General features: G+C 33.4%; 4 protein-coding genes, 1 long non-coding RNA gene and 1 other non-coding gene across 8 annotated transcripts; 4 read left to right on the forward strand and 2 right to left on the reverse strand.

The window, feature by feature from the left end:
* The first annotated feature begins 1,932 nt into the window (after positions 1-1,932).
* LOC105788565 (uncharacterized) lies at positions 1,933-5,323 on the forward strand. Of its 3 annotated transcripts, none has more exons than XR_008193592.1 (6): positions 1,933-2,650; positions 3,113-3,307; positions 3,543-3,642; positions 4,007-4,061; positions 4,560-4,652; positions 4,958-5,323. XR_008193592.1 is itself a non-coding variant. In XM_012615510.2 (6 exons), the coding sequence occupies exons 1-4, from the start codon at positions 2,201-2,203 to the stop codon at positions 4,016-4,018; spliced, it is 435 nt and encodes a 144-aa protein (XP_012470964.1). In that variant the 5' UTR covers positions 1,934-2,200; the 3' UTR covers positions 4,019-4,061; positions 4,560-4,652; positions 4,958-5,323. The 3 variants fall into 3 exon arrangements, 1 of the variants encoding a protein (XP_012470964.1); XR_001132082.2 differs by having other exon boundaries at positions 1,934-2,650; positions 3,237-3,307; XM_012615510.2 differs by lacking the exon at positions 3,113-3,307 and having other exon boundaries at positions 1,934-2,310; positions 2,438-2,650.
* A 5,097-nt stretch (positions 5,324-10,420) lies between these two features.
* On the reverse strand, positions 10,421-11,857 carry LOC105788562 (putative pectinesterase 63). Its single transcript, XM_012615506.2, has 4 exons — positions 11,360-11,857; positions 11,047-11,253; positions 10,721-10,965; positions 10,421-10,631 (listed from the first exon to the last, which is right to left on the reverse strand). Exons 1-4 carry the CDS (start codon positions 11,855-11,857, stop codon positions 10,421-10,423), a joined length of 1,161 nt encoding a protein of 386 aa, XP_012470960.1.
* Positions 11,858-20,594: 8,737 nt separating this feature from the next.
* LOC105788566 (polyadenylate-binding protein 1) lies at positions 20,595-22,977 on the forward strand. Its single transcript, XM_012615512.2, has 6 exons — positions 20,595-20,861; positions 20,964-21,066; positions 21,335-21,405; positions 21,961-22,152; positions 22,236-22,360; positions 22,506-22,977. Exons 1-6 carry the CDS (start codon positions 20,706-20,708, stop codon positions 22,549-22,551), a joined length of 693 nt encoding a protein of 230 aa, XP_012470966.1. The 5' UTR covers positions 20,595-20,705; the 3' UTR covers positions 22,552-22,977.
* A 6,453-nt stretch (positions 22,978-29,430) lies between these two features.
* On the reverse strand, positions 29,431-29,946 carry LOC105789654 (uncharacterized). Its single transcript, XR_008190871.1, has 3 exons — positions 29,825-29,946; positions 29,630-29,736; positions 29,431-29,489 (listed from the first exon to the last, which is right to left on the reverse strand). It is a non-coding gene; the product is annotated as an uncharacterized LOC105789654 (long non-coding RNA).
* Positions 29,947-63,856: 33,910 nt separating this feature from the next.
* On the forward strand, positions 63,857-66,069 carry LOC105788570 (uncharacterized). The gene is made up of 5 exons (XM_052622939.1): positions 63,857-63,899; positions 64,444-64,562; positions 64,707-65,222; positions 65,328-65,379; positions 65,495-66,069. The coding sequence occupies exons 1-5, from the start codon at positions 63,857-63,859 to the stop codon at positions 66,067-66,069; spliced, it is 1,305 nt and encodes a 434-aa protein (XP_052478899.1).
* Positions 66,070-71,026: 4,957 nt separating this feature from the next.
* LOC128039348 (small nucleolar RNA R71) lies at positions 71,027-71,133 on the forward strand. Its single transcript, XR_008193852.1, has one exon. It is a non-coding gene; the product is annotated as a small nucleolar RNA R71 (small nucleolar RNA).
* The last annotated feature ends 956 nt before the right edge of the window (positions 71,134-72,089 follow it).

Genomic DNA, 72,089 nt, shown 5'->3' on the forward strand with positions numbered 1-72,089 from the left:
TTATTTAAGAGATATATAATAGATAGACTTTATGTATATTGAATTAATTATCACTATAGTTTAGAGTTTTTGGTTTAGGGTATATGGTTTAGAGTTTATGGTTTATGGATTATGGGTTTAGGGGTTATGGTTTATGGTTTAAAGGCTGAGGTTTAAGGTTTAGAGGTTATGTGTTAAGGGTTTATGGTTTAGGGTTTAGATTAACTAGTGTTTTCTAATTTATATATTAATTAACTTCTTATATAATTGTAAAAGAGATAATTTTAATTTGGTTTTTCAAAATCGTGTGAAGATTTGGTTCTTCAAAATCGATATAAGCTATATCCAAGGATATCCCCATCTTATCCCATCCCGGTTCAATATTTTTAGTGCTCAGTTCATTTTTTTTATCCAGTTCAGTTTTTTGCATGTTTTGCCTTGCCCCCGCCATGATCAAATAATTATATATGGATTTAGGGATTCTGGGTTAGGGATTATGGTTTAAGGGTTGGGATTTAAGGTTTAAGGGTTAAGAGTTAAGGGTTAAGAGTTAGGGATTTAGGGTTTAGGATTTAGGGATTTAAGGGTCAGGTTAGGGTTTAGGGTTTAGATTAATTAGTTTTTTAAATTTATATATTAAATATGTTCTTATATAATTGTAAAAGAGATAATAATAAATTTAATATATTAAAATTATGAGTATAGTTTATATTATTTAAGAGATATATAATAGATAGACTTTATGTATATTGAATTAATTATCACTATAGTTTAGAGTTTTTGGTTTAGGGTATATGGTTTAGAGTTTATGGTTTATGGATTATGGGTTTAGGGGTTATGGTTTATGGTTTATGGTTTATGGTTTAAAGGCTGAGGTTTAAGGTTTAGAGGTTATGTGTTAAGGGTTTATGGTTTAGGGTTTAGATTAACTAGTGTTTTCTAATTTATATATTAATTAACTTCTTATATAATTGTAAAAGAGATAATTTTAATTTGGTTTTTCAAAATCGTGTGAAGATTTGGTTCTTCAAAATCGATATAAGCTATATCCAAGGATATCCCCATCTTATCCCATCCGGTTCAATATTTTTAGTGCTCAGTTCATTTTTTTATCCATTCAGCTTTTTTGCATGTTTTGCCTTGCCCCGCCATGATCAAATAATTATATATGGATTTAGGGATTACGGGTTAGGGATTATGGTTTAAGGGTTGGGATTTAAGGTTTAAGGGTTAAGAGTTAAGGGTTAAGAGTTAGGGATTTAGGGTTTAGGATTTAGGGATTTAAGGGTCGAGTTAGGGTTTAGGGTTTAGATTAATTAGTTTTTAAATTTATATATTAAATATGTTCTTATATAATTGTAAAAGAGATAATAATAAATTTAATATATTAAAATTATGAGTATAGTTTATATTATTTAAGAGATATATAATAGATAAACTTTATGTATATTGAATGGCTAATTTAGGGTTTAAAGTTTATTTGAGATTTGTTAAATGATACAATTTTATACAATCAATTAATGCTTTTATATTTAAAAATATTTAATCTAAACCATTTGATATATTTAATTATTTAATTTGGCTAGGACCAAATTATAAGAAAAAAAATACAAAATAAAAATGATATGGATATATAGGTAATTATTTAATTTGGATAATTCTAACTTAATAATTAATTACAACTATTTTATTATTATTTATTAAATATATGATATTTATTTTAAGATTACTTGGTTTTTTTAATAAAAATTCAATTTATAAAAATAATAAAAATATTTTATAAAATCACTTAACTAATAATTTTTTAACAGACAAAATAAAATATTTTTAGTAGAACAAAACAGCGTCGTTTTGTTTAAATTAAAATAATTTTTTGTGATATTTTTTTATAAAAATGCCGCAAAAATCATTTTATTTTGAAATTATAGCGCTATTTTACCCTAAATTTCCCCCTGAAATCCCTAATCTTCCCATGGCCCGACAATATTTTCTCATAGAAAATATTTGATTCTCCCTCCATCTTCCAATCTTTTTAGTTCCCTTCCCATTACAAATCAGTTTTCCATTCCAAACCCTAACAAACGTTTAACAAAAAAACACCCCTTCTTCACCGTTTTGAACTCCTCCATCGTTTTCTCTACTTCCCCTCCTTCTTCTGCTCTCCAATGGCTATCCCTGCCGCAAACGTTTAACAAAAAAAACACCCTTTTGTTTATACCCAATGCCAGTGTATCCACGCGCGTTCCATTTTCCCGTGTCAAGACACTCCCGCAGCGAGAATCCGTTACTCTGGTTTGCTCAATGTCCCTCGGAAGTTATCCGCCGTTTCAAGTGAATACTTTTCATTCTTCCTTTAATTTTTGCCTAACAATAAGCTCATCACTCCCTCAATCTTGTTTGTCGTTTTCAAATAGACCCCTTTCTCTTCTAATGTTTCTGCCGGTTATTTTTGTTGGAGATGTTGGGGCTGCTGCAGGGATAAGACGAGGACATCGAGGAAGAATCAAGCGTCGTCAAGCAGCGGAGGTGGAGGAGGTGAAGGGAATCAAGACGAGATTACGGATGAAGAAGCTCTTTCCAATATCACCAAACAAAAAGCCGCTGCTGCCAAGCAGTATATTGAGAATCATTACAAGGAGCAGATGAAGAATCTTCAAGACAGAAAAGAGAGGTATGGTTTCCTAATCTTATGCTTAAATTTGCTAATACAAGTTGCAAATATATTGAGAAACAACGATATTTGAGTAAATAATTGTTGTTTGTAGATATTAGAGATATAAATTGCTGTAATCGTTACGGTTAACTTATAGAAATCTTTCGTTCATCTTATGTTTTAATTGATTTAATAATTTAAAAGTGTTAAGTTTCAAATTACACATGAATTTGATTCGTGTTGCAGCGTGATAAAGATACTTTGATTTGGTGTTATTATATATATAACTTTAGTTTTGATTTAACTTTATACATAAAACTTTAATATGAGCTTTACATAACTAAGAAAAACAAATAAATGGATTAGGACATACAAACTGAGTATATAAATTAAACAAACATTTGCAGAATGAGATTATATGACATTTTTGTTACTGTTTTTGGTATTGTTCTCCTTATGCAACTGTAAGTTTTTGAGCAGCTGAAATGAATAAAGTTTTTTTGATATGCGAGCATGAGATGATGAGGCGGAAGTAAGGAAGTTTTTTTATATTTGAATTTGGTCTGAGTTTATGGGTAAAGTGGATTTTGGGTGAAATCGGCAGAAGCATGAGGCAGGGTTTGCTGTCGAGTGGTCTATTGACGAACATTATATATTGGAGGACAGCCTTGAAAAGTATGTAATAATTATTTATTTTCTTACTGTGTATGCAAGTCTTCTAATTTGTGCGACTAATATATGAAACCTAGTCCAGGTGAACGAAGTTAATATTAAGTAATACATTCTCTAATGTGTGTTTTTGCTGATACGTTTTATGGTATAACTATTTTTAAGGAGGTATTTATTAGGTATGTCTTCTTTTTGAGATGAGATTAAGTGCTGGCTTTTACTTTAATGTATTTGTATATAGGTATAAAGATGAACCAAGTATTATGAAGTACATAAAGATTGCAGCTACCTTGCCTGATAAAACTGTACGTGATGTTGCATTGAGGTGTTGGTGGATGCAAGTAAGCTCATTACTTCTTTAATGATGCATTTCTTCCATTATTTGTTCTATTTTTTATTTTCTTGTATCACGTGATTTACTGTGTATGAAAAATTGGTCTGCAAATTATTAGTTTTGATATACTGGTGTAAATGTTCAATTATTAGTTTTGGCATTGACTGCAGCAAGTGTGACTCAATTGATCTGTTAATGTGCTTTTGTTCTTTTTAATTCTTAGACATCATATTTGTGCATTTAAAATCATCTATGAGAATCTTCCTGCTTTACCATTCACATACTGATGCTTCTGTCATTTTTGGTGAAGCTTTATATATACTTTCTATCCATTTGGATGGTGAAATTTACATTCTTTGGTGCTGATGCAGGCCCATGCATGAAGTTACATTTTCAATAGAAGACAAACCAAAACTTCTTAGTCAGGTATATGATAGGTTTGTTTGTCAAATAGAAGTGTATTATCTTTTCTATCTTGAAAATTTTGCTTTAAGAAGTGTATTATCTTGAATATATCCAGAGATTGCATGGTTAGGGTTTACATAGTAAGAAAAAAGGAAGGGAAAATGTGTTTGGAAATCATAAAAGTTAAACTGCTAACTGTGTTGACTATGCACATTATACCAAATAGAACATTTTACAATCAGTTAGCTTCATAACTTCATTCATACTTTTAGCCCCATTTATTTATTTATTAATTGAAAATAATGTACATTATACCAAGCAAGCAAATGTACATTTTTTTCTGAAATCTGTCATGTTTACATAATGTTCTTATGTCATTTCTTCAGTACCTTCTTCTATAAAAAGGTAGTTGCTTGCTTCTACCTTCAGTTTTCCCATACTTTACTTTGCTTGTTCATGTAAGTCTTTGTAATTATCATTTTCTAAACTACTTTTTCGTTTCTAAATTATGATGCTCAGTTAGTGAATCCGGAGAGTGGCTATAATTATAGAGCTGTCAAAAGATGGACTTCGCAAAGGAAGTTGGGTTACTGCCTATTGGACTGTGATAAAGTAAGTATTTATCTTAACACTTTGAATCAATCATTTGTTTTGCATGATATATTTATTGCAGGTAAGTCCATGGAACAATTTTTTATCCTTGTAGTTCATGTTTTATTTTGATTTGTCTGTGATTAAACTCTAGTACTAAGGGCAGTAGTTGTTGGGATGTAAAATCTATTGTCTGTCTGCCTAAATATATGATAAAAGGCGGAAGTACATATTGGAGATACTCTCACATGCACATTAATTCGTTAGAAACACGATATCTAGTTATTTGTCTTTGAATTGAGTTGGATTTTTCCATGCTTATGTAGGAACACATTCCCTATGCCTTATTTTCGTTTAAGGACCGCCAAGGAAATTCTGAAACTAAAAGCTAATTGATCGGATGTGTATGCCGGCTTTCATCAACTACTTTCGAAGGCCTTACTAGAAATTGAAATGGTGTGCAAAGAGATTGCTTCTTCTGATCTGATTTTTCGATATAAATACTGGACAAAGTATGGATATTTCTTGTCAGTTGCATTTACTGCTGTTAGTAAAATAGGATTCTCTTCTTAGGATCTTAGTTTCTTCACTTGTATTAGACTCAACAATGGCTTGCATTGCATTGGTGTTGATTTTACCTAAATTTCGAGGTTTACAATTTTTAATTTTTATTAATTATTTACGTTTTCTCACTTTTATTAATTTTTATTATTTAAGCTTCCTTTATTTGCCTTCTTTTATCATTTTTATAAAAAATTTAATTTAAATAATATTTATTTATTTATTCTTAAAAGTATATTTAAAGTTCAAATTTAAAAAATAAAACATAATATAATATTTATCATAAAAATAAATATTATTTGATTAAAATAATTTTTTTGCATGTTACGTTTTTAGCGGCGTTTTTGCGAGAAGCGTCGCTAAAGGTTTGTTCTATAGTGGCGTTTGTGATAAAAAGCGCCGCTAAAGGTCATGATCTTTAGCTTTGTGACAAAAGCGCCGCTAAAGGTCGTGGTCTTTAGCGGCGTTTATTTCTAGAAACGTTGCAAAAGTTAGCGACGCGTTCAATAGCGGCGTTTGACAAGTGCTGCAAATACTTTTAGCGACGCTTAAAGGCCTAAAAAAGCGCCGCTAAAAGCCTGTTTTGGTGTAGTGGTATAAGATAGTTGGCATCTTTTCCTGTAAAGGCAAATTACATATCTTCTGGATATGTTGGGTTAATAACCTTAGCCAAACATACTCTCGGCTTGCCTCATGCATTGCAATTATTTCAGCATGATTTGAAGAGGCAGCAACTAATGTCTGTTTTGTCGAACGTCATGATATGGCAGTACCTCCACATGTAAATAAATATCCCGTTTAAGGTCGACTTTTATGTGGATCCGTTAAATATTCAGCATCAGCATAGCCAACTAATAGGGATTTTGAATCATTCGAATAAAATAACTTCATATCAATGGTCCTTCTGAGATATCTAAATACATGTTTAATTCCATTCTAATATTTACGTGTTGGAGAAGAACTAAATCTTGCTAACAAGTTTACAACAAAAGCTATATCAGGTCTTGTGTTGTTTGCAAGATACATCAATGCTCCTATGACACTTAGATATGGTACTTCAGGACCAAGAAACTTTTCATCCTTCTCTCAATGACGAAATTGATCTTTATTCACATCTAACGAACTTACAACCGTCGAGGTACTCAATGGATGTGTTTTATCCATATAAAATTTCTTTAAGATCTTTTTCGTATAAGTTGACTGATGGACATGAATTCCATCTTTTAAATGCTCGATCTGCAAGCCAAGACAAAACTTTATTTTCCCAACATCTTTCATCTCAAATTCTTTCTTTAAATAATTTATTGTATTTTGAAGCTCTTCAGGAGTTCCAACAATATTTAGATCATCAACATAAATAGCAATTATCACAAAGTTTGATCTAGACCTTTTTATAAAAACACATGGGCAGATTGGATCGTTTTTATAACCTTCTTTTAACAAATATTCACTAAGACGATTGTACCACATACGTCCAGATTATTTAATCCACATGAACTTTTCTTTAATCTAATTGAGCAATTTTCTTGGGAAACTCTATATCCTTCAGGGATTTCAAATCCTTCTAGGATTTTCATATAAATTTCATTATCAACTGTACTATACAAATAGGTTGTAACAACATCCATTAGATGCATGTCAAGTTTTTCTCGTACTGCTAGACTAATAAGGTATCTAAACGTGATTGCATCCACCACAAGAGAATATGTCTCGTCATAATCAACGTCGAGCCTTTACGAACATCCATTAGATGCATGTCAAATTTTTTATCTTTGAGTATTGTATGTGTTGTAGCACTATCTGCAAGACACATGTCTCCATTGATTTTGAGTCCATCGAAATTTTGTTAAAGATTCATATTTTTCATAAAAACAAACAAAATATAATATGAGAAACATTGCAAATATTTATTAATTATATAAATTATTATTTATGCAAGAAAATAAAACATACTTAAAACAACATAAAAATGTCAAAATAACATCAATTTTTCTAATAATTCTCAATGAAATTTGTCACATTTAGGTGAGTTATATTATTAAGGTCATTAAATTTATCACCCTTGTAGGCATGACCAGTTTTAATATTATAGTTCATCTTTTGTCTCCATTTCATCATTTTGGGATATAAAATTTGTCTCTATATGATTCCCCTTCTTTTTAATGGATGCTTGATAAAGTTTCACTAAATGCTCAGACGTATGACAGGTACGTGACCATTGTCTTAGACGTACGACAGGTACGTGACCATTGTCCCTTCATACCACATCGGTAACATATATTCTCAACAATATTTGAAGGATTATTTTAACCACTTCTTTCTTGTCTTTCATTATTATTCTTTTTTTTGGTGGTTAGAAGTATAATTGTTATGACCACTGTGAAAATGATTACTAGTACGTCCTTGACCACGTCCCCCACTACGTCCACAACCACGGTTGCGACCTCTATATTTTCTATTTTTATAATTATTATGTATTGCTACATTCACTTCAGGAAATGATGCAGAACCAGTGGGATGAACTCCATGATTTTTCATCAACAGCTCATTATTTTGTTTAGCCGCCAAAAGGCATGAAATCGATTTAGAATACCTTTTAAACCTTTTTCACGGTATTGCTGCTGTAGGAACACAGTAGTAGCATGAAAGGTTGAAAATGTTTTCTTTAACAAGTCCTCATCAGTTATGTTTTCTCCACATAATTTTAATTGAGAACTAATTTTGAAAAGTTCTAAATTGTATTCACTTACAGTCTTAAAGTCTTGCAATCGTAAGTGCATCTAATCATAACGAGCTTTAGGGAGTATCACCGTATTCTGATGGTCAAATTGTTCTTTCAATTTTTTCCACAACTCAAGAGGGTCTTTCACAATGAGATATTCCACTTTTAATCCTTCATGTAGATGATGATGGATGAAAATCATTATTTATGCCTTGTCTTGATTAGATGCTTCTTTATCTGCTAATATAGTATTTCCTAGACCTTTAGCATCTAAGTGAATTTCAGCATCTAACACCCATGACAAATAATTCTTGCTTGAAATGTCTAAGGCCGCAAATTCAAGTTTCGCAAAATTTGACATCATAATCACTTGAATCAAAATAATAATAAAATATTAATAAAATAATAAGCATTCTCGATCTTAAAATAATTTAATTATATATACCAAAATTTTCAAATAATAATATGTATGTCAAATATTGGCATAGAGAGGAATAGTCATAATAATAACTTAACACAAATTACATTAATTGAAATTTCTTTTAGTAAAAAAACATGTATATATAATTATCATTATAACATTTGAGTTGTAAAAATAAATGTGCAAATGTTACCCAAAGCAAATATTTCATCTAAAAATAAAAGAATTAAGAAAATACATATACCGTATATAGTTTAACGGGAGTTATACGGGCAAATTATATAAAGTCAAAATGACGTGAACTTCAGTATGAACTTGTAGAAGCTCGTGCTGATAACGCATTATAAAATAATCAAATAAAAGAACACTTAAAGTAAACAAAGAATTTTTTCGTATCTTCTTTTCATTTACAAAAGAGTTCCATTAATAAGTAAATTAACATTTAATGCAATACAATAAATGAAGCTTTTTTAAGTGCTTCATTAACACATTAAACAACTTGCATAATGAATGGGAGGTTTTACCTTATAAATGAGGGGGGTTAGAATATGGACATCTACATTTATTTGTAACAAATATCGTTTAACTACCTATTTGATATAAAAAATAAAAGCTCGAGGAATCAAGTTAAAATTTCAGTTACTAACGAACAAAATTTGGTTGACCTTTATTTGTGCCATTTAGGGTTAGTTTAGCATTGCTTGTTTTGGAAAAGCGATTTTGATAAATACTTTTAAAAATTTTGATTTAATATTTAAGTGTTTAATATTGTTGTCAAAAAGTACTTTTGAGAAATAAAATGTTCATTTTAGACATGAAGTTATAAAGTAACAAATAAACATTTAAATAATGTTCAAATTAGTTAATATTATGATATTTTAATAAGAATATAGAAAATAATTTATTATAACTTATTGTTAATATTTTAATATTTAAAATTTATATTTTAAATATTTTAAGCAATTAATATTAATTATTTATAAAATTTAATTAGAATATATAAACTATATTTTAAATACAACAATCAAATATTTGTAATTAGATATTAACACATTTGTATTATTTTAAGAAATTTTTTTAATTAATGATTTTATTTTAAAATGTAATTCTAATATATAACTCATATTAGATATTAACATAACCAGAGGCGATTCTAGGGGGGCTGGCATGGGCCTTGGTCCCCCCTAAAATGAAAAATTATCATTTAGGCCCTTTAAATTTTTTAAAAATTTTAAATTAATAAAGATAAAATTGTACTTTGACCCCACTAAAATTATAAAAATTAGATTTAATCTTTTAAAAAGTATAAAGATATAGAATATAAAAAATTAAAATTTCATTCGGCCCCCCCTAAAAAATTGTTCTGGCTTCGTCCCTAACATAACATAGAAAATATAAATCTAACAAATTAAAATGTTACATGTATTTGGATTAAAATTTAACAAATGAGTAATATTTATATATGGTATATAAATATTAAAAGAATTACATTAGCATTTGCAATTTAAAGTGATGAAAATGGAGGATGAAAAATAATAATGTTTCCAGAAATACTTTTGACTCAAGAAAAGCTAAAATTTTTAGCTTTCGAGAAAAATTCCTTTTAATCAAAACTTGCTTGTTTAGTACAATTTTTAAAAAATATTTTAAAGTCAAAAGTAATTTTTTAAGTAGTCCTAAACAAGCCCTAAAAAAAAAGACTTACAGGTAGCACAAATAAAGGTCAGTAGAATTTTGTTGGTTAATATCCGAAATTTTAACCTGGCACCACGAGCTTCTATTTTTTTTTATATCAAATAGATAGTTAATGATATTAATTTATTTGAATTTTAAAGTGCATTATTTATAAAAGCAGAGTAGAAAATAGGAAAAAACAATTTAAATAAATATAAATAGTATAAAAAATCTAAAACTAAATTAGATTAAAAGAACCAATAAAATGATTGTGTTATTTCTTAAAGAATAATTCTATAACGTTATCCTTTTCTACGCCACAGCCTGTTTTATTATAAGTAATAAAAGGAAAAAAGCAACAAAAATTACACAAAGGCTTTGCATGGAAATACATGCTGCTGGATCAACAGACTATTCATATAGCTGTGCATGTGTGCCTAATAAAACAATAGTTTTATCCATCTTTAGATTTGGCGGCGGAAGCAACCATCTGCTTCCGTCAATGAAGCCAAGAGTCAAGAATCGTAAAGCAACCGTCTCAGTTAGCTGCGAAGAGTATGGCACTCGCGCAGCCGAAGCTGCCCCAAGTCCCGAGCACTTGTACTCTCCATAGAAAAGAGTCCTGCGAATCAACCCATACCATTTTCAACTTCTTTAACTAGTGTGTATTAAGAGAAAGAACAAGGTAAAGGTTGAATAAAAGAAGCTTACTGGGCACGCTCTGCTGTTAAATTATGAGACCATCCCTCGGGATGGACTACGTTGCTCATATCAGTGAAGGCAAAAACAACTCTTGGACTACTCTTCCCAGCTCTACCTAGATATGCACCTTGGGCTGTCCCTGTAATTTTGCATTGCACAAATGAAAAACCAGTGTGATCCTGTTCATTATTTTCCCTATCTTGTGCGGTAATTACTGTTTGTCTCTTATCCTCCTCCACGTATAATTCAGTTCCCTGCATCCAAATTTCTCCCATTTTAGATTTCATCATGATGGCATTAAATGACTAGACTTATGTGAATAATTAGATACCAACCAGATATAAAGACTTCCCATTCCCAAAAATGAAATCGACAGTTCCACGAATGTAGCAATTCATAAAGAAATGGTTGCCCTTGTCATCGCACAAAGTATTTTGGAAACCAATGATCTTGCAATTATAGAAAGCTGCTTTATCACCAGAAACTCTCAAGGAAACCCCTTGTGCTCCCTCCATTTCCCCGTCTGGCTTAGGAGCAGTGTTCTATATATTTATATACAATGATAAATATTCAATAAAATGTCAAATGTCATCACAAGATTAAAAATTAACCATAAATTCCACGAGGGATATGATGTCCGATGCTTACTACTATAAACAGATTAGCAGCCACGAAGAAATCAGACTCAACAATAAGGGTGGCACTAGCTACTGTTCCATACTGCTTAGCCGTGCCGTCGAATGTCAAATTTGCCATACTTTTGGGATCTCCAATCAATGTAATGAAAGGCTTAGTTCGTTCAATTTTGATTTTCTCCCGATAAGCTCCAGGTCCAATCGATATGATCACACGTTTGGTGTTTCCTGTGGGAACACTTTCAATGGCTTTGGTTATGGTGTCGAAATCTCCGCCACCACCTTGTACCACTTTAATGACTTTAGGTTCAGCCTCAGCCTGACCAAGGGCGGGGTCTATGGTGCCAACTCTTGCTGAGGCAGGCTTGACATTGGCATTGAACCAAGCATTCACTCGGGATTTATCTGCGGGTATCTCTGCTGGATTTTGTGACACAGCAAGTCGAGCAAGGAGGAGAATCGTGCTGATTATGGCACCAACTTCAATCTTTCCGATATTTTTTCCTGTCATTTTTTTTAATGTTGTTTAAATTTCTGATTCAGTTTTGGGAAAAGACTTCAATATATAAGAAAATTAGCCATGAAACCAATCAATATGGAGGGTTCTTCGCTTAGCCATCCATTTGTGGCTTCTACTTCAAATTGACCACTTCTTTTTATATATAATTGAGCAGCCCAGCCCTGGGCTTGTCTGGAGGTGGGACTGTATTTTTCAGTTGTTAAGGGGTCAAAAGAATTTGAACTTTTAAAGGGTAAAAAGAAATTTATCAATTTTTAAGGAGTCTAAAAACAATTTTAATTTTTAAGGTCTCAAAATTTTCTTTTACCAACTTTAAGTGATCTAAATTTTTTTTCCAATTTATAAAAATTTTAACAACAGTTTGTATTTGAGAATCGTAAAGGTTAAAAGTTTGCTATATTACATTATTTTTAATTTCATGATCTATATTTAATCTAAATAATGTTTAGTTTTCCAATATTAAATACCTATGTCCCATGGGAAGAACTTACGTTTGAAGGTTTAGTTACAAGGTTTAGTTACAGTTAACATGAACCATAAAAAAAAGAAAAAAAAGATAAGTTCTAAAAAGGGGAAAATTATCAATACCAATTTTAATTATTTGACATGTGCTAAGAAAAAATTATATATAATTATTGTTTCTTTTAGGATTTTTGTTAAATTTTTTTTATCAATTCTCAAAATATTTATACTTTCTTTTATTTCTCATTATTTTATTTTGAATTTGGACCTTCACGTTTGTAAAGTAGGTAATTCATTCGTGAAAAGTTTTCAAAGTATTATATACTAGGTAATTGGTTGAACCCCCTACAACGATAAGGTACTTACTCCGTGTTAAGGTTTTGTCACCCTCCCCCACCAAGAGCCCTGTAGGGTTCACAATGGAGGAATGTCTTGGTTAGTGGAGATACAACCTGCAAAGCTCATAAGAGTGGTGTTAGTATAGTGCATAGATTAATTAAGTAAACCATCTGTGTGTGGGGAACTCAAAGCACCAACCTAAGGGATATAGGCCGATTTTATTGTCGAGGGAGACCAATTCTTTTGGGCGAAGTCTTTAAAGTGTCGTCTGCTGGGAAGTCAGTCAAACCCCCAACAATGGTAAGGTATTTTCTCCCGTGTTGGGATTTTGGATCTCCCTGATTTACCCAATAGCCTTTTAGGGTTCAAAGAGGAAGAGCGTCTCGGTTGGTGGAGATATGACTTGCAAGGCTCACAAGAGAGGTGGAGATATGACCTGCAAGGCTCATAAGAAAGGTGTCAATACAGTGCCTATATTAACTAAGTAAATCCTGCACACGTGGGGACTCGAACCATCAACTTAATAGTGACACCTCTCCCATAAACCTTGCAGGTCATATCTCCATCAACCGAGACGCTCCCCTTTGTAAACCCTATAGGGCTCTCGGCAAAGGAGGGTGATAAAACCCCAACACAAGGACAATACTTTACCATAGTTGGCGGTTCAACAGGCAACATGGCAAACGAAACTTCAAAGACTTCTCCTGAAAAAGTCAGGCCCTTTCAAGAATGTTCATACTCAACTAAGTCGATATAAAAATCAAATAAAATGGTTTATGAACGTCTCAAGATAAGGGGGGAGAATATCGACTGACACACCTAACAACTCGACCTTGAGTCAAGGTATGAAAAAATATTACCTTTAATTATAGATGAAAATACGAGTCTAAAAGAACAAAAATGTGAGATTTAAAAAAAAGGAATTAATTTTCCACCAATCCAAAAAAAAACTAAAGGTATGAAAAGAAAAATCCTCTGTTATTGGCGGAAAATCGAAAATTTCCAATAATCCCACATAGCATTTTAGGCACTTTTAAGTAGGGGTGAGCATTCAATCGAATCAAGTTGAATCGAGTGAAAAAATATCGAGTTCACGAGCCCTATTTTATCATCCTAACTCAATTTAATTTTTTTCAAATCAAGTTCAATGAAATAAAATTCGAGTCGAGTCGAGTCAAATCTAATAAAATTGTTTGAGTTAAATTAAATAAATTAAACATGTCAAATAAAAATATTGTTACTGTATAACTAATTCCATGTTAGAACAAATAAATTTGAAACCATATATATTTAAAAGTAAAATATTAAAAAAAGATGCTTGAGTATGATAAATTTGAATCATTAACTAGGTCCAAAATTATTATTTTAGAAAATTTTAAAATTTTAACTTTATTTATATATTTTAGAATTTTTAAAATTTTGTAATTTTTAAAATATAAATTTTGAATTTTCTATAAATATTGTGAATTTTGAAAAGTATTTTAATTTTTTTTTGTAATTTTTTTGTGTGAGAGGCCAATGCTTATTTTCAAAGTTGACAAGGACCAAAAGGATATTTACACCAATCTATTATTCGAATTATTCAAATTATGAAATTCAACTCAACTCGAACTCGAAACTCGAATCGAGTTATTCAAGTTGACTTGAATAATTCAAATAACTTGAATAACTTGATTCGATTAACCCAAAATTTAATTTTTTTTCTTTTTCGAATCAAATCGAATTTTGCTCACTCTACTTTTAAGGCTTATACTTTCTACTAAAAATAGAAAAACGCTCTCATTAATTTTAAGGTTTAACATTGAAACCTTGTTTTCTTTCTTTAGTTTTGGTGGGAAGAAGATGAGGGGAATGCGTTGGTATTTTTTTTCGGGCAAAATACCAATAAAAGCCTTTTTTTTAAATTACTAAAATGGGCCAGGTAAAAAATTAATTACCGGAATGGGCCTATTTCTCCTAAAACGCGTCCACGTCAGCGTGTTGTCAGGTGACAAAGCAGGAAAACGCTTTCTCAAGGAAGCGCTTTGTCCACGTGATGAAAACGCGTCCTTGAGGGCGCTTTGTGTCCACGTGGACAAAGCGCTTCCTTGAGGAAACGTTTTCCCCGTGTCTCTGTGTTAGGGTTAGGGTTTTGAGGTTTTAGGGTTTTAGGGCTTTGGGGTTTATGGTCTTAAAAAAATAAGAGATTAGGGTTTAGGGTTTCTTAATTAAATTAATTATAAATTTTTCAAAATTAGATTAGGGTTTCGTGTTTATGGTTTTAAGGAAAAATTAATTAAATTAGGGTTTAGGGTTACTTGAATAATTTAATTATAAATTTTTAAAAATCAGATTAGGGTTTAGTGTTAAAGGTTTTTAAAGAAAAAATCAAATAAATTAGGGTTTAAAGTTACATGAGTAAATTAATTATAAATTTTTAAAAAAAATAGATTAGGGTTTAGTGTTTAGGGTTTTTAAGGAAAAACTAAAATAAATTAGGGTTTGGGGTTACTTAATTAAATTATTTGTTAATTTAAAAAAGCTCCCACGTGGACTTTTTTTGCTACAGTAGTTACTGAAAAAATAATTTTGAGAAGACGTTTTTGAGCAAATAGTGGCAAAAACACTTTAAGCAGGATGCATTGTCAACAAAAGTACTAAAAGAAGCTCCCACGTGACCGCTATTTTGCTACAGTAGTTCCTGAAAGAATAATTTCGAGAAGACGTTTCTGAGCAAATAGTGTCAAAAACGCTTTAAGTAGGATGCTTTGTCAGCGAAAGTACTGAAAGAAGCTCCCACGTGGACGCTCTTTTGCTACAGTAGTTCCTATTTGGCCTTAGGCTATAAATGAGCCAAAAATTTTTTCTCAGATTGCATAAGTTACAACAAAAAAAATTAGAGAGGCTAAGAAGGATAGAAATTGAAGATGAGTGAACGTATTAGTGCTGTTATTTGCTATGATGGTGAGGTTCATCACATTGAGAACGGTGTTGTTTTTTTATCGTAGAATACAGTGCGACTGGTTTTTAACCAGAACATAGATTTAACAGAACTTCATAAAAGAATTAGGTGTAAAATATTCGAAACGACGCCAATGAAAGTTCTGTCTATTACGTATCAGTTTTGTTCTTCTGTTGATCCGGTGACAAATGACTCGTTCGACATAAAAGGTGCTCGTAGCTTGGAGGCAATGGTGCAAACTCATCTCGCTATTGGAGCACCCTATATTGAGTTATATGTACAATTTACATCGCCAAATGATGCACTTGCGACTGTTGTTTGAGAGGTATACACGACCCTTACTCGACACTCGGTTAGTGGGTATGGAATACACAACCCCTACACGACACTCTGTCAGTGGATGGGACATACACCTCGATAGGTCAATGTTTGATGCTGGAAATATATACTGGGGAACGACATCAACTTCTAGTGGTTGGCAATCTACATCCAATTGGGGACGTTATGAAATGCCCAGAAAAAGGGATGATGTATTCTTTACGACGTCTACCGGTGAGGGGACCTCGTACGTTGCAGATAATGGTGGTTTAGAAAATGACTCCGATGTGGATCCGCCTCGAGAGCCCAGGCCCGATGGTGCAGAAGTTGCATTATTTTCTAAACCGGAGCCTATTCCAACAGAACCTGAAGATATTAAAGGGGGTTCAGATAAAGAAGAAGATCCACGATTCAGGGCATACTCGCCTCCAGCCCACATACATAATGTGGATCTATCTACAGATAATGCGTTGGAGTTTCCAGATCTACCACACAAAATACTTGATTGTACAAGTTCGCTATTGGATTCGGGTGAATTTGAAGTTGGTAATGAGTTTTCCAATAATGATAGTTTTATTGGTGCATTGAAACAACATAGCATCAATAACGACATTAACTACCACGTAGTTAAATCCAAAGCTGATAAGGTTGAGGCGAAGTGTGCAGTGCAAGACGGTACATGTTCATGGAAAATCTACGCCTCGTTGAGGAAAAGGACAGTGTTGTGAGAGATAAAAAAGTACAAAGGTCCACATACATGTGCTACAGGTACAGTATTTAGGGTTTTTGAATAATACTGTTATTATGTAATGTTGCATTATTTAACGTACTTCATTGACAAGTATTTCACAAGATTATCCCAAGATGGATTCAGCTATGTTAGCTAGCTTAATACTACCCACGGTGAAGACAGATCCCAGGACTTCAGTGCCGGTCTTAATTGTCAATATTCGTAGCCAAATGGGGTATACGCCCTCTTATCACAAGGCTTGGATAGCCAAGCAGAAGGCATTGGAGAAGATGCATAGTGGATGAGACGCTTCCTATAATGAAATATGGCAGTGGTGTCAAGTGCTAGAGAGATACGTCCTAGGTTGAATAACAGACCTTGAAACAGAACATGCATACTACAACGGTCAATTGCCACGTAGATGGCAAGTGTTCAAAAGCCTGTTTTGGACCTTTAAGCAATGCCGAGACGCATTTCTATACTGCAAGCCATTGGTAAAAATTGACGGTACCTTTATGTTTGGTATATATACCCATCGGCTATAGCTAGTAGTGGTACAGGATGGCAGTAGAAGAATTCTTCCAATTGCATTTGCAATAACACCGGGGGAGTCAGTTGATGATTGAGATTTCTTTCTTTCTAGGTTAAAGAGGCATGTGTGCCCCCAACTTGATATCTGCGTTATTTCGGATCGAGGCACCAGAATACTAGCTGCAATTAAATGACAAAAAAGCTTGTGGCAGCGCACACACCATCGGTATTGCCTAAGGCGCGTTGTTTCCAACTACTACAAGCAATATCCATCTAAAAGTGAACGACGACAAGTGACCAACATCGGTATTTAGTCTCTATTAATATAATTTTGTTTGTCATTTTTAATTTATTCTAAATGAAAGAATGGTATGTAATATTCGCTATGAACTTATATTGGCAGGGTATGAAATAAGTAAAGATCATTTTCATGAGATGTTGGCAATTTTGAGTTCAATTAATGGCGAATGCGCGGACTACCTCTGTAACATACCTTTCGAACAGTGGGCACAAGCATACGACGGCGGCCTACTATATGATCATATGACCTCAAACCTGGCTAAATGTATAAATTCTGTTCTAAAAGGAACGCGCCATCTACCAATAACATCGGTTTTGCGAGAGACATATTTTCGTTTAGCGACGCTATTTCCAAAGCAAGCAGCGAGTTATGCAGGCCAAATGTAGGGAGGCCATGTATGGTGCATTAAGGTAGAGCAAGAAATTAACAAGGCGAAGGCGCGGGCGAACACCATGCACACAGTGTGTCACGATCGAGATAACTTATGGTTTCGCGTGACAGAGTTTGACAGATCGCACCAAGGTGTTATTGACGAGCAATATCATGTACACTTGCGAAATAGGACTTGCGACTGTAAGATGTTTGACGCACTTCGTTATCCATACGCTCATGTAATTGTAGCTTGTCAGAATCTCCGTATGGATCCGATGAGTTATGTCGACGAAGTGTACAGATTACAAAACATGTACAACGTCTAGAGACACGTATTCCCACTAGTCCCAGATAAACGTAAGTGGCCGTTTGTATCGCTTGCTCCCTTTAAGCTGTTACCGGATAGAGAATTGCGTCGCAAACCAAAGGGTTGACCTTACTCCACTAGAATACGTAACAATATAGATATCCGAGAAACAACCAATCAACATAAGTTGTGCGAATGGTGTAGGAACTCAGGCCATACAAGTAGATCATGTCCAAATCGCAATAGTTGAACGTTATTGTAAAAAACTATATTGTATTATTTATATTTTTTTAAATGAAAAATATAGAAATATTCAAAATATTACCATATTTAAAAGAATTTCTATTTTATTAAAATGATTAAAGTAAATTACAATTACTTTATTCAAAACAATATTTTATTAAATGAAATAATATAGAAATATTTAAAATATTACCTTATTTAAAAGAATTTCTATTTTATTAAAAATATAAAAGTAAATTTCTATATTATTACATGAAATAATATAAAATAATTTCTATTTTATTACATGAAATAATATAAAAATATTCAAAATATTTGTACAAATATATTAAAATAAAAATCAATCTCTGTGCCCGCCGGATTTAGTGCCACATGGCGGTCGTCGTCGGTTACGCGCTGGATTCCTCCTTTGTCCAGCTTCTGGCGGGGGTTGTGGTTCTCCGGGGAGGATTTTGGTTCCTCCGGTAGGGGATCTGGTTGTCAGTGTTGGGAGGATGACCCACCTTGATAGAATGGTGACTGTGGAGGTGTTTGCATCCCCGACAGTGAAGGTGTTTGAAACCCATAAAGTGATGGGGATTGGTAAAAAGAAGAGCTCCCCGACGGCCCCTCGTGCGATCCCTCGTACTACAGTGGCCTATAGATCGGCGGTCCACTCTGTGTAATCGAAAATGGAGATGAACCGGGCCATTGACTTCAACCTGCCATAGGACTAGAAAAAGGAAACATATAAGAGTTAGGATACATAAAAGGGCTAGGATACGCACCTGGCATCATCTGAAAAGGCTGTGCTGTGGGTGTTGTCGGTTAAAGTGTTGGGTCGGGTGACTGTGTTGGTGTTGTTGCTGGGCCTGGTGATTGTGTGGGCGCTATTGATTGGCTTGCGTCGTCGTCCCTTCTTCTTGGATTTAAAGGGTCACGTCATTCCCTTTGGACACACAATTGCCGCTGCCTATCCTCTTCCAATAGTAAATACGTGATTGCCATGGATCCTAAACCATGGCATGTATTCCGGAACGCACGCTAACTTTGGAACGATGATCGGTTCCCGAGTAGGTATATAATCATATCGATCTTCCCACATTTAGATATAGTGTGACTAGAATCTTGGCCAATCCGTATGTAATTGTCGTAAGTCGATTCTGTGATGATCATCCAACACCTCAGGTGCCACGGGAGTCGATTACCGGAATCCAAATTGTCATAATACTCTGTCTGACTGGTGCATCTCCACGATCGCAAAGTTGACCAATGAGACTTTTACATGCCAAGCGTTCAAATTTTGAAAGTATTCATCCAGAATTACTGTCCGAATTGTCGGATCCTCGTATAGTTTCCATTGAAACTATATGAACATTATGGAAATATTAGTTATATACATAATACTATATACTAAATACTAAATACGAATCGACTATATCATTATGTATATCTATTTTATTTAATACTTACTTGTGCTTCCGATCGTTGGTCTAATAGAAGTCGTATATCTTCAAAAGAGGTAGGTAATCGAGCATAAATTGCCGAATGGTTCGACCTAATTAAATAAAATTTTAGCATATGATTATATTTTAAATCTACGTAATAATTGTAAAATCTAATATAAAATTTACCTCCTTATGAGTGGGAATGTATATGGGTGGTCCACTCGATGACGTAAAAATGGAAAGCGAAACCGTGCCCATGACTGCAGTAGTGATAGGCAACCTCCGAGAACGAGATTCTAAAACCGTGCCCATGACTCGTAAATATTAATTAATAACATTTACGGACTCAATAATCGGAGAACGAGATTCTAAAACCACCATTTTGAACACCACTGATTTTCGGATTGCTATAGTGAAACTCAACGCAACTGTAAATCTATGATGCGAAGTATAAATATGAATGAAAACCAAAAACACAACTTACAATTATAAAAGATAAAGATGATGAAATAAAAAATTGAAAGAAAGCAAACTTAAGAAGAGAATTTGAAAACTAGGGAAATTAAGAAGGATGTTGTTTCATTATTCAGAGTTTTTGAATATTCGAATTGCAAAAATTAAACTTATCATGTTTGAATCTTTGTTGAAATAAGAACAAATAAAAATCAAAATTGTGGGCTTTGGGAGGTCAGGCAAAATAAAATCCGAGGCCGGACCTGGATCTTATATTAGGCCTACAAGCTGCGTTAATGATATATATTTTTTTTATTTCTTGTGTGATCCCCAATTCGAGAAGCAATAACCTAAATCCAAAATCCCCTAATTTGAGTATTTGACAAATTCCAAAGCAAAAAAACAGAGAGAGAGAATGGAGCAACACGAAGGGCAAGAGCACGAAGTGTACGGAGGGGAGATCCCAGACGAGGAAGGAGAAATGGACGCTGACATCGACATTTCTGGTGCTGCTGAGGATTACGAAGGCAATGACCAAGAACTTGAACACGATCCCAATTCCAATTCCAAGGTCTCCCTCTTTCTTTTCCTTTACTTTTCCTTACCTTTACCTTAGCTTTTCGCTAATTCAAATCAACCTCTTCTCTTTTTTTTCCCTTATAATTCATTTTAGGACTTGGAAGATATGAAAAAGAGACTTAAGGAGATCGAGGAAGAAGCCGGGGCTTTACGTGAAATGCAGGCCAAAGTCGAGAAGGAGATGGGCGCTGTCCAAGGTTTTTCTCCTCTCTTTTTTAACTCTTTTTTTTTGGGGGGGGTATTTGATCTGAATTTTTAGGTATATCTCTGAACAATTTCTGGATTCATTTCCGTCTTAAATTGAGAAAGAAAACATCTTCGTTAATTTTGAAAAATAAATTAAACGTCCTTATTATTAATTTTAATATTTATTTTTGAATTATGGATTGTTGTGTGTGTTTGAATTGTTATTTTCTAGAAAACTTACTTGTTTATTTGCTTTCTTTTCCTGGTATGTATATGCAGATTCCCCAGGTGCTTCTGCAACCCAAGCTGAAAAGGAGGAAGTCGATTCCAGATCTATTTACGTTGGTAATGTGAGGTTTATCAACCCTTTCCTATGCCCTCTTTTTCCCCCTTGAATGTTCTTTGTTTTGTTTATCAGGCTAAATCATTTACATTTACCTTGTTAGCTGTCCAATTAATATCTTGATTATGGAAATTCACTTATAAGTTAAGCTAATTTTATGATTATGTTTTTTGAGTTTGGGCAACGGATGCAAGAGTAGTTTTGCCAGTTTGATCCCTTCAACCTAATTTGGTTTTATGTTTGTGTATATCGTGTAGCTTGAAAGTGCTTTGTTTTGTGCATGTGCTTGAACAATTAAATTTTAGTTATTAGAGATGGCGAGTTCAATGTGATTCAAATTAGTTTGATCGATAAGAAGTTAAGAACTTATTGAGGGGGAACATTAATGTAGTTTGTCATATGCTGTTTTACGTTGTTTGGCTTGTTTAGGTAACTTTGAGACGGTTTAGGTGTACAATTAATAAATGATCTCAATGTTTTGTAGATCTCTCTGGTGCATGTGAACAAATGATCTTAGATGCCAGCTGACTCTGTATTTCTTTATATATCTTTGTAACAACAGGTAGACTATGCATGTACACCTGAGGAAGTTCAGCAGCATTTCCAATCTTGTGGAACCGTGAACAGAGTAACAATTTTGACCGACAAGTTTGGTCAACCTAAAGGATTTGCCTATGTTGAATTTGTTGAAGTTGATGCTGTTCAAAATGCTCTACTGTTAAATGAATCAGAATTGCATGGTCGTCAGTTGAAGGTTTGTGACTTGATCTACATGTGGAGTATTACTTCATGAATATAACCTACATGATAGTGAAAGCATGTTTGGTTAATTCTCAGGTCTCTGCAAAACGAACAAATATTCCTGGGATGAAACAGTATCGAGGAAGGCGACCCAACCCATTTTTCCGCTCCAGAAGGCCTTTCATTCCTGGTCCTGCTTACTACCCTGCGTATGGTTATGGGTAAGCATAGAAATAAGTTGGCCTTGTTGGTTGTTTGATAGGACAAAATGGAGCATAACCAGTTTATGTTTTGGTTTCTCTGCATGTTAGTGAGTCGCTGTTGGTTTTGGTATCCATTTTATTAACTTAGTTGCTGCATTTTCAGGAGGGTACCAAGGTTCAGGCGGCCTATGAGATACAGGCCGTATTAAGATGGATGCCGTTGTTAGAAGCTGCAATTTCGAGAAGACCATTACTTATAGTTTAACAATGGTCATATTGATGTTCTGTAACAGGGAGGGGGAATGATGAAGTGCAATTTGCTTGCCAAAGGGCTGGCCGGATTTCTCTCAAATTGTGAGCTTGCGGGAGGTGATGGAACTATTAATTTGAGCTTTGCTAATGCTTTTGGTGGATGGGATAAATGAAAAAGAGATGCATATTTAATGTTGTAGTGAAATATTATATAAGAATTTTGGGTGGGAGATTGAAGATGTAAGTTTCTCAATGGCGGGGGATGCATTGACTGACTTTCACGTAGATCATAGTGCGTAGAAAGTTTGCTTTCCCAATTGCTTTTTGATGATTTTGTATTTAAATTAGTTACTGGAAGGAAGAAAGCTTTGAACATTACATCATCTTATCTGGTACTGATCTTACATTTTATGATCACGTTTTAGTATAATCATTTTAGAATTGATTTTTTATGTTTTATTTTATCCTACGAATAAAGTCGTAAAATTAGTTTTATTCTTAAAAATAATAAAATTGAATAAAATATGTAATGTATAAAATCAAATTTTATCATTTTATATGAAAGGGCTATATGCTTTTTCCTAATTTGGTATCTAATTTTTTTTGTCACAAATATTATATAAAATATTTTTCGTTATTTAAAGTGGTACTTAAATTATATATATATACATATATATTAAGCTGGTACTTAGTTCTTTTTGGTCAGAAGTGGTATCGATATTTCATTACCCAAAGCAGTATGTAACCTATACTCTATTACCCAAATCGTTTAAGAAATATCTCTTAGTCAATCATTTTATTACATGTGATACTTTTTAATTAAAATTAAATTAAATTATAAAAAAATCATATTTAATCAAAATAAAACTTTACAAAAAGAATTTATACTCTCTCCTCCTTCCTACGATTCTTCCTTCTCTTTTAATGCAGTTTCTTTAACTTTTAGATAACTTTTCTTTGTAATCTTAATTTTTTTTTCTACTCAACTTCTTAATATTTAGATTTCATGCTTTATTTGAAATTTTTTGGTTATTTTTAAGAAAAATAATACATAAGCTTTGAATCAAGGTGAGAAAGGAATCAAAATTTGGGTTTTGTCGCCGAAAAAAGGGTTTTGTCCCAAGTTCTTAAATTTTCTGTCAGTAAAAAGTTCTTGGGTGAAGAACAAAATAGAAGAATATGTTTATAATTTATTTTTTCTTTTAACTTAAGGAAATATATTTTACCTTTTTTGAATTTTTTAGTTAAACATTTAAGTATGTCACATAAAAAAATGACATCTTGGGAAAAAGAGGTATAGTTTTAAGTACCATTTATGATTTATTCCTTTATAAAAATTATTAATCATATTTTATTAAATAAAATGATATTTAATAAATGAAATTACATTTATAAATTTTGTTAATGTTACAAACTAAATCTCATTAATTAATATTATTAATACATTATAGTTTTTCATTTTAAAATTAAAAAAAATTCAAATATTATCTAAATATTAAAATGTTGTTATCGGTGTATAACTAGACTTGTTAAAGGGTCAGGCTACATACTCAAGCTTGAAAGATTGGCCAAAATTTGGAGAGGGTTTGGGTGAAAATGTTAGATCCAAATAATGAGTTTAGGCAAAAAAAAATTAGGCATGTTTAAAATATGAGTTGAGCTTGAACATTCAAGGCCAGAACTCGACCCATTTTTCAAATTTTGTAATGCATTATATTATGTTATTTTTATATATTATATAATTTATAACAAATACAAATTAAATCTAGAGTACCATATAATATTATGAAGTAAATGTTTTAAAATTGTTAAATGGTTTATATATAAAATTTTAATAAATGAAAACATATATTAAAGTATTAAATTAAATATTAAAAATATTTTTAAAATATAATATAGGCTGATCTAAAATGAGTTTGGATTAGTTATTTACAAATATAGACAAATTTAAGTAAAATTTTAGGATCATGTTTCTGTTGTTAATATTATGCTTAAGCTTGGCTTGAACTCAATCCAGTTCGACATGATCCACGAGTACTTCTATGTGTAACAATTTCATCTTTATAACATCCGAACTTTTATCAGACAAGAAAAGATGTTATAGAAAGAATTGAAGGCAAAAGATATAAGTAGAATGAGAATATTATGAAATAGTAGAGAAAAATCAAAGTATATTTAGTTAGATGTTAGATATGTGTATTACATTAAATGACTTTGTTCCTCTTGGAATAATTCTTAACTTTTATTTTTATTTTAATGCGAAGGGTTTCATTGGATTCTTATGGCTTTCTACTACTGGTCGATATAAGTTATCTGGATTAAAGAACATATTCTTCTGATGATTGGAGCAGCCCTAATTTATTTACAATATTTTCATTGATAAATTTTATATCTAAGTATGCAAAGTCCATTTTGACTTATAAATCTAAACTCACAATTGAACTTTTTTATTACATGTAAATAGGTAGATGAAAGGGTCAGACGTAAAGGATTATACGAAATAGATGCGTCACCTTATTTTATATCTTTTATTAATTATTTAATATTATTTTAATATTTTTTCTATTTCATTGAAATATCATTTTAGTAATTTCTTTTATTTTGAAATCCTAAATCCTGAAACTATGAACCCTAAATCTTAGATCCCAAATTTTAAACTATAGACACTAAACTCTAAACCTTAAACTCATACCTTGAACTTTTGATCTTGGACCTTAAACCTGAAGTCCAGGGTTTTAGGATCCAAAATACAGGATATAAGATCCAAAATTTAGATTATAAGATTTTGATTCAAAGTTTAGGGTTTATAATTGAAAATTCAAATTAAAAAAAAATTACTAAAATAACAAGTCAATGACATGAAAAAGATAATAAAATAGTATTAAATAATTAGTCAAAGATAAAGGATGATATCACGTTTGGTTTCTATTTATGGACAAGCTTGTTTTTAGTCACCTATAAAGACCATTTTTTAAAAGGAAAAAGTTCTGCTTACACCGTGTAATGCATATTAGATGTTGTTGTAGTTAAATATATGCTGTTAATGGTGTCTGGTTTCGAGGATAAGAATGTAATGCCTTCCTGTCGTGGCAATTAGCTGCCTATCCCACCTAGAGGTGATCATGAGTTGGGCTACTCGGTCCGGCCCGCTTGAAAAATGGGAGGGTTCGAGTAAAAATATAGGTTTAAAATATGAGTTTGAGAAAAAAAGAGGCCTGTTTAGAAAACGGGCCGGCCCTCGGGTAAAACTTTTTTTGCCCGGGCCCAGCCTAGCCCAAATTATATATTAAATATATATATACATATTATTTTTAATCAAATATACTTTTTTAACTTTCATGTTTAACTTTTTTTATGCTATTTTGGTGTTGTAAAATTTAATATGAGCCGGGGTCGGGCTTAGCAATTTTCTTTCAGGATGGGCTTAGACAATTTTTAGGCCCATATTTTGGGTTGGGCTAGGCCCGGGCCTAAAAAATGAGCTTAAAATTTTATCTGAGCCCGACTCGACCCGGCCCATTATCACCTTTAATCCCACCTCCTTATTAAAACAATATTAATGGTCTTCTTCTTTTTTAAATTTTAAATTTTATAAGTCAAATTAAAATATTTATTTTTAGTTTTCTTAAGTGAATTTCATTAAGGAGCGTCTTAAAATTGCTTTTTGTAATAACATATTTAAATTAATAAATACATTAATTCCTTCATTAATATTATACTATGTAATTCCCAATTTGACAAAAAAAATTGAATTCTAAGTTTAAATTTTACAATATTCAAATATCACGTTCTTAAAGATGACAATACGTATAATAAATATTTTCTAGATTGAAGCTAAAGCAGTTCTTAAAGGTCTGAAACTAGTCTGGGATAAAGGATTAAGACAAGTTAAATTGGAGAGTGACAATGTTTGTTAACAACGTTGTTGAAATTCAGATCATTAATGACTTGTATCTCAAAGATTGGAGAGTAAATTTCAAGAGTATCTGCAGAACAAATAATAAAGTGGCGGATCGCCTAGCCAAGATAATTAGTAATGACATTAACCATTTAATAGTACTTAAAAAACCGCCATCCGAGATCAAGGCCTTACTAGAAGAGAATATTTGTTCAGGTATTTTTGTGGAATCAAGTAATGATTATTATTATTTTCTTGTATTTAGGCTTGATATATTTTCCTTTCTACAAAAAAAAATATCACGTTTAAATTCTCTAAAAGTTTATTCTGAATTTAAATTATATTATACACAATAATTTCTAATTACGGTTAATTGATTTTCATTATTATATTAATAATTTTACGTATGCTTATAAACTCCTTAATTACGTAAAACTTAATTTAAAGCAACTGTCCGGGAGAGCCGCGCCTCGCCTTTCTTCAATAAAATATTTTACTAATTTAACCTTATCAAAATATATACAATTTATTTAACAAAAGCATGCGCATTTCTATTTAGATATGGTTCATATCAATCAAATTCTTCCCTTTCAATAGTAAATTAAAAAAAAATTTATGGATACCATATTGACTACCTCATTTAAAATAATTGATAAAAGGGGAGGATTTGAATTTAGGAATTCCACTAAAAAATTTTGTTGCAACGGGGAAGAAATTGAAAGAGAAAAATCGCTTCATGAGATTGGGATGTGGTGACTGTTATGATGCAACGTCAGCGCTGAGGATTTATGCACTTTGAATTTTCACCTTCAAATTCTGTCACCTAATGTTGTGCACTTCTTTCAACCACGGCGGCCTGCTTTCTTTGACTCCCTCATCATCACATTCAAATACCCATGGAAGAAAGTTTTTAATGTACCACTATTCATTAATTAAAATATGGAGTTTTCACTTACTAATCACATAATTAATATATCATTTCATGTATAACAACTATTTATTAACAGTCTTATTTATGGTTTTCATGATAAACTCATTTGCAACATTTAGGGCACGTTTGGTTCGCTGTAATGGAATAGAGGCGTAATGGCAATTCAATTGTTTGGTTGAATATAATGGAATAGAGGCGTAATAGTATTCTTGTGTTTGGTTGAATGGAATTGAGGTATAATAGTATAAGGGAAAAAACTGAAATGACTAGAATACCCTTAGCAGAAATTTGTTTAGGTAAATGATTATTGTTATTGTTATTAAATTTTAATAAGATTATTAATATCAATAATAAATAATTTAATCATATTTTAACATAATTATTATTAAATATAATTTAATTAAAATATATAATTTAATAAATTTCTTAATATTAAATATTCTTATATGAATTTACTAAAATCATAATATATAATACTATAAAAATAATATATAATATATTTTATTATTTTTAAACCGCAATACATATTTAATGTGCTAAAATATCATTAGTGAAACAAATAATTTAATTATTCTACAATAAAAACAAAATATTAAAAGTAATAAATAACTTGAGAATTATATTTTACATCCAAACATAATATTCATATATTAACAAAAAGTTACATAATTTCATTAGTTTACATGTCATAATATCCAAACATAATATTCATATATTAATAAAAAGACTAATTTACTTTTTGCTTTAATGTATAAAGAGTAATTTACTCATTTTCCAGTGGAAAGGGCAAAATACAATGTAACTCCTAATATAATGGCTTCTATAGTACTTTTACCGTTTTGTTAGTTTTTCAAGTATTCTGAAGGAATTGGATTGCTTTTAGCATGGAACAGAGACCTATTACTGTGCAACTTATCAAATGGAGAATTGGAAGGTTGTTTTTTTGGTAACTTTGATGTGCAACATTTGGATTATAATTTCTTTTGCAGAAATGATCATATGAACGAATTTCTTCTTCTATTTTTTTGTTCATTATAACTTGAGAGAGATTTCCCACAGACAGGATGGCTGTTAGAATAAATCCTCATGGTGAATTCTATATTATATATTGGGATGCCTGCACATAGATCGGCCAAGTGCTAAGAAAAGCCAAGTAAACTGCAAGGAGAGTTAAACTATACTTCATTTTCTGTCAAATTAAGACCATCTCAAATATGCACAAGGACTTTGACAAATGTTGGTGAGGCAAATTCATCTTTTGCACAAGGTAACTTAATGACATTTACTCGAGAAAAATCAGAATATAAAATTGGTGAATTCACTCAAGGGTATGTCAAGTACATAACTATATCTAACACTCATCAATTACATCCAGTTATAGATGTGAAGTATCTTTGCTTTTCTAAACTCAAAATCAATACTTGACATTGGTTTGCTTAAAAAATGTAAATAGTAATAATGTCTATCATAATATCAACAACAACAATAATTAGAAAGGTTTGAGAGAAAAATCAATGAAAAAGAATTAATATGGTCATTTCATGTGCCAAAGAAGTCCTACAAAGTGCATTTATATGAAATAGAAACATTGGAAAATCAGCCAGTTTACTCTGGAATTAAGGTAAATGATCAGCTACACAAAGCCAGCCTAGAAAAGTAAATCAACAATACAAAGACAAAAGATGAATTTTTCAATGAAAATATCCATGAGATTGCACATTTCCCATCCTGAAAGTTATTAAGACTATTATGACAGCTCAAGATACAATCTATTAAATATATGCATAAAACAAAGTCAAATCAGTACCTCTAGGAAATCTAAAGCAGCCGAGGCAGAATTGAACCCTGTTCTTGGATCTTGACTAGAAATTCTTTCATTGCTGTTTCGACAACCGCTTCGAGTTGCTTTATAATGTTGTCCTTAAGTTCTTTGTTTGAATCCTTGGTTTTACTTGAGAATTTCTCCGCATAGTTGGATTCAAATACTAAAGCAAGAGCCTCACATGTCTGCTGCACATAGTGCTTCATCGTTACTGTCTAATATGTTGGAGAAGTATGTAATTGCCCTGCATCCAAATTTACAGATCTATCAATGAAATTTCAAATTAGTTTGTAGATGGAAAACAAAAAGAAAGACGATAACTATCTAGAGGTTGTAATTGTTAAAAATTTACAATAAATGGGACTTTTTAATTAAAAGGCTCACCCTTGCCAATTTTTGTGACTTAGCCTCCACCCATCAATGGTAGAAAGAAGAAAGGACCAAGCGGATATCATGGCAGTTAAAACGGCTGGTGAATCTTTCCTTTCAATCTGATGAAACATAGAAGGAAACCTATCCTTTTAGGCTCCAATTTAAATTACAGAATATATAGATAAAAATATCAGTTAAAATTCATACACTAGAGTCAGTTCCAGGATTAATTAAGTCCCAAAGTAACTTCATTACTGATTCAGTCTCATCCGAGTTGCTTGCACTGAAAAATGTAACAACAGTCAAGCAACCAAGAATCTGCGCAATACAAGAAACTAAACCATACATCCAATGCATATGCATAACTCTGCTATATGCATATATATATTCAATGCATAACTATTTGATTTCATTCATTCAAACAACTAGCATTAGTTTTCAACATATTTTTACAAAATTTCCTTCTTACCACATTATCATATAATTTCATGGCAAACATTAACAAATCTCCCTCTAGATATACATATAATAAACATAATTATCACTTATCACATTAATCAAAAACATAGGATTCGGATGCTAGCCGCAGTATAGAAGCAATATTTGAAAACGAAATTTCATTATTTTCCTACTAAAAACATGAAACACCATCAAGATACATCTAAAAACACAAATTACAATTGCAGGCTCATATTGCTTAAAAGCTTCTGATTTGATGTATTCAGGAAAAAGCAAAGATATCAATGACAGCTTTATGATGTTGGAAATCTGTGAGAACTCGAAAAAGATAATGAAACTTACTATATCTCCTCTTGTCCACTATCTTCTTTGACTAAAGAGATCAAGTAAAACCCCAAACTTTTACAATTACTGCAAAGTAAACGTTAACTACTGCATAAACTCTAAACTTTTACTTTTGCACTTCTGGAGAAGTTCAAGTTCTGAAGCCAATGGTTCGAAAATACTCGACTAACATACTTTCATCAGTTCCCTCAGGTAAATTACAAACATAGATGGAACCATTTGTAGGGTATCCTCTTCCTGAATTGCTTGCCATAGTTTCTTCACATCATCAAAATCCTTCTCGAAAGTTCTAAACAAAATTAAATGCTCCGCTAAATTTATAATTAGAAATAAATGTAAAAAAAATGATTAATTGATACTGCATAGTGGCATTAACAGAAAATATTATAAAATTTATTAATATTACAATGAAATAAACACAGATAGAAAAAGAAAAGATTGAAGCTAAATCAAAATTTTAAACTAAATAAATTAAAAACACTAAAATATAGGATAATTGGGAAACATAGATAAAGATCTGAAGCGTAGAAATTAAAGGAAAGGATACAAGGTATTCTCACTGGTAGTAGAGGCACAGGCAGCGGTGCTGGAAGTTCAAATATGTGAAAGTGATGACATTTTTCGTTCCTGATAAAATGAAGAGCAAAAATGTAGGAGAAGATAAAGCTGAGGGCAGAAATCGATTTTAAGTTCCCAAACGTAAGAAGGAAAAATCAATGAAGAAAAGAAGTAAAAATATTACCTCTACAATCAATAGAAGGGAAACGTCGGAGAGGATGAAGCTTGATGAGGGTAGAAAAAGATTACCTCCTTTCCCGCTACTGTTTCTTAGTCGCTGCAAGAAGGGAAGAATGGTGAAGCCCTTTGGCTGTCAGCGTACCTTTGGCTGGAAGAAGATGAAGGCGAATCGATTTGGCTGGAAGAAGATGCGAAAACGTAAAGGTTTATCGATTTGGCTTGATTTGAGGATATGAAATCGATGAGAAATTTTTGGGGAGAAGAAGGCAGGTTATTTTGGTCTCAAAATTAAAGAAGAAAACGGTGAATAGCTATTACAAACTAAAACCCCGGAATACCTATTACAGCTGCTGAGGGAATAGGCAAGGAATAGCAAAACCTCCGAATCAGTAAACTGTGAACCAAACGGCGTATTGGGTGGGGCCACCGAATCGGGGTGTAATGGCTAATCCATTACACCCAACCAAACATGGTGTTAGTAAATTACGGTGAAATATATAGTAGGATATAGAAAATTTAGGCCATAATGGGTGTTGATATACACTCGGCGCTGCCCACAACAAAAATAACTGATCGATATCTCAAGTCACCTTCAACTAGTACTAACAACGAAACTAACTAATTAGTGAACTTTAAGATATAGAAACATACACAAAACTATCTCCCCCTGTTAACATAACAACTATATCCAAAACTAATTCCAACCTAGTTTACTAGGGCATTTAAATTCATTCTCGTATTAGTTCGCAATGGAATCACATCATTTTCACTTGCATTAAATGCAAGTATTGTAACACTCCAAAATTCTTGTTTTTGAATTGTGAAATTATGGTAAGTAAATTAATTTGTTTTGGTGGATAAGAGTTCTATTTATGTGCCTAAGGTCTTATGTTCAAATCTTTTTCCATGAATTTTTATTAATTTTTGTTCCAACCCTTGACTTTGAACATCTAGCTTATCTATTATTTTTACTCAACTGTTGATAAGAATGAGCATGTGGGTTAAGTAGTAAGGCTTCAACTTGCCTAGAGGTTTTGTGTTTGAATCTTGTGCAAGCAAAGCAACAATATTTTTTTGCTAATTCCTGTCTGTGCCACCTAGGAGGGCATAATTTGAGTTGAATTTGAATTCTAAGAAATCTGGATAAGTGAGATTTGATCAGATCTTATTTTTTTAAAATTTTTTTATAGTTGACAAAATCCCAAAAATTGCTCCTTGTTTTTCGTCCCTCTTTCTCCGTCTTTCATTTTGGTTGATTTTTCAAGACTAATTCTCTTTTTGTTGTCAAAAGTTTCTTCAATATTTCCTTTACAATTTTCCTTCCTTCCTCTTTTTCTCTTTTTCGAAATTGCTCTTTTTCTCTCTTGTTGATCCTACTTCTGTTGCGATGTACATCATTTTGTTAATCCTTGTCTTGTGTGTTTTGGGTGTGTAGTTAGCAGGTCCGTCACTATGTAAGTGTTATTTGTGTTGCCTATTTCCCATAGTATGTTATTATCTCTTAATATCATGAAAGGTGGGTGTTTAGTGTGGTTGTTAATTTTGTTTTGATCATTATTAGGTTCTTGTAGGTCAAGACTGTATAGCAGTCACTTCTCTAGAAAATTGATATACTTGGCCATCTCTACAATAAAAAGGTGAGTAATCGAATGCCACATTAGGGACTATTTTGGCTGCTAGGGCCGAATGCCCTACTATTTTGGCCAGATGCTTTTTAAAGAAAGGATCATTTTCTTTTAGTGATTGCTAATCCGATTAAGTTGGATGTCATGTTAGGTTCTGAAATTACTGTTGTTGTGTTAGCATTGAAAAACAATCAGGTGTGTAACTTCAATCTCGAAAATCTGTGAATGGCACAAAGCCGAAAAGATTACTGTCGACGCCACACAGGTTGGGCCAGGTAGACTATATGGGTCCATTTTTTTATAAAATTTAGTTAGGGCCGTGTTTGAAGTGCGTTTCGAGGTTAGGTACTTGTAGGGTCTATTATGTGATATATATGACTCCGGTATATGAAGTTTGTTGTAATGATATTGTATGCGTAACATTTGAAAGCATGTCTATAGTGTAAATTTTGCATTTGATTTGTAAATCTGAAAATTCTGTTAGAATGTTTTTGGTCTGTTAAAGCATGATTCATCTATGTGCATCTGAGTATGTATTATATTTCAGCACGTGTATTGGGATGGGATAATTATGTGAAGGAGAAAGTGTTGGTAGTTTAATGATTTGCCCTATCTGGTGGTTTAACCACATATTTGCTATGGTGGCTTGACCATATTTATTTGATTCTAGTGGATTACCATATTATTTCTGGCAGCTTTGATTGCATATTTCTGTACAGTGACATATGATTACTTATTTTAGTGTGTGGGATTGGATGAGTATTTATTACCTAAATTGGTGTGTAGGGATGGACGGATATGGTGTGTAGCGGATGGGGGTAGGATTTGTATCTGATATGTGAAATATGTTGCATTTCATGTTATTCCATGTCATATGTATTTGATATGCTTATAATGTTGCATTGCATAAAATTACCATGTCAACTGTGTCTGTTCAGTTATTAAATATGTGTGATTATATGATATACATTATATGCATGAGGGCTAAGTTGCACATTGAGCTTTGTTAGCTCACCTTATATTTTTAATCTTTTCGGATAATCAACAAACTTAGGATTGGACGACGTGTAGAAGCTCGAGTTGGATTCTCAATAATAAAATGATTTTTAATAGATTTATTGTTTAATATGGATTTTTGGACTATTGGTACTTTTGGACTTGCTTTTTGGTTTTTGGTTTATTTCGTTAGACTCTTTGATATAATTAGCATCGTTAAATTGTAAATTACGCGTTTTTACAAACTAAAACTACGATTTTCAAAATTAACAACTTAGAAATTTCCGTTGCAAAAATAAAATAATCACTTACGTATTTTCTGTAAAATAAATAACTTGAATGAGAATTTTTCTAAAAACTTGTAAGAGATTTGCCAAGTTAATATTGTCGAAACTCACGTCTTTCTAGTTAAAATCTAGAGTTCTAAAATGAGATTTTGTAATACCTCAAGTTTTGGCCATAACGTCTAGACCGGGTGTGGGGTGTTACATTTAGTGGTATCAGAGTCTGGTTCAAAACTCGGGCTGTGGTTTTTAGGTTTGAAATCTCATGGAAAATTATTTTAAAACTATACAATTAGATTTTCACTATTTTGATGTTTAAGCCTGTAAAAAGAGAATTCGAGACTCCGGTGCTGATCTAGTAAGTTACTTTTACATTAGCTATATAAAGACAAACAAGTAAAACTGTAGTGATAAGATTACTCTGCTTTAACTAAAGACTGAGATAACTCCGATAAAACTCTAGACTTAGGATTTTTAATAACCTAAGCTAATCCATAAAATTTCTAAACTGTAGATAATTAAAGATATTGAATACATGAGGTGTGTGAGGTCGCGGTATTCGAGGGCGTGGTGGATGCCGTCGAGGGACTCGAGTTGAGTCATCTTCTCTATGTAGCATGCCCCATTCAAAGACTAGTGAGATGGTAGAGACGCCTACCATAGAGACTGAAATTCAAACTCAGAATGTAGGGGACGACATATTGTCCAAAGCTATGTTGAGGGTTCTACAGAGGGTCGCTAGGACCCAATCTGAATCTAAGGGATAAGGGTCGGTAATTGAGTGACTTCGGTCTAATAGGGCTGAGTTGTTTCAGGTTGTCGCTGAGATTACCTCCACTGTGGCCTAGTATTGGTTAGAGGCAACTAAAAGAATTATGGATGATCTGGACTGCACCCTAGAGCAGAAACTAAATGGTGTAGTATCTCTGCTTTGTGATGAGGCATACTAGTAGTGGTAGTCAGTGGTGTGAGACACACAGGTTGAACATGTGACCTGGGCATTTTTCCAGAGCGTCTTCTAAAAGAAATATGTGGGGGTGAGGTACATTGAGGCCCGTAGACTAGAGTTTATGGGGCTTAAGCAGGGAGAGATAACTGTGGCCGGTATGAGGCCGAGTTTTTTAGGCTAAGCAGGTACGCTTAGAGTCTGATTGCGACTAAATACGATAAGAGTGTCCATTTTGAAGACGAGCTTTGATATGACTTAAAGGATTTGGTAGCTCAGCAGTAAGGATGGGTCTTTGAAATGTTAGTGGAGAAGACTAAGATCATTGAAAAGATTAAGTGTGTGGAGCGCGAGAGGAGTGTAACGTCCGGCCCGACGAAGTGTAGCACTCGAGTATTGTTAATCGAACTAAGGCTTATAATGTGACCCCCGAGTAAGGGAAATGTTATAAATTTATTAAGTACTTAAGGTCTACGAATGTGCCCTTGGGTGAAGCCTTGATTAAGGCGAACTTTGAGGTTTGACGGACTCTTCGACAAAGTATATGCCACCCTAACGGATATATGAAAATAGTGAATTATATTGTTAAACCTGTAGTTTGATTGGAGCAATACATATATTGTTATCTTATTCTCTGATTAAATTATTTAGTTGGCCTAATGAGGACTAGTCAGGATTGGACAAAGTTTCTGAAAATGAAAGGCAATGCATTTAAGATGAGAGAGAAAACTATTAGTCATGGGTACCGAAGGAAAGTTAGTGGAGGGAAATAAGTTTGCCCACTAAGTTTTCCTTTTGTGTGCTCTTATATAAAGCCAACCTTAGCTTCCTAAACAAATTTTATACTTTTTTTGGCAATTCATACTTCCTTTCAAAATTCTCTCTGCATTTTCTGGGAAAACGTTGGAGCCAAGGCTTGTTTGAAGGATTAGAGTTTGTTATGATCAGCTAACTTCACCATCGTGAAACCTGGTAAATAATGATGAAACTCTAACTATTTTCATGATTATTTACGGGACCCTAGGGTTTCATCCTTTAGGAGCAAATTAAAGATTAAAGGAAGGAAACTTCCAGATTCTGGGTTTCCTAATTAAATGTTCTTGAAAGCTTGTTTAGTTCTTCTGAAAAACATGATATGATAAGTTGACTATTTATGTTATAGCTTAAGAAACTCTCGAAAGCTCTCGAGACAAGGGCAAAGGACCAGTTGTTTAGTCTCTACTGCATCTTCTAGTGAGTTCCTTCATACCTCTTACCTAGTCTAATCGTCGTACCCAAGTAATAGAATGCTATGGGCAAAACCCAAACAATTCACATGTATTTAATTAAACAAAATCTCATTTAACTATCATCAAGTCACTTATAATCAAATTTAATAATTTGTAATCCACAAGGACCTAATTACGAAAACGAAGATGAAATAGGGTTAAATTGTAAACTTTTAAAATTTTATAATTGGTATCGATATTTAATTATTTGGTATTGATATCATATTGATACTTTATTTGGTATTGATACCAAATTAAGATTTTGTTTGTTTACAAAACAAGGGTATAAAATTTATTTTTGGTATCGATATTTTATGAAAAAGTATCGATACTAATATAAATATCAATACCATTTTAGCATTCTTCTAGTTTTAAAACTATTCATATGGTCAAGTATCGATTCCAAATGCCAAAATATCGACACTTAAGCTCGAAATGGTAAAATCTCATTTTAAAATGTTCATTTCATGCCAAAATCACCTAAACTCAAAAGATATATCTTAAGTAAAATTATAAACATAAAGATCATTGAACAATAACATACCTATTCAAATCCATCATGGTAACACATCATTTTAACAATCAACCTAAGTGTATAACCAATATGCCTCAATTGACACCTTAACAATTCAACCAAAAAGAGCACATACATATATCACTTCAATAGACCTTATATGACACTTTCACTATCTTCGAATCGAACATCAAATGACCATTCAAACAATCTCATGTTTAGTCAACAATCTTACCATTATCATTCCATAACCAATCATCAATCAAAACATATCACATAACATATCATTTTCTCCACCATTAAACATTAAACATATGATATAAGCTACCTAGCAAAATAACAACATGACTATTTTCATCACATACATAAACACTTATAAACATAACTTCCAAAATGCCAACCAAAATTTCGAATGATCATTATAACCATTAGACATCCTAGGTAGATGCCAAATCCAAATTAAAAACATCACCAACACTTGAGTCCGAGATTGCTGTTGGATGCTGGAATGACAATGGAATCCTTAAATATCTAACTTGTGCACGAAAAACAAGACCGTACATTGAGTTTAACTCAGTGGTATTTCTATAATCCGAATATTAAAATTTAACCTAACATAATGATGCATAAATTAAAATAAATAATGAGATGCAAGATAACAATTTCTATATACCAATTCCTTTGCTCTTTTCTCGATACTATCACATTATTACCAATATTAAAACAAGGAATAATCATTTCTTGTATCAATTAGTAATTCAAATCATATACTAGCACATTCCATCCCATATTCAATTTTCGTGATTTCATAGTAAATAAGCAATCTATGATCATATCTCATTCCACAATTTCATTTTTCCATTTCCCATCTCAATTCTATTCTCATAATTTACCATTGAATACTTTCAAATTTCATATTCATCTTTAATTCAAATGTTCCACCATCATGGTTTCGATTTTCATTTTTAATTCCCTATTAACATGACTTAGACTCAAACAAATATGCAGATCCAACAACACACCAAATTGGCACATAGTGCCAGACGAATAAATTTATAATAATAAATTGCGCCCTATGCTGGTCGGTAAAAACTGACAAATAAATGTGCCTAGCACTGGTTGGTATAATCGACAAATGGGGTGCCCAGCACTCCCCGAGCTCTTCCTATCTTATGACATGCGAATTATACCTGACTCTGCCTGAATAGTTAATAGGGTAACATGTATCTCAATTCAATTCAACATACTAAATTTTCAATATCAAAACCATGTTTCCATCAATTCATAATCCATTATCATGCATTTGTCAACATTGTTCATTTCTCATATCAATTCAATTCAACATATAACTCCATATACATTATTTTCAAATCCATCAATTAAGTCTATTTCCACAACTAATCATTCAATCACATCTATTCAATTCAATTAGTATTTCACACATATTTCCAAAAAAAAAAATTAACTCAACTTATAAACTTAACATATGATGCAATGTTTATATGCAACAATTGAAATAGTTCAGATTATAGAAATACATATCGTGAACTTAGCTATTCGTTGGCAACCTTATCTTTTCCTTTATTTTTCAAGGGATCCGAGTCGACGTTATCTACGAATTAAAACAAATAATACATTTCATTAATACACAGCCAAATCCACATTCAATTTCTAATTTATGTAACTCTTGGATTTTATTTAATTTAGTCCCTAAAACAGGGACTAACATAACTTTCACAATTAACCTCAAATTTTTATACTAATTTTACTTTAGACCTAATTTAACTCCCTATTTCTCATTTCTACCCCAAAATTTGAAAATTGGTACAATTTAGTCCCTATAACACAAAATCATCAACTAACTTTAGAATTTAGTCTTTTTTTTAGTTCTAAACTTAAAATATATCAATTTAAGCTTGAGAAATTCAACTATCCATCAATGAAAACATCTTCAATCTTTAACAGTATCGAAAATAGGACATGAGCCAACTAACTTAAGCTACCGGGATTCTCAAAATATAAAAATTACAAGAAAATGGACTAAATTGACTAACCAAATTGGAGCTTGAAATTAAAAACCCTAAATCGTGCGTTGTCTTCTTCTTCTCCCCTCTTTGGTTCGATTTTGCATGAAGAAATGAATGAATAAATTTTGATGTTTCCACTATCTTTATTTTATTATACTTTATGTTTTGTTTTATTTATTATCTAATATAATTATAAGATTTTTAATAATTAACCTACATATTATCGTCCACTATCCATAATCCAAAGGTTTAAGTACCTTATAAGCCCTTTAATCATGTTCTACATTATGATTTAATAACAATTCATACTTTTAACACTTACGCGATTTAGTCCTGTATTTAAATTAAACATTGATTCAACGAAATTATCTAACCGCAATTCAATTCACTTCAATTATAAATCAGTAAACATTTAATAAAAATATTTATGAGTTTGGTTTATAGAATCGAAATCCAAAAATCACATTTTTCGATACCATTGATTATCGGGCATTACAAAACTTTCTCTTTCCTTCAAGTTATCATCTTATTTATATGTTAATTAATGATTAATTAAATTATCAAATCTTAATTAATTAACATAATTTAATTTTGAACTTCAATTAGTGGAGATGACCATAATCTTAGGACCATTGGTTATGATTTAATAAAGGTTTAATTATCATTTTAGGACCATTGGTTAATTACTATTTCGATCCCCAATCCTTTTGTCGATTAAAAATCCATAACGATTGAAATTTACAATTTAGTCCATAAGCCTTAATTAATCACTTTTTCAACTAATTATTTAAACAAATTTCAATATATTTTTATAACAACCCCATAAATATTTTTATTTAATATTTATGGACTCGGTTTATAGAAATGGGGTTCTAAAATCGCATTTTTGACACCATTGTATTTTAGGTCGTTAAGTAAATGATGAAACATGTGATTTGAAACTAATTAATTAATAATAACCGCTTGTGGAAATCATGGATTTAGAACACATATATGTGTTTAAAAATAACATACAATAAATAATGAAACGTATGATTTGAACTAATTAATCATAATAACACATGAAATATGTAAGATATTAAAATAATAAGAGATTAAATTGTGAGTAAAATGAAATTTAAACATGTAAATACATCAGATAAACAATACTAAATGCACTACTATTATTTACCATGATTTTGTCAACAATTGTGAGTTAGTGTCAAGTTTTCCTTTAACACCAACTCAATTAACAACAATATAGATATATACAATGATGCTGTTGTAAACCAACTAAAAATCTAACTAAGGCAAGTGCACCTATCAATTAATACTATAGCTACGATGAGCAAATATATCGTTCACACGAAGACTAAAAGTACTAGTAATTATCGTCTTTCTATTATTTAACCAAAAAATTCGAGTGATTGATTAAAACTAAGGTTAACTAAATTAATTAACTAAAGAACACGACAAAGACCAAATTAGGAAAATAATCGAATAATAACCAAGAAGCGAAACAATACCAATGAAAGAATTCACCTAGACTTCATTTGCCACTATTAATCTGAATTACACAATTTCTTCACTTAGTATCTTAATCTGTGGAAATCCTTAAATTATGCTAATATCTCTCTTTAAGACTAAGAACAACTGACTTAGGTTGATTAATTGAAATTTCTTTCTAATTAAAACCCCTATTATCTCATTAACTCGATTTATGGATTCCCCTATTAGATTTGACTCTAATCCGATATATTTACGTCATCCTATTTCTAGGATTGCATGCAACTCTACTCAATTACGCTAGATCTACTCTTAAACATGGTCTATTTCTTCTCTGATTTAAGCACATCAAACATGGATTAATAGCCTAGAAATATTAAACCAAGAATTAATCACACATAATTGAGAACAAAATCCAAGAATTTATTGCGTAAAAATAAAAATCAAATAACATAATCCATCTCAGGGTTCATCTCCCTAGGTATTTAGAAAATTAGTTCATGATAACAAAAAAAAAATCCCAAAGGCAGTATAACCATAAGAAATAAAGAAACTCATAAGAAACTTCAAAGAAATCAAAAGGAGATCTTCAATCTTGATGGAAATTTGCTTTAGATTCGGCTTCAATGGTGCTTTTTGAATTGTTTTCTTGAGTATTCTATAACGGTTCACTCCTCTCTTCTTATCTTTGTCATATACAGGTATTAAAATTCCCAAAAAAAAACCTAAAAAAACACATTTTCCTGAGGTTTCGAGTGCGATTCGCGATTTCGACATGGTCTGGCACATGGTCGTATGGCTCTTGAAACTTGCTCCGATTTTTGCTCGTTTTTTGCTCATTTTGCTCCAAAATGCTCTCCTAAGTATAAAAACTTGAATTTAAAGGATTGTAAGCATAAAATTCACCATTAACATCAAATAATCACCCAAAAACGCATTAAGAACGATGTTAAAATATGTTAATTTTAGCACCTATCAAATATCTCACACTTAAGCGTTTGCTTGTCCTCAAGTAAAATCCTCAACCCATACTCAAGTTAACTTCCCATAATTTATTTTTTCCACCGATAATGTCTTAGAATAATCTGCAGATAATCATGCATTGGAAATTTACACTAAAATGACACTAAAAAGCACAAGCAGTCCAAACAGAAAATTTTAAGCTTTAAAAACATTAGACATATCTCTTATCTCAATAATTTCCTGAAATTCAAACTCAATAAGAAATAACATCCTTACTAAAGATTCACTAAAAGCACTCAAAGTGCTTAAGGTTAAAATAATATGCACTCAATAGTCGAACAAAAAATGTCATTATCATAGTCTTGCTTGAAAATAAAATCTTCACCATTATAGAATGAGATGACACACCAATCAAGAGGTCTTTACAAGGTTGTAATGGGGCTTAGGTTAAGCCTATCGAAAATGTCAGAAAAGTTGGTTACAATTGAGGTCGAGTTGATAAGTTACTAAACTAGAAAAAAAATTAGTTGCTGAATTGAAAGAAACTACATCAAAAAGAATACTCACAAATGGAAATGAGCTTTTCAATAGAATATGAAACTAATTATTCAAGCTCAATAAATTTTTTAATAGAATATGAAACTAATTATTCAAGCTCAATAAATTTTTTTTTCTCTTTTTTATGTTTTTCTTTTCTTTTTTTTTCTTTTCGATTTTTTATTCTTTTTTTAGAAAAAAAAATTAAAATTTAGCAATTCCAAAAAACTGAAACATAGTTAGGCAACTAACTGAATCAAATCTCGACAAAAAGGGAGAAAATAAAAAGGATAAATTTACAACATATATATGGGTGTGGGTTAATAAAAATGGTTATAGAAAAAAAATGTGTTACAATCAACGAGGTTCACTAGGGGTTAATACAACATGTAAGCTTTTACATGTTAAATGGGTTAAATCTTAAGTGTCTCTATCATCTCAGTATATCAAATCAATAATGTGGTTTCGACATGCATAATAGAAGCAAGTTCTAGAATAACAAATCAAGTTGACATACTCACAACCAAAAATAAAATGAGCACGAATAAATATATGCTCTATAGGTTCAAAAGCTCACAAAAAATTACGATTTTGATGTTAAACTTGCAAATTTAAAATTTCAAAATAATATTTTAATTTAGGGAGACAACCTAAAATTATAATTTCTGAAAAATAACATATCATGCTTAACTCGCTCGTGTCTTAAAGTATAAATCATACAATGCACAAAAATCCACAAATTATTCCAAAACCGAATCATTAAAAACTCTAAATTAAAAGAAATTACTTCAATGTTAGGTTCGAGAAAATTACTTAAACACAAACAAGAATTCAGGGGTTATATCGGATAAACATATGAAATCCTCCCCACACTTAAGATGTGCATTGCCCTCAACGTACAACCAATTAAAATAACAGAATAAGTACAATATCATAAGGAGGAAGAGAACTGAAACTACCCTGAATTTGGATTAATTCGTCGGAATATTGAAAACCAAAATAGTGGGCAATTCTAAATGAAGAGCATGTTTTCAAGCAAACTAATAAGAAAATAAAAAAATAAATAAGAATAAAAAGAGATAATAAAATAGAAAAATAACTGACAAAATAATAAAAGTACAGTGCATAATAAAATAGAAACAAAAAATAAAAGCAAAAGCAAAAACAAAAACAAAATTACAAAAAAAATAAAAAAATAACTAAAATATAAAACTAAATGAAATCACTTTGGTTGGGGTAGGAAGGAAACAAAAGAAGAAGAAAAAACTAGCTTTAAAAAGGAAAAAAAAAGTATACGGTCATGTGTCAGCACACGGTCGTGTGGAATCACCCAGACCGTGTGTGATAAGAAATAAGTAAAATTAATCCCAGTAACCACACAACCATGTGCTAGGCCATATGCGATGCTTCTTCGCTTCTCCCATGCTCGTGTGCAAGCCCTTGTAAGCCACACGTTCTACCATACGCCCGTGTGACAGGCCGTGTGCATCACATGGTCATGTTTCCATCTCGTGTAACTCTCTGTGCCCATGTGAGTCAAATTAAAATTGAAAAAAATTAGTTCAAGTATGCACATGGCCTGAGACACCTCCGTGTGTCCAGGCCGTGTGGATCACCCCAGACAATGTGGACCACTTTTTTTTTTAATGTTTTTTCTTCTTTTTTTTTTTTAAATTTTTCATTGTAAAAAAATGAAATTAAAATAAATAAAAACAAAAACACTTGGGTTGCCTCCCAAGAAGCGCTTATTTAGAGTCTAAACTCGACTTCCCTTGTCAAGCTCACAGTTAAGGCAGATCTTGGAATCGAAAATCCTCTCTCTTGTTATCAGTATTACCACCAAAATAAAGTTTGAGATGCTCACTATTTACCTTGAATGTGTCATAATCAGAGTGTGTTACCTCAATGGTTCCATATGGAAATACGATTTTTACCACAAATGGGCCTAACCCTCTTGACTTAAACTTTGAAGGAAAAATTCATGGATCAGATTTGCCTAACAACATTTTCTCCCCAACTTTGAATCGGTTCATTCTCTTCTCATGCACATCATGGGGTTGCTTTGTTTCTTCATTGTGTTTTCTCGATTTCTCATCAACCTTCGTTCTCTATTCATCTAGTTCATCGAGTTGCACCATTTGCTCTTCACTTGTCCTTTGAGTTCTACCACTTTGAATAAAATATGACTCCAACACGTTTTTATGAGGGGTTTCCTTGAAATAATGTTGAGCCATATGATTATTAACATTAACAAAACAATTAGTATCATCTCGCTCACAGGGGACTCTTACAAAATCACTTGTTTGAAGAGTAATCATTTCATCACCTACACGGATCACAAGTTCACCAATACCCACATCAATAACAGTTCTAGCAATGGCTAAAAAGAGTCGACCTAATATTATAGGTACCTCAATATCCTTGTCGAATCCATTTTTTTTGAAAAACAAAAAAAGTTTGTTGTCGACTTTTTAAAAAATGAAAATTGGAGTCGCCACCGATCTTTTAAAGAGGTGTGATCGGATCACCTTGAAAACGATTTTAGGTCTACGAATTTTTGAGAAAATAGGTTCGGAAGTCGGTTACGCACGAGGAAGGGTCAGCACCCTCGTAACGCCCAAAATTGGTACCGAGTCGATTGTTTAATGTCTTAGTGTCGAGAATTTGAAAAGATTTTAAAATACGATCCTTCCTTTTTATTAATGTTAATTTTATAAAAGATACTTGGATAAATCGAGGCGAATACCAAAGACCTCCTTATCTCAGAGTAATAAAATGACACACTCAATACATTAGGGCACGACATTTTAGTCCTCGAGAATAAGTTTGTCTTTTGATTTTCGAAACTTGTGTGATGGAGTTTTTTTTAAAAAAGAGGATATTCAATTGCTTTAAATCAGATGAAAAATCGAAACCCAATACGTTAGAGCACAATTTCTCAAAATTCCGAGCATTGAATATCGCCCTTATTATGGCTTAAAATCTTCATTTCGAGAAAACGACGCGTCAAATCCAATACATTAGGACACGACGTATTGAATTCCCGAAAATGAGTTTTTGGCTTATGTACTTTGGTTAAAGAAAATTTTCAATTATTTAGATTCAACAAGGAAAATCGGAACCCAATACGTTAGGGCTCAATTCTCTCGAGGATTCCAAATTTCGAGTATTGCGTCATTTTGAAAATTTTTGTATGAAATAACGTTAACATTTGTAATCTTTTGAATAAATAAAAAAATGATCGAATAATAATGTACAACGCGATATGATAATTTGTAAACTAAAGCATGCATTAATGAATAACAAAGATTCGATATATACAAACAAACAATATCATATACGTAAGAGCAACAATTTTATACCCTACACTATGCATATACTAACATCCACATTAGCAAGCAAGATGAATTAAAAGTTTAGTCTTAAAAAAATAACAAGCAAATTAAATAAAATACAACAAGTTTTTAAATAACAAAAGGGTAACATGGAAGAAGGAAATTGCATATTAAAGTAAGTTTAAAATAATATATATATATATATATATACATGAAAGTTTGAAATAAACCAAAAGTATAATTAAAAACAAACAATTTGAAATCAATAGTATTTTATGTACATACATATATATAATAAAAATAATTTAATATAGGTTGTATACATAAAAAATATTAAATAGGGATATTATCAAATAAATATTTAAAGATGAAATATATAAAAGTGGCTTTTAAAAGTATATTATAAAATAAGAGTTATTAAAATATATTATATAAAAATAATTGTTACAAAGTTAAAACAATAATGTATGATAATAATAAAACAAAGAATTTAAAAATAATAGTGCATAATAAAGTAATATATATATGTAAAACAATAAATAACTGAAAATGTAACCAAATGTAACAATAATAAAAACCAAATAATATAAATAAATTGATATTAAACTAATTAATAAAACAATGGGTTGATTTGGAATTAAAGCATAAATTTAGGGGTAAATCTGAAATAAACAAAAGGAAAAATCCAAATTACAAAGCGTGAATAACATAGGGACTAAAATAGGAAATATTCATTGCCCACTCAAAAGCTGCGCTGCAAATGGACCGAAATGAAGTAATATCGAAAATGTGGGGCAAATTTTGAAAATAAACAAAAAAATGAATTAAATCAATGAAATAAATCAGAGGACTAGTGGCGCAAATATTCCCTCCTAGACCAAAACACGCGGATCTAGCCGTGTTCGGGTCGGATCATCGGGTTTCTGGGTAATGGTCAATACGGCACTGTTTTGGAGCCACTGATCAGACTCTAAACGGTGCCGTTTCGTGTATCATATGAGGGTCAAAACAAAAAAACCCTAAACTGGCAGCATTCTAAACAGTTTCAACAGTATTAAAAAAATAAAGCCCTCCCTTAGCCGTTTCAGGAACCAAGCCTCCGTCCGTCCGACTCCGATTCACGCGAAAAGGAAGAGGACTTCATCAGCGTCGACGACAAGGTAAGATCCCCTGTTTTCTTCCCTCTTTTCCATATAGAAAATAGAAAGAAAAAAACAGTAAAGAAAACGCAGAGAAAGAGAATGAGAAAGAAAAAAGAACCACCTTCAAAAAACTAATATTTTCCTCCTTTTTTCTTTGTATTGATCCTGTATCTCTGTAACCTCTTTACAATTTCTTAAATCGGCCTTTATAGCTGAAAATGAAAAAAGAAAATAAAACAAAAAAATTCTACATTTTTATTTTTGTTTTGTCCTTTTTGCTGTTATTCTGTGCTGCGTTGTTCTTGTTTGCTGCGCAAGTATGGCCGTACGGGGGAGCGTGGCGTGGAGGTGCGCGTGAGGAGGCCAGCACGTGCGAGGGGAGAGCTAACGGTGATGTGTTGTGAGGCTGCTGCGGCACTGGGAGGGGGGCTGTTGCTAGGGTTTCGGTGTTTGGGGGCAGTCTTGGGCTGAGTTGGTTTTTTTTGGGCTAGGGTAGGGTTTGGGTTAAAGCTGATTAGGTTTAGGCTAATCGGGCTTAGGACTTTTAATTCTATTACTATATATTTTTTGTTTGTAAGGGCCAGGTAAATTGGGCCTATTACAGCTGCCCCTCTTTGCTCATTGTCGTGTAACGAGAATAGAGCAAAGACTAAAGAGGACCAATTTTTCCCAGTCGTGCTTGGACCTTGGTGTTCTTCTTCAAGTAGCCTCATTCCATCCTACTGCATCTGCAGAGGTATAAGAATTAGTGCCTCGATCTATTCCACCGCAACGACGGGGAAATAGGATTTGTGGCTTAAACTTTTGGAAAGTAAGATTCGCCATTGTGGCTTTGATCTTTTTAACTGCAATGTCGGAGGAAGTAAGATTCACTGATGTGGCTTTAATCTGTTCCATTGCATCCCCTGGGGAGTAAGATTCAAAATTCTTCGGTCTATTCCACTGTAATCTCAGTGAGATAAAACCTGATGCGATCTACTCTACTGTAATTTCAGAAAGATAAGATCATTTTAATCCGCTCCACTGTAATATCAGGGAGATAGGATTATTGACTTCAATCTACTCCGCTGTAATCTCAGGGAGATAAGATCTGTAATTCTTTGGTCTATTCCACTGTAATCTCAGGGAGATAAGACCTGATGCCATCTACTCTACTGTAACCTCAGAGATATAAGATCCTTTTAATCCACTCCATTGTAATCTCAGGGAGATAGGATTATTGACTTCAATCTACTCCGCTGTAATCTCAGGGAGATAAGATCTTTAATTCTTCGGTCTATTCCACTGTAATCTCAGGGAGATAAGATCTTTTAATCCGTTCCACTGTAATCTCAGGGAAATAGGATTACTGGCTTCAATCTGCTCCGCTGTAATCTCAGGGAGATAAGATTTGAATCTCTTCGGTCTATTCCACTGTAATCTCAGGAAGATAAGACCTGATGCGATCTACTCTATTGTAATTTCAGAGAGATAAGATCGTTTTAATCCGCTCCACTGTAATCTCAGGGAGATAGGATTACCGGCTTCAATTTGCCTCCTTACACTTGAAGATAAGATTCGCTGACTTCGATCTGCTCCGCTACTGCTTAGGGAGACAAGATTTGTAATTTCCCTGATCTGTTCTCTGGGGAACATGACCTGTATAATGAACCTAATTATGCCTAATGATTAGGATGGCATGATCAAAATGAATCAAATGCTCCTAACTAGACATGTGTGAATGGTGTTTGTATGAATGCAGAATTTTATTTTTCCGAGAATGATCCCATTTAGGTCGATTACTCGAAGTTTATTAAGGCTTTGCCACGGCCATACTTCAGCACGTTCCTTCTTGGCCGGTGTCTTTAATGAAACATTTAATTAATTGCCCCCACTGTGAACCTACAAGTTCAATCCTCTGGGTCGGAAAAAGTTGTATCTTCATCCTCAAGATGTAACTACAAAATGAGGAGATCTGGTCCTTTCTTAATCCTTTCCCATCGCCATTTAAAGATGCCAAACGTGTAATTCTTTGGTCTTTATACCACTCTTAAAGTGCCACATCCAAAATTTATGCACGAAGAATTTTCTACCAATGAGATCTCTTCTTACTAACTCATGATTATTTTGTTCAATCAATGTTTTATCAACAAAATCCAAAAGGATTATCTTGATTCAGACTTTTCCTTCTTAGATTTCTGACCTTTAAACTTGGTTCGTTCTAAACAAAAGTTCTGTTTCAGGTTACTGTATTATTTAGAAACTTTTTCGCGTAATATGCCAGAACTTCCTTTGTGAAAGTTTTACTAGTCCATTAATAATTTATTCTAATGCAACATGCTTGCAAAGAGAACACAACAATGGATAGAAATAGACTTGATTTGAGAGCATAACTTGCAATGAATAAAATATCAAGGATATTGAGAATAAAAAAGGAATTGACTTGTATCTTGAAAAAGAATGAAGTATTCCAAAGAAGCAAATATGAATAGTATAAAAACTAGATGCCCCAGATATCGCAGCTTGAATTTCTCTGTACAAACTTTCTGAAGACCCTTCTGAGTTTGACATGTATTTATGAGATCTACAGTACTCTGTCAATGCTCCAAGATGTCGCATACCCTTTCCTGTTGATTCAAGTATAGCAAAGTCTTTAAATATCCCAATCTGATCAAAATTTGAAATGCTCTGATCACCTCATGCCTCATTTTGATCAATATTTGAGCCGCCCTTTTCGGGTTTTCAACTCAAATCCCCTTTGATCTCAAGGCGCCCTTTGCGGGTTTTCACCTTGACCTCTCCATTTTTTTTTAGGAATCAAAGCACCCTTTACGGGTTTTCACTTTGGTCCCTTTCCTTCAAGTGAAGTATTTCTTGACTGAATCTAAGTTTACAGGATTTGACATGTTTTTTCCATCCATCTCACTTAGAATCAAAGCTCCACTAGAAAAGGCCTTCTTTACGACATAAGGACCCTCCCAATTTGGCATCCATTTCCCTCTAAAGTCCTTTTGTATAGGAAGAATTTTCTTCAACACCAGATCCCCCTCGTGGAATTCTCTGGGACGAACCTTTTTGCTATAGGCTCGCATCATCCTTTTTTAATACATATGACCATGTTGGATGGCTTTTAACCTTTTCCCTTCGATTAAGTTCAACTGGTCATATCGAGACTGAACCCATTCTACCTCATCCAATTTCAATTCAGTTAATACCTGAAGAGAAGGAATCTCCACTTCAATGGGTAAAACGGCTTTCATCCCATAAACTAGAGAAAAGGGCGTTGCCCCAGTAGCAGTCCTAACAGATGTTCGGTAAGCTAAGAGAGCAAATGATAGCTTTTCATGCCAATCCTTGTAGGTTTCAATCATTTTCCCCACAATTCTCTTAATGTTCTTATTGGCCGCCTCTACTGCACCATTCATTTTTGGGCGATATGGCGACGAGTTATGGTGACTGATCTTGAACTGACTACAAACCTCCAGCTATTGTGTTATTATTCAAATTCAACGCATTGTCAGATATAACTCTTTCAGGCATTCCATATCGACAAATGATCTCCTTTTTCAAGAATTTACTAACCGCCGATTTCGTGACATTTGCATATGAAGCAGTTTCCACCCATTTGGTAAAGTAATCAATGACCACAAAGATGAAACGATGCCCATTCGAAGACTTCGGTGATATTTGTCCAATAACATCCATGCCCCACATAGAGAATGGCCACGGAGCAGTCATGACGTGCAGAGGTGAGGGAGGTACATGTATCTTATCTCCATAAATTTGACATTTATGACACTTCTTGGCATAGCTAATGCAATCCCCTTCCATAGTAGACCAATAGTATCCAAATCTCATGATCTGTCTAGCCATTGTAAAACCATTTGCATGGGTTCCACAAATGCCCTCATGGACTTCTTCCAGGATCTTTCTAGCCTCCATGGCATTTACACATCTTAACAACACTTGATCTTTCCCTCTTTTGTACAACACTTCCCCATCTAAGACATACTCAATGGCTATTCTTCTCAATGCTCTCTTGTCATTTTCTGTCGCTTGATCAGGGTATTTTTGATTCTTCACATACTGTAGTATACTCTGATACCAAAGGTGAACATATTTTCCCTCATCTTCAATACTGTAGCAATGAGCCGGAACTTCATGTATGCTCATCTGAATAGGCTTCATGATTTCTAACTTATTCACCTTAATCATCGAGGCTAGAGTAGCCAGTGTGTCAGCCATCTGGTTTTCATCTCGTGGGAGATAACAGAAAGTGATGTCATCAAACTCGTCAATCAATTCAAGAACCAGCTCTTTATAACTGATCAACTTAGGGTCTCTGGTTTCCCATTCTCCTTTGAGTTGGTATATCACCAATGCGGATCTCCATACACTTTTAACACTTTGATTTTACATTCAATGGCCACACGAATACCCATAATACATGCTTCATATTCTGCCATATTATTTGTGCAATCGAAGTCCAACTTGCTAGCGACAGGATAATGATCTCCAATTGGGGATACCAAGACTGCCCCAATTCCATTACCTATAGCATTTGAAGCTCCATCAAAATTTAACTTCCAGATGTGGTCTATTCGAGGGTTTTCTTCAGTGTTTGCCACATACATTAAGTCATCATTTGGAAAGTCGAAGTTCAAAGACTCACAGTCTTCCAAGACTCCGCTGGCTAGAAAATCAGCTATTGCACTTCCTTTTATAGCCTTCTGACTGACATATACTATGTCAAATTCAGAGAGCAGAATTTGCCATCTAGCCATTCTCCCATTTAAAGCAGTTGATTCCATCATGTACTTTAAAGGATCCAACTTTGAAATCAGTCAAGTCGTATGATACAACATGTATTGCCTTAGTCTTCGAGTTGTCCAAATTAAAGCACAACACAACTTTTCAATGGACGAGTACTTCATTTCACAATCAGTAAATTTCTTGCTGAGATAGTATATTGCTCTTTCTTTATTTCCTATTTCGTCATGTTGGCCCAAGTCACATCCCATGGAATTGTCAAACACCGTTAGATACAATATCAATGGCCTATCTGAACTAGGCAGTGATAGTATTGGAGCATCAGCCAAATATTGCTTTATCTTGTCAAAAGCTTTCTGACATTCCTCATCTCATTCTCCCGGATTATGTTTCCTCAGAAAGCAAAATACTGGATCGTATTTCTCAGTCAATTGTGAAATAAACCGGGCAATGTAGTTCAACCTTCCTAGGAAACCTTAGACCTCTTTCTGAGTGCTTGGAGGAGGCAGATCTTGTATTGCTTTAACTTTATTCGGGTAAATCTCAATCCCTTTCCTACTGACTATGAAGCCCAACAACTTTCCTGATCTGGCTCCAAATACGCATTTTGCTGGGTTGAGCTTGAGCTGAAATTTTCTCAATCTTAAGAACAATTTCCTCATGACTCGGGGATGATCTTCTTCAGTTCTAGATTTTGCAATCATATCATCAACATAGATCTCAATTTCTTTATGCATCATGTCATGAAACAGGGTGACCATTGCCCTTTGATACGTTGCTCTTGCATTCTTCAATCCAAAGGGCATTACTTTGTAACAAAATGTTCCCCATAGGGTAATGAATGTGGTTTTCCTCATATCATCGGGATGCATCTTTCGGATGCGTCTTTATTTGATTGTATCCAGAAAATCCATCCATGAAAGAAAATAATGAGTAGCCAGCTGTGTTATCTACCAAAGTGTTAATGTGCGGCAACAGAAAATTATCTTTTGGACTAGCCTTATTCAAGTCCCTATAATCCACACACATTCGTACCTTTCCATCCTTTTTGGGAACAGAGACGATGTTCGCTACCCATTCTAAATACTTGACCTCTTGTAAGAATCCAACATCGAACTGCTTTTTGACCTCCTCTTTTATTTTCAACACAATATCAGGTCTCATTCTTCTGAGCTTCTGCTGAATTGGTTTACAATCTTCTTTTTTAGGTAAACGATATACCACAATGCTAGTATTTAGCCCTGGCATATCTTGGTATGACCATGCGAAAACATCTTTGAACTCTCGGAGTAACTCAATGAGGTCATGTTTTGTCTTTGCGGTGATATCAGTTCCAATTTTCACCTCTTTTCCTTCCTCTAGGCTCACAATTTCAAATGATTCCTTATGAGGTAAGATTTGTTTATCCTCTTGTTCCACCATTCTCAACAATTTCAGAGATACACCACAGTCTCCGTCATTTTCAAAGTCATGAGATCGTTCCAAACATATGTCTTGCTCAAAAAAAGACTCCGTGTTTGAAACAACATCACTCATGTCATTGATATCTGAGGACCTATGGGGATACACCAAAGAATATACAAAAATATAAATTTATGAATAATTATTTGTACAATCAGGTTATAAATATAATGAAAAAATCATTTGGAAGACAATCAATCAAATGGAAAATATTTACTTGCCTGGAAAGAATAAAAGAATAATTGTTCGAAATGAATGCAAAGATGTATTTTATTAGGATAAAGATATTCAGACTTAAGCCTATTTCACAAAGGATTTCTTATCATTCTTAGGCTAAAACAAAAATAATGTTTTGAACATTACTCTGCATAAGCTCTAAATACTACATGTATTTCTTCCGCAGTCCAATTGTTTAGCTCACTCCCAAGTTCGTAAGGGCAAATCTCCAGCAAGGTCCTTCTTTCCATTGTCTCTATAGCATTGATGTGAACATTTTCCGACATTTCTTCAATGTTTTCTCTTCTGGACACCCCTTGCTCGGGGTAAATAAACCCACCCGACACAAAGGATTTAGATATGTGGGGAAAGGTCAAAGGCTCCCACTTGACTTCCTTTCCGTTCAAACGTGCCCTTCTTCTCTCCTGTCTTTTCTCTGCTTCTTTCCTCTTTTGTTTCATATCTGGTTTGTAACCCAGGCCAAAGCGATCAAACTTTCCCTTCAACATGGGTGCTTCAATCCTTCCTTGAAGGTATTTTCCCAATCCTTTCCTTGGCGAAGCTCCTCTTCCTACCATCAACTGTAGACCCATTTCGGTAGACTTGGATATCTTTGGTACCGAAATTCTATTTCCTTTAACGATAAACGTTGCGCTCACAAATTCTAAAGACCGAAAAGAACATTCTACTGCCTCATCATTGGTCTCTACATAAGGTGTATCACCCGTTACCATTGCAATAATATCCTCCTCCACACTTATTGTTACCAATCGACCCTCTGATATTAGGTTCACCTTCTGATGTAATGATGAAGGTACTGCCCCTGTCGAATGTATCCATGGTCTTCCCAATAAAGAGTTGTAGGAAGGCTTAATATCCATTACTAGAAAGTCCACCTCATAAGTAGTTGGTCCAATCCTTAATGGTATTTCAATTCTTCCTATAACCCCTATTTCCGTTCCATCAAATGCCCTTACTATATTCTGGTAGGATTTCATATGTGAACTGTCCACAGGTAGTCGATTAAGAGTGGACAAAGGCAATATGTTCAGTGCGGATCCATTATCGATCAAAACCCCCGGTAATGTGTCCCCCCGACATCGAGTAGTAATGTGTAGAGCTTTAGTAGAGCCCCTACCTCCAACTGGTATTTCATCATCATTGAAGAAAATAAAATTGTCAGCACTTATATTATTGATCAACCGATCCAACTTATTGACTGAAATGTCATTGGCCACATATGTTTCATTTAGTATCTTCATCAGTGCATTTCGATGTACTTCTGAACTTAAGAGCAAAGCTAATACTGAAATACGGGCTGGGTGTTTATGCAGTTGCTCCACAACACTGCATTCGCTATGTTTCAAGAACTTCAAGAATTCATTTGCTTCTTCTCCTTTTATTGGTTCATTAACCAATGGCTCAGATTCCGCCGCCTTCCCTTTCCTCTGCTCTACCATTTGAGTCTTTTCTCTTGGCAATTCTGCTTGAGTGTCATAATGCTTCCCATTACGTGTATAAGAACATCTTTCCTGATATTATTTTACCATATTGCCCTCAACTTCTTTTCCTGGGATTGTCACATTGCATCCGTAACTCCACGGACCATTTTGTCATCCTTATATGTGAAACTTCACGGTTCGTGATTACAATTTTTGGTGTTACCTGAACCCTAGACTCATTACTCTTAGGGCGTGAGATAATGACCACAGGATGATTTATTTTCGGCATCCCTGCTCCTGACTCTATCACGCATATGCTCCTCCTTTCTTCTGCATCTTCATAGAACCTCATCTCCTTGTTATCCATCATACTTTGAACTAAAGTCCTGAATCCTTCACATTCTTGGATTTCGTGCCCTGTTTTATGGTGGAATTCACAATAATTTCCCATCTCATACCTTTCCTCAAAATCTAAAATAACTAACCCTCTTTTTGCCATCTCCTTCTAGACCCATTTCAATGGGGTTTTTACTTCAGCAATGTCAGTCTTGATTTCTTCCCCCGTACCTTCACTCAACATATTCACTCCCTTATCATCATGATTGGGCAATGGACCTTCTGTACTGGGTGAGTCATCAAATTTGACAACACCCAATTTAATAAGTCCTTCTACAACCTTCTTGAAAGCGGTATAATTTTCTATTGAGTACCCTGAAATTCCCGCATGATAGTCACATTGTGTGTTTGTGTCATACCATTTTGGATACGGGGGTTGTAGAGGATTCAAGTAATGAGGAGCAACAACATGTGCATTAAATAAATTCTGATAAAGCTCTTTATATGTCATTGGAATGGGAGTGAACTGGGGCTTCTCAGTATTTTGCCTCATTCCCGACTCTTGTTTCGATGAGCCTTGTTGATTAGCAACCATCTTCTTTCGTTGATTCACTGTAATTGATTTACTGTATGCGTTCACATTTTTTACTTCACATTCTCTTTTCTTCGGAGCTGACCTTCGATTATTCTCCCCCACCATCTATTTTTCCACTTTTAATAGCATGTTCAATCATTTCGCTATTCATGATTATATCCGAGAAACTCTTTGAGGCACTTCCTAACATGTGCGTGATAAACGACGCCTTCAATGTGTTGATGAAAAGTATCGTCATTTCTTTTTCCAAAAGTGGTGGTTGAACTTGAACTGCAATCTCTCTCAACCTTTGTGCATACTGTCTAAAACTTTCGTTTGACTTCTTTTCCAAGTTCTGCAAAGTGATTCTATCAGGCATTATTTCAGATACATGACTGTACTGTCTTATAAAAGCCTACGTCAAATCTCTCCAAGTGCTGATTTTGGTTCGGCTCAACTGGTTATACCATTTAGACGCCGCCCCAATGAGGCTATCCTGAAAACAATGTATTAATAGTTGATCATTGTTAATGTACCCAGTCATTCTCCTACAGAACATTGTAATATGGGCTTCAGGGCAACTGGTCCCACTATACTTCTCAAATTTTGGCACTTTGAACTTATACGGGAGCACTAAATTCGGGACCAGACTCAGATCTTTTACATCTATTCCATGATAACTTTCAGTGTTTTCTATTGCCTTAAACTTCTTTTCGATCTATTTCCATTTCTCCTCAAACTATTTTGGTAATTCTTCCTTTTCTTTATCCTTCTCAGCTACTTCATCGAAGTCTGGGACAGCAAGATTAACCGGGTTCTCACCAGGGTTAGAACCTGATCCAGCTTGGGAGTTCATCGGTATTGGAATATCGGTTTGAAACCGCTGAGGCCTTATTGAAACAGAGGATCTACGTGGATGCGCTTCAGTCTGAACCTGCGCATGTGGATGCGTAAAGCCTAGAGAATAGGTGGGTCCATTCTTGTCTTCTTCTTCATCATTAATCATAGGACTTTTCCCCTTATTTATTCCTTTTAGTAATTGCGTCAGCTCAGTCATCATGTCCTTTTGAGACTCTAGCATCCTTTCTGTCATGTCATGTTGAATTTTTTCCAATTGCTCCTTCATTTGCATTTGTAACTGATCTTGCATTTCCTTTTGAAGTCGCTCTAACTTTTCCAATCTTTGATCCATAATCTTCGATTTTGCACGGGTACCGTAGCGGTGCTTAGTTGTCGAGTTTTTGTTGGTTTCCAGATTAACTGTAAAAATTTTAACCAATTAGGGTCTTTCGGTGGACCTTAATGCATATGATGCAATGTAATGCAATGCATGAATGCAAAGAGGCATCGATTCTGATTCAATTTCATTTAGAAAACTTTTACTAGAAAACAAAATTCTTTACATAAAACAGGTTACATATATGCTCTTGCCCTAATGCTCAGAACTTTAATTTTCCTAAGTAAAAAAAGCTAATTCCTGTCCTCGAGTTGATTCCAGCTCATACTTTACGCTCAGTGCATCGACTTGTATCGCCAAAGTCTACAGGTGATTAGCTACCTCCCGGATCTGAACCACGGCTTCTCCCATGATACGATCTCTATTTTCAACTTGATTCTGAAGATGGTAAAGTTGCTCATTCTGACGACTTTCATTGGTTTCCAAGTACTCAGTCCGGATCTCACAACTTCGCAATGCCGATTCCAACTCTTCTATTCTTCCTTTCATTTCTTCAATCTTGCCTAAGCTCGCCCTTAATTCCATCGCAGAATTTCAACTTCGACATTGATGAAGAGATCTTTCCAACTCAGCCACTCTATCTTTTAGTTCGCATTTTTCCTTTTGGCTTTCTGAAAAACTCTTTTTTAAAGCTCCATTTCGCGTCTGAACCTCTCAGAATTTCTTTTCCCATCCATCAGCCTTGATCTTTTCTTCCCGGATCTCTTGACGCCATTGCTCTGGAGTTTTCCCTAGCCCAGCAGTTCTTATTGAGAACCTCAACTTCTTGTAGTCTGTCTTCAAACTATCCAAGTCTTCCTCAGCCTTGTTCTTTCCTTTTCTTAATTTCTTAGTCTCTAGCTTTTGAACATCCACATCTAATCCCAAGTGCATCTTTTCTTCTTCCAACTGCTCGATCTTCTTTTCAAGCTATGTATTCTTCTTCTCAAAATCTTGCTTCATAATTTCCAATTCGAAAGGAACAACCTGCAAATGTTCTTCTATTGACTGACTATCTCATTGACTTGGCCTCGGAATGTTATCATTGATTCTTCTAACCCACCATTCATTATATTCAGGAGTCGTCATCGGGCCTACGACTAATCTCTTCATCCGTCGAGTTTGGTCCCATGCACTGGTTATCTCTTGAATCTTCTTCTTATAACCATTGTCTTTATACGAGAATTCGAACTCAGCTAAGGCTTGGGTTGCAGGTATAAACTGCCTTGACCTGTACTGTCTTAGCACCATCAATGGAGCATAACCAACCGCTCCCCAGATTCCAAGTAACGGGACCCAATCAAAGTTACCACATCGGTACAATATTTCATCCGGAAGCAACCATGGGGCTCTCCACTCGATGTCATCCTCACGAAGATTTTGAAGAATGACCAACCATTTCTCCTCCGAGATGTCATTCCTCCTTGGTGTAGCTGCTATCTCCTTTAACGGCGAATAATTTTCAGAGAAGACTCGATACGCAACCTTATCAATTTTCCAAAAATGACTATGGAACCATGCAAGTAGAAGCTGCACGCACCCAATGAATCTGCCCTTCGACATGCATTCAATGACCTGAAGGTTTCTGCCAAAATTGTCGGTACTGGTGTAACCCTCTTATCAAGTCGGTCAAAGAGATCTGAGGTTGCCTCATCTACGTGCCCTGGTGCCTTAGGGAAAATTACTAGCCCATAAATGCTTAGAGCAAAGGCATCGACCCTTTTCCTCGCATCAGGGTGCCCCAAAATCAGCTCTTGCAGGTTTTTCCAAGGGATACATTTGTTTTCCCCCTTCTGCTTGATCCGTGCTGTGACCCACTACTCACTCATTCCGGTGATTTTCATTAACTTCTTTGTAAAGGTTGGAACATTAACGGCTCTTGAGTAGACTTTATCAACTTGGATCTTTGGACAACGTAGCAAAGCTGTATATTCTTCTATAATGGGCACTAAATCAACCCTTCCAAAGGTAAAACAATCATACGCGGGGTTCCAAAACTGAGCGATGGCCCGGAACAAATGTACGTCTACCTTAATGTCAAGTAGATACGGCAAATCCCCAAAACTAGAGTTGAACAAGTACTTAGTTTTGTCATTCCAATGGTCCCATATTATCTTTAATTCCTGAAGGCTATTTTGCGTTGCACTGATATGGGTGTAGTCCCATAACTCCGACGTGTACCCCCCGGCTAGACTATCTCCTTTCTCTGATTGTGTTTTCTCTAACCACACATGGACAGCAGCATTGTCCTCTACTTTATCAAGAAATCTGTTCTCCATGCCAAGCTTTCTAATTTAGTAATCGAACCTGAATCGACACTCTTTTGAATATGAAATGACATGCAAACATAAAAAACACCATAAATTAGTGCAACAAAAAACGCAACTTTAAGTAAGTAAAAAAAGAATCAAACATCTATCAGGGCAATCGCTAGGGTCTCCGCAGTACGATCAAGGGTGGGCTCCGTAGTTTTTCTACATGCAGCTCGGTTCTAAAGTTGAGGTACCTGAACCAGTAGATTCCTCAATCCTCACCCATTATAGGCTCATACGGACCAAGTTCGGTTTAGGGGAATACATTTCCCTATGGTTACACGGAGATGAAAATCTCACGAAGACATATGTACGGATGTATCCCGAAAGCGATCCACTATCCTGCACGGAGGTGAAAACCTCACGAAGGAGTAGCTTCTCACTCCCACTTAAAGGGGTAAGACCTGAATAGACTTTATGCAATATGATGCGAAGATATTAAAACCCAATTCACAGTAATCATACAAACAAATGCAAAGAGAATCGTAATTTTTCAAATCAAATTTCAATTTTTGACAATAAGACAAAAGACAATCAATTTTACGGCTTGACTCTCTTATCGTCCGCAGCGGAGTCGCCAAGCTGTCAAATCCATTTTTTTGAAAAACAAAAAAAGTTTGTTGTCGACTTTTTAAAAAATGAAAATTGGAGTCGCCACCGATCTTTTAAAGAGGTGTGATCGGATCACCTTGAAAATGATTTTAGGTCTACGAATTTTTGAGAAAATAGGTTCGGAAGTCGGTTACGCATGAGGAAGGGTCAGCACCCTTGTAACGCCCAAAATTGGTACCGAGTCGATTGTTTAATGTCTTAGTGTCGAGAATTTGAAAAGATTTTAAAATACGATCCTTCCTTTTTATTAATGTTAATTTTATAAAAGATGCTTGGATAAATCGAGGCGAATACCAAAGACCTCCTTGTCTCAGAGTAATAAAATGACACACCCAAAACATTAGGGCACGACATTTTAGTCCTGGAGAATAAGTTTGACTTTTGATTTTCGAATCTTGTGTGATGGAGTTTTTTTTAAAAAGAGGATATTCAATTGCTTTAAATCAGATAAAAAATAGAAACCCAATACGTTAGGGCACAATTTCTCAAAATTCCGAGCATTGAATATCGCCCTTATTATGGCTTAAAATCTTCATTTCGGGAAAATGACGCGTCACATCCAATACATTAGGACACGACGTATTGAATTCCCGAAAATGAGTTTTTGGCTTATGTACTTTGGTTAAATAAAATTTTCGATTATTTAGATTCAACGAGGAAAACCGGAACCCAATACGTTAAGGCTCAATTCTCTCGAGGATTCCAAATTTCGAGTATTACGTCATTTTGAAAATTTTTGTATGAAATAACGTTAACATTTGTAAACTAAAGCATGCATTAATGAATAACAAAGATTCGATATATACAAAAAAACAATATCATATACGTAAGAGCAACAATTTTATACCCTACACTATACATATACTAACATCCACATTAGCAAGTAGGATGAATTAAAAGGTTAGTCTTAAAAAAATAACAAGCAAATTAAATAAACTACAACAAGTTTTTAAATAACAAAAGGGTAACATGAAAGAAGGAAATTACATATTAAAGTAAGTTTAAAATAATATATATATATATATATATATATATATATATATACATGAAAGTTTGAAATAAACCAAAAGTATAATTAAAACAAACAATTTGAAATCAATAGTATTTTATGTACATACATATATATAATAAAAATAATTTAATATAGGTTGTATACATAAAAATATTAAATAGGATATTATCAAATAAATCTTTAAAGATGAAATATATAAAAGTGGCTTTTAAAAGTATATTATAAAATAAGAGTTATTAAAATATATTATATAAAAATAATTAAGTCACAAAGTTAAAACAATAATGTATGATAATAATAAAACAAAGAATTTAAAAATAATAGTGCATAATAAAGTAATATATATATGTAAAACAATAAATAACCAAAAATGTAACCAAATGTAACAATAATAAAAAACCAAATAATATTAATAAATTGATATTAAACTAATTAATAAAACAATGGGCTGATTTGGAATTAAAGCAGAAATTTAGGGGTAAATCTGAAATAAACAAAAAGAAAAGTCCAAATTACAAAGCGTGAATAACATAGGGACTAAAATAGGAAATATTCCTTGGCCACTCAAAAGCTGCGCTGCAAATGGACCGAAATGAAATAATATCGAAAATGTGGGGCAAATTTTGAAAATAAACAAAAAAACGAATTAAATCAATTAAATAAATCAGAGGACTAGTGGCGCAAATATTCCCTCCTAGACCAAAACACGCGGATCTGGTCGTGTTCGGGTCGGATCATCGGGTTGCTGGGCAATGGTCAATACGGCACCATTTTGGAGCCACTGATCAGACTCCAAACGGTGCCGTTTCGTGTATCATATGAGGGTCAAAACAAAAAAACCCTAAACTGGCAGCATTCTAAACTGTTTCAGCAATTTTAAAAAAAATAAAGCCCTCCCATAGCCGTTTCAGGAACCAAGCCTCCATCCGTCCGACTCCGATTCACGAGAAAAGGAAGAAGACTTCATCAGCGTCGACGACAAGGTAAGATCCCCTATTTTCTTCGCTCTTTTCCATATAGAAAATAGAAAGAAAAAAACAGTAAAGAAATCGCAGAGAAAGAGAATGAGAAAGAAAAAGAACCACCTTCAAAAAACTAATATTTTCCTCCTTTTTTCTTTGTATTGATCCTGTATCTCTGTAACCTCTTTACAATTTCTTAAATCGGCCTTTATAACCGAAAATGAAAAAAGAAAATAAAAGAAAAAAATTCTACATTTTTATTTTTGTTTTGTCCTTTTTTTATTATTACTGTCTTTGCGTTGTTCTTGTTTCTTGCGCAAGCACGACTGCGTCTGGGAGCGTGGCGTGGAGGTGCGCGTGAGGAGGCCAACACGTGCGAGGGGAGAGCCGAATGTGATGTGTTGTGAGGCTATGCGGTATTGGGAGAAATTTGTTGCTAGCGTTTGGTGTTTGGGGCGATCTTAATGAGTTGGTTTTTTTTGGGCTAGGCTAGGGTTTGGGTTTGGGTTAAAGCTGATTGGGTTTAGGCTAATCGGGCTTAGGACTTTTAATTCTATTACTATATATTTTTTGTTTGTAAGGGTCAGGCAAATGGGGCCTATTACAATCCTCATCCATTTCCAATACAAAAAAATCAATAAGGAATCTAAATTTATCGACTTTCACAAGTACATCCATAATAATACCCCTAGGATATCTAATTGATCTATCCGCTAATTGAATACTCATCCTAGTGGGTTTGGGTTCCCAAAGACCAAGTTGTTTAAATATCTTATAAGGCATGACATTTATACTACCCCCCTAAATCAGCCAAAACTTTTTCAACATTTAAGCTACCAATGAGAGAAGGAATAGTAAAACTCCCTAGATCTTTAAGTTTGTTGGGTAGTTTGTTTTGAAGATTGGTTCAGCAAACTACATTTAGCTCCACAGTTGACAAGTCGTCTAACTCCCTTTTATTTTTTAACAACTCCTTTAAAAGTTTTACAATCTTTGGCATCTATGAAAGGGCTTTAACAAATGGTAAGTTAATGTACAATTTTTTTTAAGAGTTCAAGAAATCTACCATATTATTCTTTTATGTGATCTCTCTTTAATGCTATTGGATATAGAACTCATAGTTTGTAGTATTTGATTACTGGCTTATGCTTTTTCTTATTTTTTCAACCTCATCACTTTTTACAGCAACTTATAACTTCGGCTTTTGTTCAGGCTCGACTAACCCTTCCACGCTTCAAACGGTGATTGCACGGATTTGCTCTTTTGGATTAGTTTCAGTGTTACTAGGTAAGCTACGTTGTTGTCTTCATAAAACAAGTTTGGAAAGATGTCCAATATGATTTTCAAGCCCATGAATCGATGCTTTCTATTTTTTTAGTATTTTTCTAGTGTTTTGAAATTGAGTTTCTGACACTGAAATAAATTTAGTTAACATCTCCTCAAGGTTCGGTTTCTTCTCTTGCTGATAAAGCTGCTGCAAACCTGAAGGGGGTTGTGACCTTTAGTTATCTTGACCACTCAAAGAATAATTTGGATGGTTCGTCCAACCTGTATTATACCTATTGCTATAGGGTTTATTATGAGATCTAGAATTATTACCCATAAAATCGACTTACTCATGCTCCATGTTAGACTTGAAGGGTGAATATTCTGAATTAATCATCCCCACTCCATTTGCATCACATTGCACTGCTAGATTCACCTGCTTAGAAAAATTCAAACCATCAATTTTCTTACCCAGAGCTTCAACCTAATTTGCCAACACAGAAACTGCATCCATATCAAAAACTCTGGCTGCCTTGCCAACACAGAAACTTGCCACTTATAATTAGGCATAATTGAAAAAAAAGCCTTCAACCTTTGGAGGCTTTTGGATATATGCCCCTAACCTTTTATTTTCTGAAATCGGCCCTTCACGTAATGGATTTTTCATACATCAACCCAGTTGAAACCGTAACCATCAGCTGACCGTTAGCCAATAGCCGATCAAAAAAATTGGTCTACGTGGCATTCCAGTTGACTGATGACATGGCTAACATTAAAATAAATAAGTTGACGTGGCAAAAAAATTAAAAAAATTTAATAATCATAAAACAAAAAAATCCTAAATCCCCAAACCCCCAAATTCGATACTTTTTTCTCAACTTCTAAAATCCCCAAATCATGAAATTTCCCAAATCCTTAACCTCTGAAATCTTCATTAAATCCCTAAAATTTTTAAATCCTTAAATCTTGAAATCCCTAAATCATTAGCATTCCAAAATATTCTTGAAATCCTTAAAACTTTTACGAATCAAATAGTTAAATCCCTAAAACTATTAGGAACGAAAAAGCTTCAACAATCGTGAGTAGTTTACGTAACCCAAAATCAAAAGGTAAGTGCTTTCTTATTTGGTTTGTTGGGAAAATAAATTCCATTTTTGGTTTTATTTGTTGGTTATTTGTGATTTATTATTGCAATTTCAGTGCCACAATGTAGGGTTTGTTTTGTCGATTTTGAATGCGATAGTGGTCCCGATGTCGTTGATAAAACTGTTTTCAAAATTGTAGATGGATAATTGTGATTTATTATTGCAATTTCAGTGCCACAATGTAGGGTTTGTTTTGTCGATTTGTGATGCGACAGTGGTCCCGATGATGTTGATTTATGTTACCCAAGCAAAAGGATGTTAAAATTGTAGACATGTGTTACTGTTTTGTATTGTATTCAAAGAAGTGGTCCCGATGTAAGTAGTGAGTTTTGTTTTTTTTTTTTTTTTGTTTTTTGCTTAGAAAATTGTTTGTTTATTCAAAGCAATTTGTTTTTGTTCAAAAAAGATGTTAAAATTGTAGACTTCTATTATTGTTTTGTTTTTTTAATGTTTTTTACTTACAATGTGTTACTATTTTTTTGTAGATGTCATCAGATGATGATTATTATATTATTTTACATGTGGGTGGGCACCTTGTAAAGGACCCATATGTTAGATATGTAGTTGGGAAAATGATTAGGCTTAAAGAGGACCCAGACATAATATCTTATTTTGAATTATGTAAAATAGTGAAAATTGGGTTAGGGTTTAACACTGTCATGTTAATATATTTTCATGAGCCTGGTACAATAAGGTTACAAAATAATCTAAGGGTGATTTATGATGACACTTCCACCATAGCTATGTTAGACTTTTAGGCCAAGTTTAAGGAGATTAAGTTATATGTTGAACATGAGGTTGATACCCTATAATTGTAGATGAAATTTTTCTGTTGACTACTGGGAGGGTGATGTTGAAGGGGTGAAAGTTGATGGGGAGGGTGATGATGAAGGGGTAGAATCTGATGGTGAAGGTGATCTGGAAAAGGTAGAATCTAGTAGGGAGGGTGATGTAGGAGAGGTACAAGCTATGGAGAGGGTGTGTCTGTTATTAGTATTGAGGTAGATGAGGATATTGGTTGCAAATAAAGACGTTTTAGGAAGAGCACCATTGTTCGGTTAGTTTTAAAAATAAAATGGTGACTGTTGCTATGATTGCCCAATATTTGAAGCAATTATCAAGGATCACCCTAAAATGAAGCTGAGGGAAATTCAAAGAAGATGTTCTTCTGAGATGCATGTAAATGTGACCATTGACTGTTGTTATAGAGCGAAGAAAATAGTGAAGGAGAAAATGGCTGGGAATCATAAGGAGGAATTTGGCTTACTATGGGACTATGCTCATGAGTTAAGGTCAAAAATGCCAGGAAATACAATAAAATTGGTTGTTCAAAGGGTGAAAGTAGACTCCCTTCCTCATTTTAAGAGGTATTATGTATGCTTTGATACACTAAAGAGAGGCTGGAAAGCGAGGTGTAGGTCACTCATTAGGCTAGATGGTTGCTTCCTAAAAGGCTCATTTAAGAATGAATTTCTCACAGCTGTTGGAAGAGACGCAAACAACCAAATGTTCCCTATTGCATGGGTTGTGGTTGAAGTAGAGTGCACTGATTCATGGGCCTGGTTTCTCAGTCTCCTATCAACTGATTTGGGCTTGGAAGATGGGTATGGGTACACAATTATCAGTGACCAACAAAATGTTAGTAAAATATGCAATTTTAAGCTTGGTATTATTTTTGTAATCTCTTATTTGTATTTAACTAAAAAAATTTAACAATATATCTCGTTCATTAATTTGAATTAGGGCTTTGAGATTGCAATTTCTGACATACTACCAAGGGTGGAGCATAGGAATTGTGCGAGACACGTGTTTGCAAATTGGTCAAGAAGGAAGTTAGGGAAATCTTATGAGTGTGATTTCTAGCAGATTGTAAAGTGCACGACTGAGAAAGTGAGAGGATCTATGTTCAGCACTGGAGAATAAAAATAAGGATGCTTACGATAATTTGATGAAGAAGTCTCCAAAGATGTGGACTAGGGCATTTTTGGGGACTACTTGTAAATCAGATATAGTTGACAACAATTTGTGTGAAGCATTCAATTCAAGCATTGTTGAAGTTAGGTCCAAAAGTATTATCAGAATGCTTGAGGATATTAGGACCAAGATGATGACTAGGATAGTACAGAAAAGGAAGCTATGTAATGGATGGAAGCAAAATTATGGTCCAATGGTGAAAACTAAGTTTGATGGTAATAAGAAAGACTGTGTAGAGTGGCAACTGATATGGAGTGGTGAAAATATATGTGAGTTGAGGAAAGGAAGTTATCAGTATACAGTGAACCTAAGTCAAAGGATATGTAGTTATAGAAGTTGGCAAATTAGTGGGATTCCATGTTCCCATGGATGTGCTGCCATGTATCATTTAGGGCTTCAGCCAGATGAATATTTGCATGAATATTATCACAATGATACCTATAAGAAAGCTTACTGTTTTCCAATGCATCCCATAAATGGGCCACATGATTGGGAAAAAACTGGTATTTAGCCAGTGCTACCTCCTATTGAAAGGAAGATGCTTAGGAGGCCCAAAAAGAATAGGAGGATGGTCAAAGATGAACCAAAAAAATGAAGCCTGGTCACTTGAGAAGGAAAGGTCTACTTATGACATGTACTCAATGTGACCAACATGACCATAACAAGCAGTCTTGCATAAATTCGAAACAGGTATTGTGTTGTTCTTCAGTTAAATATATTGAGTAAATTTTTTTGTCTAACCAATGATTATGGTCCATTTTTTGCAGCAAGATGCACAACCACCTAAACAAAATGGGAAATCTTCCATTAAAAGGTCAACTACCTTAGATAAATCTAAAGGAAAGCAAACATTTTATGTAAGTTTCTTCATTTTACTATCGATATAAGTTATTTTATATATTGTTAATATTAATATAAAATACTCTTGTAGTCTGGTAGAACCACAATGAGCATAATGATAGCTTCATTCCAAGATGGTAGTGGACAAACTTCTTCAACACCCAAGTCGCAAAATAACAAGTGAAAGACTCCTCTCGACCACCTAAGAACGCAAGAATCAGTTGCAGGAAACATGAGTAAATCATCGTTATCTTGTTTTGAATGACTTTTGTTGTTTGTCTCGTGATTCACTATGATAACTTGCTTTTGAACTTGTACCATAATTCATTTATCTATTTGTATCTATTTTCTATTTCCTAGGACCATCTCGTGACAGCTCGTGATCCAAAAAGTATGGTGTAAGGTATTTTGCCTACAACATTCTGGTTTTGGAATAAAAGATGGTAGTCACATTTTGAGCCTACAACATTCTGGTTTTGGAGTACACTATTGTTGAATGTTATTTTGTTGTATTGAAAACCAATATGTTGGTTTGTTTTTTTGCTCATGTATAGCTCACTCACATTTTGGTTTTTGGCTGGTATAGCGTTGATGGTGTATAGGGTGAATGGTGTATAGACTAATCATATACTTTTGTAAAGTACATTTATCCAAATTGCAATGGGGAAATCATATGCTTAAATGATCAAATTTGTCCTTTTATTCATATGTTTATTGTTATTGCATTATTTATTAAGCTAAATTAAATTAGGCATAAACAACAAATATTGGTCATTACTTCCAAGCATAATGTTAAATTACATAAAAATAAACAACCAATATTTGTCAATCAACATTTGCAACTGCTAGCTACATATGCCTCTTACCACTACTGCCAAAAAAGAAATCTATGGTGATGCATACAATACATAACATAGAGCAAGAAAATAATATCTTATACATTGACTTCTCTTTTTTGATAACTTTAATATTTTGCTTCATGGTCAACATTTTCTTCCTTAATGCTACTTCTCCTTCAACACCACAAATTGATCTACCTTTTTCAACCTCAATGTCAACAACACTACTGTTACCATTATGGTTACCATCAAATGCAACCAAATCCATAGCATTCCTTTTAAGTGCTAAATTATCCTTCAAAAAATTTCATTCACTATCACGCAATTAACGTAGTAACTCAGTCGCACGGTCACACATTTTCCCATCGTACCACTTGAAGAACTCATAACCACAGTCCTACAAACAAATCCCAATTCAGCCAAATTGAAATAATCCAAAATGAAAACAAAACAAATATTGAGATTTATGAAATCATCAAAATTGAGCTCAAGCTCAATTTGCAAATAAAAATTCTTCACTTACCCAAAAATCTGAACAACCATAAAATCTCCTCCCCGGATTTAAATCACTCCATGAAGTGTCTCTTGGAGCTAACTTATTGCAGAGACATTTTACTGTTGGTCCATCGTAGGCATACTCCTTTCGCGATGAAGTAAAAACATTTGCATAGGACGATTTTTTCTTCGAACCATCCGGGCCATACGTTACCCGACCTCTAGATTGACTATTTGAACTATGTTAATCCATGATTTCAGACGACAAGGAAGAAAAATAAAAATTTCTAGAAAGATTAAGGATTCAACGATTCGTAAAAGTTTTAGGGATTTCAAGAATATTTTGGAATGCTAATGATTTAGGGATTTTAAGATTTAGGGATTTAAATATTTTAGGGATTTAATGAAGATTTTGGAGGTTAAGAATGTAACACCCCTTACCCGAGACTGTTTTCGGAGTCGAGCATGAGGCGTTACTTGACTTAACTTAAAAGTTTGGGGCATAAAAATTTACTTTAAAAATTAATTTAACCATTCACAATAAAGCTGTCCACCTGCGCAGCAGTCACTAAAATAATTATAACTCAAGCTATGAAACTCGAAATTTAGATCTGTAAATTTTCATTGAAACTATACTCATATATATATTCACCATAAATTTTTAAGAATTTTTTTTAGCCAATTAGTACAGTTTATTAGTTGAAGTCTCCCCTATTTCACTAATCAACTATCCTGACCTCTTGTCACTAAAATTCAATTATATCATTTTAAAGACTTCATATGGTGCTTCCACTTATTTATACTTAAAATATACTCATTAAATAATTTAAAAATATAAATTATAACTCATAATTCCTTTTGTACAATTTTAATGAATTTCTAAAGTCGAATAGGGGACTTCAAAATCATTCTGACCCTGTCTCACTAAATTTCAAATATATACAAATATATAACTCGTTTGCTTACTCTATTGCTTTCATGTGAAAGTAGGCTCTTTCAGATTTAATTTCATATCTCACTCAACTTCTAATTCTATTTCCACTATTTTTGGTAATTTTTAAAAGTTACATCAATGCTGCTGTTCAAAAACTGTTCTATTGGAAATTAAAAAAAAATTCAATATAACCCCTTTATAATTACCTAACCTTCCCTGCAAATTTCAAATCACAACCAACTTCAGTATTTCAACTACTTCACTTGAATACTAATGAAGTTCAACCAATCAACCATTTCAAACTAAAAATATGTATTTTTCAATGTCTAACACAACCATCACATTCAATTTTAGTTTGCATACTTAGTCATTCATTCTATTACTTTTTACTTCAATTCCCTATACAAGCCATATAAATCCAAAAAGTTATTTAACAAAATCTACCGGAGTATATCTGGATAGTGTGATTCTTGATGTAGATCCGATCCTCCGAATGTATAAATACGTTAATCTACAAAAACAATAAACACACACATGTAAGCTTATAGAAAAGCTTAGTAAGTTCATAGGCATAAAACATAAATCTTACCAAACATTTGTACACTTATACAATATACACCATTACTAAGTTTACCTGTCAACCACAATCTTTGGTGAGTTCCTTGGTATAAACTCAAAACTACTTATTCTTTTACCATAATTCCTTTGGGCCCATTTGTCACTTACCATCCTTGATCAAAATTAAGGCAGTTCTGAGAAAATTGAGTACTTCACTTTCACTTTGCCATAGTATAACTATGGTCTTACGTATGATCACTTATCATTTGTCCCTGATCAGATAAGTGTAGCTAAGCTACCACTTATCACTTTGTCACTTGATCAGATAAGTATATCACTTATCACTTTTTCACTTGATCAGATAAGTGTAGCTAAAGCTACCACTTATCACTTTGTCTCTTGATCAGATAAGTGTAGCACTTATCACTTTTTCACTTGATCAGATAAGTGTAGCTAAAGCTACCACTTATCACTTTATCTCTTGATCGAAGTACTCAAATCCGTTAAAGCTTAATTTGATCATTTATTCGATTTTCGCATTTTATTTTACTCTCATTTCAACACTAAATATATTTCATCATACATTATATAATTCATGAAATTAACATTTAATCATTAAATTTCAGCCATATGAACTTACCTGGGTCGATTTGCAGAATTTGTAAAAGTTCAAGGACTAATCAACTACTTTTTTTTTTCCTCGGCTTGCTTCGGGTTCTCGATATGATTCAAATATATGAAAAACCAGCTTGGAGGGACTCTTCAATGGCGTTTTTTGGCTGATAATTATGAAGAATTACCTAGAAACTCTTTTAATTGAGATTTTTTTTATTAACTTTTACAAAATTTCCAATTTTACCCTTATTACATCACTTTTCTAGATTTTTCTTGCCCAACCGTCCAGCCCATATAATTTGGGCCTAATTGCCTTTTAAATCCCTTATTTTTAATCACTTAAGCTATTTAATCACAATTTAACAAATTTTACACTATTTTCAATTTAGTCTTTTTTAGTTAATTAACTATCCGAACGTTAAAATTTTCTAACGAAACTTTAATACCAACTCAATGACACTCTAAAAATATTTCTAAAAATACTTATGGCTCGGTTTAAAATCTTCGAGGTCTCGATACCTCATTTTTTATTTTAATTATTTTAATATTTATTCCTAGTACACTATTCACTATTTCAAAAATTTTCCTAACTTCACATTTACTTATTCTTACTAAATTAATAATATTTTCTACTCATTTGTCAGATTTAGTGATCTCGAATCACTATTCCGACACCACTGAAAATTCAGGCCATTACAAAGAATTTGGGGAATTTCATGATTTAGGGATTTTAGAAGTTGGGAAGAAAGTATCGAATTTGGGGGTTTGGGGATTTAAGGTTTTTTATGATTATTAAATTTGTTTATTTTTTTGCCACGTTAGCTTATTTATTTTAATGTCAGCCACGTCATCAATCAACTGGACCGCCACATAGACCAATTTTTTTGACCGGCTGTTGAATGGTCAGCTGACGGTAACCGTTTCAACTGGGTTGATGTCTGAAAAATCCATTACGTGAAGGGTCAATTTCAAAAAAAAAGGTTAGGGGCATATATCCAAAAGCCCCCAAAGATTGAGGGCTTTTTTGCAATTATTCCTTATAATTATTCAGTACCATCCCCTCAATAAACTTTTGAGCTACCTCAGGTGTTTTGTTATTCAATGTTCCGCCAGTTACTGCATCAATCATCTGTCTAGTCAAATGATTCAAACAATTGTAAAAAGTTTGAACTTGGAGCCACAAAAGTAGGCCATTGTGAGAGCACCTTCTCAAAAAATCCTCAAATCTCTCCCATGTATCATAAAGAGTCTCAATATCAAACTGAACAAAAGAAGATATGTCATTCCTCAACTTAGCTTTGTTAGCTGGTGGAAAATATTTTAACAAAAACTTCTCAGTAATTTGAGTCTAAGTCGTGACAGAATCTTGTAACAATAAATTTAACCACTGTTTTGCCTTACTTCTTAAAGAGAATGGGAACAACCGTAAGCGTATGGCGTCATCAGTAGTGCCATTGATCTTAAATTGGTTGCAAATCTCTAGAAAGTTAGCCAAATGAGTATTTAGATCTTCATCTTGCAAACCATCAAACTAAACCTATTGTTGTACCATCTGAATTGTGTTCAACTTCAGCTCAAAATTGTTTGTAGCAATAGTTGGTCTCACAATACTCGATTCAGCCCCAATCAGAATGAACTTAGCATATTCAAACATAGTACGAGGAGTAGGAGGTGCAGAAAGCTGCTGATTATTTTGATTATCACTCATCTCCACAGTAATATCCTTTTTCTCTTGATCATCTACTATATTCTGTTGATTTTTCCTTGTTTCTCTAACTTTTCTACGATTCTGCGAGCACTCTTTTCAACTTCACTATAAAAAATTAATGGTTCCGATGGGTTCCCTCTAGTTATAAACTAAAAGAACCTGTAAGAATCAAACAAACGAAAAAAATTAGAATGTAAAAATTAAATTCAAAACAAAAATATTAAAATAAAATTACAAAGGGTTAAATTAATAGAAATAAAGTTTTCCTAATATTTTAGTCCCTGGTAACGATGCCAAAAAATTGATTGCAATTGTAAACCAACTAAAAATCTGACTAAGGCAAGTGCTCCTATCAATTAATAATATAGTTACGGTAAGCAAAGATATTGTTCCCACGAAGAATAAAAGTACTAGTGATTACTGTCTTTCTATTATTTAATCGACAAATTGGAGTGATTGATTAAAACTAAAATTAACTAAATTAATTAACTAAAGAACACGCAAAAGAACAAATCAAGAAAATAATCGAAAAATAACCAAGA

Source organism: Gossypium raimondii, chromosome 2 (genome assembly GCF_025698545.1).
Source record: "Gossypium raimondii isolate GPD5lz chromosome 2, ASM2569854v1, whole genome shotgun sequence".
NCBI lineage: Eukaryota > Viridiplantae > Streptophyta > Magnoliopsida > Malvales > Malvaceae > Gossypium > Gossypium raimondii.

Coding starts and splice junctions, on each gene's coding strand:
- LOC105788565 (XM_012615510.2), top strand. CDS start 2,201: ATGCCAGTGTATCCACGCGCGTTCCATTTTCCCGTGTCAAGACACTCC. Junction 2,311..2,437: donor GAAGTTATCCGCCGTTTCAA/GTGAATACTTTT, acceptor TTTTTGTTGGAG/ATGTTGGGGCTGCTGCAGGG. Junction 2,651..3,542: donor CTTCAAGACAGAAAAGAGAG/GTATGGTTTCCT, acceptor ATTTGTATATAG/GTATAAAGATGAACCAAGTA.
- LOC105788562 (XM_012615506.2), bottom strand. CDS start 11,857: ATGACAGGAAAAAATATCGGAAAGATTGAAGTTGGTGCCATAATCAGC. Junction 11,254..11,359: donor CTGCTAATCTGTTTATAGTA/GTAAGCATCGGA, acceptor ATAAATATATAG/AACACTGCTCCTAAGCCAGA. Junction 10,966..11,046: donor ATGGGAAGTCTTTATATCTG/GTTGGTATCTAA, acceptor ATTTGGATGCAG/GGAACTGAATTATACGTGGA.
- LOC105788566 (XM_012615512.2), top strand. CDS start 20,706: ATGGAGCAACACGAAGGGCAAGAGCACGAAGTGTACGGAGGGGAGATC. Junction 21,067..21,334: donor GGAGATGGGCGCTGTCCAAG/GTTTTTCTCCTC, acceptor ATGTATATGCAG/ATTCCCCAGGTGCTTCTGCA. Junction 22,153..22,235: donor TGCATGGTCGTCAGTTGAAG/GTTTGTGACTTG, acceptor GTTAATTCTCAG/GTCTCTGCAAAACGAACAAA.
- LOC105788570 (XM_052622939.1), top strand. CDS start 63,857: ATGTGTTACTGTTTTGTATTGTATTCAAAGAAGTGGTCCCGAT. Junction 63,900..64,443: donor TTCAAAGAAGTGGTCCCGAT/GTAAGTAGTGAG, acceptor GTGATGTTGAAG/GGGTGAAAGTTGATGGGGAG. Junction 65,380..65,494: donor AAGGGTGGAGCATAGGAATT/GTGCGAGACACG, acceptor ATCTATGTTCAG/CACTGGAGAATAAAAATAAG.